The sequence below is a fragment of the Mustela lutreola genome, chromosome 5 (assembly GCF_030435805.1).
Source record: "Mustela lutreola isolate mMusLut2 chromosome 5, mMusLut2.pri, whole genome shotgun sequence".
NCBI lineage: Eukaryota > Metazoa > Chordata > Mammalia > Carnivora > Mustelidae > Mustela > Mustela lutreola.
In genome coordinates, this window is record NC_081294.1 from 70,902,173 (window position 1) to 70,959,997 (window position 57,825).

Here is a 57,825-nt window from a genome sequence, read left to right on the forward strand (position 1 = left end):
AGACAGTTCCCTGCTACAGTTTCATCGGCTATAACTCACCGGTCTGCGTTCACTGTGATCTTTTTGAGCATGTGTTTAAACCATCTGTTTCTTTAGAGCAGCTGAAGAGGTATTTTGCTAAACAGAATCAGGAGAGCCACAAACCAGTTAGGTCGGTAAAGACTGCTCGTATGCCCTGCAGCCAAGAGCTGTTTCAAGCCAACTATCTGGAGAGACTTTTAAAACAGTTCTTTCCATTAATAGATTCCTTCCTAAGTGTCGTCTACAGCTGCTAGTCTCTCCAGCCGGGGCTGCATCTGGTTTCAGTTCCACAAGTGAGTGGGGGAGAAGAAAGCTGGGGTCCTGTATTATGATAAGCTCAGGAGAGACACGTCCAGTCGCTGTCTTAGCATGTTTTAGGGACATTGAGATGACAACACAGCAGGACATTACTCCTGGACACCTGGGCGGCATGCTTTCATTGAAAGTGGCCTCTGTGACCGCAGCACAGTGGTAAGCTCCCCTTTCCTATACCCAGCACTATGCTGTGTGCGTAGAAACAGGTAGCCACTGCTTTTAAGATGATGCTTGATGGCATCAGCTCTGAAAAACAATTATCCTCAAAAGTAAATTTTCACGAACTATTTTTTAGAGGAAACTTGGATGTAATATTTTTGATAAATAGTCCTTATTATTTCAGGTTCCTTATCTTGAACTTTTCTGATTAACCCCTAATTCTTTTTCTCTCTATTGCCATATTTCTAACACATATTTTATATTCTACTGATACACTAATCCTACCTTTTGGCTGTTTCTTTAAAATCCACCAGAATATCCTAGAATAATTTATGTTTCTCATTGGAGACAGAAGCATAGCTTCATCCACCCAGTGCTTTCATCTCCCTCATGGATGCAGCCTATCTAGATCAGCTTGCCACCTACCTTGCTGAGCACTGGGCAGCCTGTCCCACAGAGAGCAGGCCATGCTGCCTCCCAAGAAGCTCTTCTCGAACTTTCTTCCCACCCCACCGGCAGAGGCTGTTCCCTCCTCTGAGCTCTTCAGGTACTTGTTAACCCTCACTGAGCTGAACACAGCCTCTTAGCCTCTGGCGGGCTAGAAACCGTACCTTGTTTCTCTTTTCATCCTCTATATATCTGTTTAACACAGTGCTTTCCTGCATTTAACAAGCACTGATAAATATTTTTTAGTTAAGAAACTCTGTAACTCCAGTTTGGTGGAAGTGTTTGTTTGATATATAGACATTAAAATTTTTAAATGCCTATTTACAAAATGCTCTTAAAGCTTTTTCTAAATATAAGACGTAAGGATGTGATAATTAACTTTTACTGTTGTTTGTAAATTAAAATAGTAAGAGATGACTTTTTTAAATGTTTGTATAAAGGCAACAAGTACATAGATGACTATCTCTTTGATAGCTTAAAGACCAAGTAGATCAACAGATGTCAAAAGATCGTTTGATTAAATTCAAGATACATTCCTGATTTTTAAAAACTGCCTTTAAAGTTAGATCTACAAGGTAACATCCCACACTGGCTTATGAATAGCAGTCAGACTGGCAGCCAATCTCATATTGCATGTTCTAGAATCTAGTGTCCTGCCTAGGTTCTGTTAGCTTCTGTACCAGACCTTCCTCCTTTATTCTGCTCCTGCCCACCCTGAGTCTGTCCTCAGCGCAGCAGCCTGAGTTATCTAAATGAGACCATGTCAATTTTCCACTCAAAACCTTCCAAGAGCTTCCCATCTCAGGTACTTTTCTTCCCCACTTTATGGTCTCATGGCACATGCTTTTATTTACGTAAGTTTCGTCCTACTTCCGTCAGGTTTTTGAAAAGTTAAAGTCTTTTTGATAGTCTATACATAGGAGGTTCATATGTCCCAATATGAGCATGAGCAGGGCACAGCAGGCAGAGGGAGAGAGAATGGGAGAAGCAGACTCCTTGCTGAGCAGGGAGCCTGATGCGGGACTGGATCCCAGGACCCTGAAATCATGACCTGAGTTGAAGGCAGATGCTTAGTGACTAAGCCCCCCAGGTATGCCTATTTATTCATTTTTAAACAAATATTTATCAAGTATCAAATATGTATATGTACCAAACACACTTCTAACTGCTGGGGATGGAATGTTAAGCTCCATGAGGAAGAAGGACATTAAAAAAAAAAAAATTAAGAGGTAAATTAGGATGTTAGAGGGTAATAAAAACTATGGTGAAAAATGAACCAGGTACAGGTGAGTTTGGGACAGAAAGAACAAGATACAATTTAAAATTGGGTAGTCAGGTAAGTATTTATCAAGCAGGTGACATTTGAGCAAAGACATAGGTTAGGGACACACAGAGCAGGACCCTGTAATTGATGAGCATATATAACTGGTCATCCAAACTGGGACATTTTTAGAGTGAAAGGTTTTGGGGGGTATTAATAATTACCCTGGGCCCATAGATAGATACTATCACAGACGCAGGCAGAGAGAGAGGGAGAAGAAGACTCCCCGCTGAGCAGAGAGCCCGATGTGGGGCTCTATTCCAGAACCCCGGGATCATGACCTGAGCCGAAGCAGAGGCTTTAACCCACTGAACCACCCAGGCGCCCCGAGAGAGAGAGATTCTTTATACCAAGTCTTTTTTTTTTTTTTTTAAAGACTTTATTTATTTATTTGACAGAGAGAAATCACAAGTAGGTAGAGAGGCAGGCAGAGAGAGAGAAGGAAGCAGGCTCCCTGCTGAGCAGAGAGCCCGATGCGGGACTCGATCCCAGGACCCTGAGATCATGACCTGAGCCGAAGGCAGCGGCTAAACCACTGAGCCACCCAGGCGCCCGAGAGAGATTCTTAAGTAGGGTCCATGCCCAGCACAGAACCTGATGCGGGGCTCAGTCTCACAATTCTGAGAACATGACCTGATCTGAAATCAAGAGTTAGACGCTTAACCGACTGAGTCACCCAGGCACTCCACAAATAGTCTGATTTAAAAATGGACAAAAGATTTTAATAAGAAGTTCTCCAAAGAAGATACACAAATGGCCAGCAAGCATATGAAATGATGCTAAACATCACTAATCATGAGAATCTCAAACCAAAAGCACAAGACACCACCTCATACCCATTAGGATGGGGATGGCTGCTATAAGAAAAGCAGAAAACAAGTGTTGACAAGGATGTGGAGGAATTGGAATACTTATGCACTCTTGGTGGGTATGTGAAATGGTGTAGAAACTCTGGAAAACAGCATGGAGTTCCCTCAAAAAAATTAAAAATAGAACTACAGTATGATTCAGCAGTTCCACTTCTGGGTGTATTTCCAAAATAGTTCAAAGCAGTATCTCAAAGAGCTGTTTGCATACTCATGTTCATCACAGCATTACTAACAATAACTAAGAGCTGCAAGCAACCCAAATGTTCATCAACAGATGAATGGATAAAGAAAACGCGGTGTCCATGTACAATGCAACATTATGGAGCCTTAAAAAAGAAGGAAATCCTGTGGCATGCTCTAACATGGATGTCTCAAGAATGCTGTGCTGAGTTCAATAAGCCAGTCACAGAAGGACAAATACTATATGATTCCACCTACATGAAGTATTTAAAATTAGTGTGGTTCATGGGTTTCAGTTTTACAAGATGAAGAAGTTCTAGAGATCTGTGCATAGCAATGTGAATACTACCGAATGAGATGTCATACTGTTGAACTGTATGCTTACAAGTGAGTAAGATGGCAGAATTGAATGTTATGTATTTTTTTTTTACCACAATAAAAACAAAGCTGTGTGGAAATAGTTAAATAAGTAAATAATAGTGTGCTTTTCTGAAAGAATACAATTCAGCCTTTAAAAACGGTATGTAAGAATTTCTTTTTAAGTTTTGTTTTTTTAAGTAATCTCTAAATGCACTGTGGGGCTTGAACTCATGACGCCGAGATCAAGAGTCACATGTTCTCCCAACTGAGCTAGCCAGGTGCTCCTAAGAATTATTTTTCATAACATGATAAAATATTTATGATATAATACAAGTATTAAAAACAGTATATAATAGCATTAACTGAATAAGGAGCATATGCTTGAATAAACTATGTTTAAAACATCTGAAAAAGGGGCCCCTGGGTGGCTCAGTGGGTTAAGGCCTCTGCCTTCAGCTCGGGTCATGATCCCGGGGTCCTGGGATCAAGCCCTGCATTGGGCTCTCTGCTCAGTGGGGAGCCTGCTTCCTCCTCTCTCTGCCTGCCTCTCTGCCTACTTGTGATTTCTGTCAAATAAATAAAATCTTAAAAAAAAATAAAACATCTGAAAAAACAACTAGAAGAAAATATCTCAAGGTATTAACAGTAGGTATGTTTGGATGGGGGATGATGGATAACTTCTGTTCCAGGTTCCTTTTTGTAGTTTTCCATACTTCACAAATGTTCCACAAAATGCATTACTTTTATAATCATAAAGAAGCTAAAACATAAAAACTTTTATTAAGTGTCAACTAAGCATGAGGGCTCGGGAAGCAAAGATGAAGAACATGAAGAACGCAAAACTCTTGCTCGCAGTGGGCTTGGTGTAGCCAGACGATAAATTCCTGTCTGTGTGGCCTCGGCAACTAGCCCAGTGCCCCGGCTTGGGGCTGAGCTCTGTGGAGCGGAAACCCGGGTCAAAGTCATTTTTTCCCATCCAGACCTGGGCATTTTTAGATCTCTCCTCTCTGCTTGAACAGTAGTCACATCTCCCGTGATTGGGTTTTACCAAGCCACACTCATTCTTTGGAAGCTAATCACCTTATCATGGGAGTTATATTTAACAGATTATAAAAATGGATCATAAAAAATTATGAGGCTTTGCCAAAAAAAAAAAGATTATGAGGATTTGAACTACTGATGCCTCTATGTTGGCACAGAAAAGTCTTAAACCTGAATGTGAGAAACTTGAGAACTCCTTTCTCAAACACTGCAAATTTGACTCTCCTTGTCACTCTGATTCTAACTTCCTTCTGTGCTCCCTGTCCCTGCAAAGCCTACCACCTCACCCTCCCACTGTTGCCTTCCCCACTGCTGTGTTCCACTGTGGACAAACGCCTGTGGCCCTTCATGTAGATCCCTGGGTACTTTTTACCACATCTCTCCTGACAGAGATCTGGCTGCCCCCTGAGTTCCCCCACTTCCCTCCTGGTCCTGTCCCAAAGGGAGGCTGTTTATTTTCCCCTTCCTGAGAACTTCAGAGCCACTAAATACCAGCATTGTCCTAGTTGCTCACTGCAGTTCCAAACCACAACTCCTTCATCTTTATATATTAGAAATACTTCCCTCAAGGTTTGGGCTGTACCCTTCCTGTTGCTGTTTCCAACAATCATCTATCTGCCTGGTTGCCTATCTACATTCTATGAGCCCTCTGGAATCCAGCCACAGGTACTGATGACTTTTGTGCTCAGGAGCATGAGTAATCCTATACCTCAGTCTCAGAGTACTTGACCTTTACCTGTACTTCAGTTCCTCCCTGCCAACGACACACCCTGGACCCTGTCAACCTCATTCCAGTCCTTTTGTGTTCCTCACAACCCTTCAGCTCTGACATAGACCAGTTGGTTCCTTTTTCTTCTAGTTTCTATTTTGTGATCCCCTCAATTCACTCACCCATGACCCTGGTCCATTTGTTTATTTTTCTTGCAATATCTAAACCAAAAGTAAGTCAAACTATGTTCCTCTTAACTCTCAATCCAAGCTGCTGAATTAAGATATAGGAGAGAGGAGGTCATTCATGGGCTGGAGGAACATGTGGATTGAGAAAGGGACGAGTGGGTTGAGGGTCCCGCTGTGACTGGAAATGTCAGTATGCAGAAATACCAATTCACATGGTTGTATGATTTTTTTTCCAGAGTCCCAGGGTAGGAATAAAATGCACACGTGGTTGGATTTGGGGGTGGCAGTGCCGGGGAACAGAATGACAAGACAGAGGAGGAACTGAGATTGATGAAAGCAAAGGACCACAGCATTTAGATTGAAGAGGAAAGGGAATGAAATATGACAACCTCTGTTATCCTAGTATGCTGTGCCAATCTACTTTTTTTTCCTTTATTTGGGGTATATGAGAACCTGGCACATTAAGATCCAGAGTGTTCAAAGGAAGAACTTGCAGATCAGCCCAAGGTGGTAGAATCTGTCCCATCTCTCTTGGACTATTCACCAAGGATGTGACTGTGTTGATATGAAACCTGAGGAGACTGAAGGCAATTACTCAGTAGGAGCCAAGGGCTAGATTTTATTTTTTAGCATAATGAGATGTAGCATTAATAATTAAGAGTGTAGGTTTGGAGGCAGACAAAGCAGAGTTCTACTTTGGACCTGCCACATAAACAACTGTAGCAACTGGGCAAAGTAACTTCTCCTTGGTTTCTTTGTCTATAAAGTGAGGTCAATAAGACTATATATCTCATGGAGCCGTTGTGAGGACTACATGATGTCCTGGGCTATTGTTAGTATTATTGTTGTAATAATACGATAGCAGAGAGGACGGATGCTGGATCAGGACTAATTTCCACCCTAATCTGGCATCTAGCTCAGAAGATTAAGATCATCAGTAACTTTAGATTATCTAAATCTAACTCAGCCTCCTGATATTTTCCTATGGACTCTTAATCCAATTTGTCACATAGCCCATCTTATCTCATAATGAGACCTACATGTTCCTATGTATCTTTTCTCTTGGGTTGATCTTATCCAGACCTGTGGCTTTATACCAACCATATGCAGATAACTCTCCAATTTATATCTCATTCTGACCTCTCCTATGGACTTCAAATACTTACATGTACAACTGTCTCCAAACTTATACAGAAATATAAGTTTAAAATATTAATATACTTAATTTCATTTTTATATTCAAAATAAAACTCTTCTACAAGCAACGAAAGAAAAAATAGATAAATTGGACTACCCCAAAATTTAAAATTCTTGCGCATAAATGGACATGATCAACAGAGTGAAAAGACAACCATGGAATGGGAGAAAAGATTTGGAAGTCACGTATCTGATAAGCACTTAACATCCAGTATATAGAAAGAACTCCTACAACTCAACAACAAAAACAAACAGCACAATATAAAAATGGGCAAAGGACTTCATAGACATTTCTCCAAAGACAAGATGCAAATGGCCAATAAGCACATAATATGATGCCCAACAACACTAAACATCAAGTAAATACAAATCATAACCACCATAAGATATCATCTCATATGGCTACTATTTTAGGAAAAATAGAAAATAACAAGTGTTGGTGAGGATGTGTCATAACTGGAACTCTTGTGTGCCATTGGTGGGAATGTAAAACGCTGTAGTCCCCATCAAAAACAGCACGGCAGCTCCTCAAACAATTAAAAATCGCACTGCCATATGACCCATGCAATCCCGCTTCTTGGTGTAGACATAATGGAATTGAAAGCAGGGACTCGAAGAAATATTTATGTACTTGTGTTCATACAGCAACATAATTCATGAGAGCCGGAAGATGGAAGTGACCCACATGTCTATTGACAGATGAATGAAAGAACAAACTGTGGTATATACTTACAGTGGAATATTATTCATCCCTCAAAAGAAGGAAAATTCTGACACATGCTCTGGCAACACACGTGAACCTTGAGGACACTGTGCTTAATGAAACAAGCTGGTCACAAAAGGACAAATTCTGTAGGATTTCAGTTATATGAGGTACCTAGAGTGAACCAATTCATAGAGACAGACAGTAAAAGCATGGTTGCTGGGGGCTAGGGGTAGGAGGGAAGTGGGGAGTTATTGGTTAACAGGGACAGGGATTCAGTCTTGCAACATCAAAAGAGATAGATGGAAAAAGATGGATGGCGGTGGTGATTGTACAATGGTATGAATGTACTTAAATGCCATTCATCTGTGCTCTTAAAAATGGTTAGGATGGGGGCGCCTGGTTAGCTCAGTGGGTTAAAGCCTCTGCCTTCGGCTCTGGTCATGATCCCAGGGTCCTGAGATCGAGCCCTGCATCAGGCTCTCTGCTCTGTGGGGAGCCTGCTTCCACCTCTTTCTCTGCCTGCCTCTCTGCCTACTTGTGATCTCTGTCTGCAAATAAATAAATAAAATCTTCAAAAAAAAAATGGTTAGGATGATAAATTTTAGGTTAGGATGATAAATTTTATTAGGATAAAAATTTAAAATAATAAATAATTTCAAATTGTTTTTAATTTAAAATAAAAAATTTTAGGGGCGCCTGGGTGGCTCAGTGAGTCAGGCTGCTGCCTTCGGCTCAGGTCATGATCTCAGGGTCCTGGGATCGAGTCCCACATCGGGCTCTCTGCTCAGCAGGGAGCCTGCTTCCTCCTCTCTCTCTCTGCCTGCCTCCCTGCCTACTTGTAATCTCTGTCTGTCAAATAAAATAAATAAAATAAAATAAAAATAAAACATTTTAAATTAAAATGAAGTAGAACTCTTAATTTTCTATGCCCGCCACCCCACCCAATTTCTTCATTCTAAAAACTGGCACCAAGTTGGTTAGGCCAAAAACCTAGGATTCATCCTTCATTTCCTTCCCTGTCGCCTATATCCAATAATAAGTTATGTCACCTTTTGCTTCTGAAAAATATTCTGAATTCATCCATTCATCTCTTCTACAGATACTGCTGTCCTTCAGGCCATCACATGCTCTGGTCCGTGATGTTGTAATGGCTTGCTAACCAATTGGCTTGTTTTCATTCTTGTCCTCTCCAGTCAATTCACAGAGCACTGTTTAGGGTAGAAATCACACCTTAATCTTTCTCTTTTTAAAAATACTCTGATAGGGGCGCCAACACCCCAAGTATATGCCCTTTCCTTGAAGCCTTTGCATTTGCTGCTCCTCTGTTTGGTACACTCTCTTCTCACATCTTCACATGATAGGTTCCTTCTGATTCCTTGTGTCTCAGCTGAGTTATTGCCTTCTCAGAAAAGTACTCATTTACCATCCGATTGAAGGTAGCCACCCACTGGCGATCACACTTGACACCGTCATCCTCTTTTCTCTCTTCTTGGCACTTACCATTATTAGAAATTCGTATTTGTTGTCACAAGTTTATCAACAGCTTCACCATCCCCCAACTGCAGTGTGAGCTCTGTGAGAAGAGATATCTTGTTTGTTTCTTCAATTCCCAGAACCTGTTGGGCGCATAACTTCCTAGTCAAATATTTGCTGACTGAAAGAAGAAGTGAATAATATTAATGATCCAATTTTCCTTCTGTGTCATATATATATGAATATGTATGTATATGTGAATATCTATAGTGTATACGTGTGTATATATATACACACAATATATGTATGTATGTATTTACATATATATGTATGTATGTATATGTGTGTGTGTGTGTGTGTGTATCCCTTTTGAGAAGGGGTATCTGGATAGTTTAGTCAGTTAAGCTTCCTCTTGATTTTGGCTCAGGTCATAATCTCAGGGTTGTGCGATCAAGCCCCAGGTAGGCTCCATGATGGGTTAAGATTCTCTGACTCCCTCTGCCTTTCCCCACCACTTGTGGGCCCTCTCTCTCAAAAAACAAAACAAAACAAAACAAACAAACAAACAAACAAACAAAAACCACCTTTTGTGTAGACATCACTAATGTCTTTTCTATCTATTCTAGAATGTGGTAACTGGTCTTTAAAATGTAAGCAGCATATCTGACATTTCATTTTATTTAGGTATACCCTGAAGAGAACAAGTTTACATTCCTACTCTGGCCCAAAGTGTAGCAAAGTCTAATTACTTATATGGAATTTCAAAATTGTCCTGTATTTTTAAAACCAAATTGTAAGCTTTCATATTGGAAATTAAACTCATTCAAAGTAGAAGTCTAGACATTGAAGTCTTTAAAAGATTGTTGAAAGTATTTCATCGTATACTTTTTCTAGTCTAAAGAATGCTTCAAGGTTAATTCTCTTTATGGTTAGTTATCTAACTTCCCAGGCCAAAATAGACTGGGCTTAAAGGGCAGGACCATATAGCAGCACAAAGGTGACTTCTCTGGTCCTTCGACTATCCAACACCAAATCTCCTTCAAAGTCAAACTTCTAACCACAGCTGGACTCGTGAATATAGACCATTCTGTCATTATTTTTTTTTTTTTACTTTTCATAAATAAAGTAAGAGTTTATTAAGAGATTTAAAAAGATAAAGGAATATTTTAATATAACAGTTCACTTATGGATTAGCTTTCCATAAACTGAATGTTCAATCTGACGCTTAAAAGGATCATTCCTATAGGAAAGTGATTTAGCTTCTCTGCTCCATTTATACACTAATAAAAGAAAAGATGAAAAAGTATCACTTAGATAATAATATTTATAATAAAATGGTCTTAATGAGACAATGTTAAGGATTTCATTGCGACCTCCTCATAACAAACACATAGTTCATCGTAAAAATCTCTAAAATTGCAATATTTAATCAGAAATAGATACACAAGTTTACGCTGTAAACAATTATACTGAATTGAAAAATTAAGGGAAAGGGGAAAGGATTGAGTCTAAATTTTATAATAACTATCCAATATTATTAGGAAATATTCTATCTGGACTCTGTCATTAATATTATAAATCTAGGGGCAGCACAACAATTTTGTGTTGGTTCCATGTTAAAATGATAATATTTTAGACATACAGGGTTAAATAAGACATTATCTGTCACTATTTTGAAGTGTGTTTACAGTGGACAGCAGGAAAATGCCTGCATTTTCCCACTGACAACTGAAGTCCTGTTATGCCAAGTTCAACTACAGTGGCTCTAGTGGCCCCAAACGCTGATATGCATGGGTCATGACATGCCACTTGGGATGTCTGATGAGGTGGACAGACTCCTGTTCTTCTTCCACCCTTGAGTCACACTCTGGTGTTCTGAGGCCAAGGCAAATAAAGTCTCACAGACATCTTGGCAAAAATAGCTATTTCAGATTTTACTCAAAGTGCCCATTCCATAAAAACTGTACATGATCTGTAAAATCAACAGCAGAACATGGGCAGACCCTCCGAATCATCCTTTACTCTGACACTGAAGCCTAGACCTCTTCTCTCTTTTCCCAAAGGAAGAGTCCTTTCTTGGGAGGCTTCCCCTTCTCCGGGCAAGTAAGGGCTGACATCAGCTCACATAACTATAAAATGTCCAAATCTATAGAGAACACATAGTTCCTAAGATGCTTCTTTAGAATTAATAATCAAAATTAAAATAATAACTATAGCTAATATTTCTTTCACACTTAACATGTGCTAGGCACAGAGCTAACCACTACCATCTAGAAAATTGAGGTTTGCAAAGTCTAAAAACTTGCCCAACTTTACAAGGTAGGACTTGAAGGAGTCAGAAACAGAATGTTGACAGCTATGCCCAGAGGCTATGCTCTTAACCAATACACTATATTGTCTCTTATCCTAGAGGTAATTACAAGGTTTGTAAAATTTTATCCTGTTGAATATATGTTAAAACAAATTCAAGGAGGTATAGATGTTTATTATTTCTTATTTTATTTTTTTATATTTTATTTTTTAAAGATTTTATTCATCTGCCAGAGAGAGAGAGAGAACAAGCAGGGGGAGCAGCAGGTAGAGGAAAAAGGGCCTGATGCAGGACTCCATCCCAAGACCCTGGGATCATGACCTGAGCCAAAAGCAGACACCTAACAACTGAGCCACCCAGTCTTCCTTATTTTAATTCAAAATATTGTTTAATAATCTGTGTATTAGTTATTTATTGCTTCATAACAAATCACCCCAAAATGTAGCCACTTAAAACAATAAACATTTATTACCTCTCTCAGTTTCAGAGGGTCAGGAATCTGAGAGCCACTTAGCTGAGTGGTTCCAGTTCAGGTCTCTCATAAGGTTGTGGTCAAGCTGTTGGCTAGGGATGCAATCATCTGAAGGCTCAATTGCGGCCTGGCTGGCTTTGTAGTAGAACATATGACTCTTGATCTCAGGGTTGTGAGTTAGAAGACCCATGGAGGATGTATAAATTACTTAAAAATAAAATCTTAAAAGAGAGAAAGAAACTCAACAGATGCTGAAGTCACTGCTAACAAGCTCTCTCACACAGGTACAGAGGGCAGCAGTTCTGCATTGTTTGTTGACATTAGCCTCATTCCTAGGCCCCACCTGGGCCTCTTTTTTTAAATTTATTTTTTATTTTATTTTTTTAAAGATTTTATTTATTTATTTGACAGAGAGAAATCACAAGTAGATGGAGAGGCAGGCAGAGAGAGAAAGAGAGGGAAGCAGGCTCCCTGCCGAGCAGGGACTCGATCCCAGGAGCCTGAGATTATGACCTGAGCCAAAGGCAGCGGCTTAACCCACTGAGCCACCCAGGCGCCCCCACCTGGGCCTCTTAAAGGGCTACTTACTACATTACAGCTTGATTGTCCAAAAAAGAAATAGAAAGGGGGGAGGGGAGAGTAAAGAAACAAAGAGGAAACACTCAAATCTTGTAAAACATATTCACTTAAGTGATGAAACATCACTTCTGCTCTTTGCTATTGGTCACAGAGACCAATCCTGGTACAAAGTGGGTGGGGCCTAAGCAGGATATGAATATCATAGACCGGGATCACTGGGTGTCACCTTGGAGACCAGCTGCTGTGTCTGCCAGCACTTTAATACATTTATTATTTTTTTAAAGATTTTATTTATTTATTTGATAGAGAGAAATCACAAGCAGATGGAGAGGCAGGCAGAGAAAGAGAGGGAAGCAGGCTCCCTGCCGAGCAGAGAGAGAGCCCGATATGGGACTCGATCCCAGGAGCCTGAGATCATGACCTGAGCCGAAGGCAGAGGCTTAACCCACTGAGCCACCCAGGCGCCCACTTTAATCCATTTAAACTAGAGTTCTCACCTTGAATCTACTATCTGCCATGTAAATCAGTTTTACTTTATATTATTTATAAAATGGGAACATCCTAAACTCAGAATCTTGAATGTTAGAAGGCCTTAAGTAGCTGATTCTCTCAGAGTCTAAGTTCAAACTCTCTTTTAAAAGAATCAATTTCAATAATAATAACATTCAGATGGTAATCATGGCCCCACCTAGAACTGGAAGATGCTCCTTCGCTTTTTGCAGTGACAAGCAGTTTTTGGCAAAACGTTTCTTTTCTTAATATCTGCAACTTCTCCCATAGCCTATTGAATTGTTTTCAGACCCCTTCAGGAGTTTTTTCTGATGTCCAACTGATGTTTCTTTTTTCTTTTTTTTCAACTGATGTTTCTTAAAGTAAGACTTTTCCACATTGTTTGATCTGGACACAGGTCAGCATTCTTCTCATAGAAGCTTTCATTTATTTTGAAATATTGAAACAATTTTGAGAATTGATACAAGAAACAAGTTTATTTTCAAGACGCTTGGTTTTCCTTTTCAGTTAGTTCCAGAAAAGGACTGTTACTTGATAAGATGTTAGAAAGGATTAAGTGTATTTCTGAAGCCAAAGTCAGCCATCTTCTGAGGGCAGGAATATTGAACAGTAAGTATAAACAAAATAACTAAAACCTGTGTTAAGATTTTAATCTTCATTTTTAAAAAATTCTATTATGCTTTAAGGAAATTTTTATATTTCCCTGCATAAAACATGCTGGCTTGCTCTTCTTTATTTTTATTTTCAATTTAGAATATAATCACTATTAACTAGTGTTTATCCAATAGATCACATTTAAAAATGTACATTTAGTTCTCCATCACTAAGCCACTGTAATTACAAAAAGTAATATGCTGCAGTGTTAAATTTACAGCCCTCATTCTTAAAGGCTTTAGAATAGTGTTGTCCAATAATGGCCACTAAATAGCCATTGAAGTTACATGTGGCTACAGAGCACTTAAAATGGGGTTAACACAAACTGAAATGTACTGTAAAATACAAGGTGGATTCTTAAGATTAGTGGAAATGAAAAGGATGTAAGACTGTAAACTATCTCAATAACTCCTATATTGATTACATGATGAAATGGTAATGTTGGATATAATGGATTAAGTATCTTAACATTAATTTCATCCATTCCTGTTTACTTTTAATATGCAGGGTTGCCAGATAAAAATACAGAACACCCAGTTACATCTGAATTTCCTATGTCCCTGCTCATATATTAATATTATGAAATTATTCCTTGTTTAACTGAAATTCACATTTTAACTGGGTTTTTGTATTTTTATATTTTTATTTGCTAAATCTGGTAACTTTTTTAATATGACTACTAGAAAAGTTAAATTACACATGTGTTCTATCAGACAGTGAGGCTTTAGAATTATCTAGTTTTTTGTTTTGTTTTTGTTCTACCGACTGAGTTAACTGTGCAGAAATGCCTAATCTGAACATTTAATCCTAGACTGGGATCGACAATATGCTCGAAGTTAAATTTTTACACTTGTTTTAACAAGTTAAAGGCCAACGAAGGGGATATGTCGCAGACCAAAGTATAGAAAGGGCATTTGGATTAGAATTAAAAGGCAATGCTTCCAGCCTCCCCATCGGGGTACTTAACGGTTCCGGTTTCAAAATAATCGCTGCCACTCTCACACGAATGGGCGGTGTCAAGGGCAGCTACCTGACTCTAGGCTGACTCAAGACTCCAGGCTAGTGACAGTCCCTCAGGAAAAAGTTGGCGGGGGTGGAGGAGGCAGTATTTTTCATACTTGAGCCTCGCACCCTGATCGTCTACATATCTCCTCCTCGGACTCTCAGGTGCTGGGCCAGCGACCTGGGCCTCGGACGCCGGGGCTTCGACCCTTACTGCCTTCCTTTGCCGAGGCCTGCAAGCTGGAGGGGATAGGCCACCGCCAGCCAGACCCCTCGGCTGCTGCCCCGCGCGATACCCAAGTCCGCGCGGCGACCCGGGCCCGCCCCTCCGCCGTCACGCACAGCCCCTGCCCCGCCCCCACCCACCCCCGTCCGAGCCGCAAAGCCCAGTCCCAGAGCCCGCCCCGGCCTTCAGCTCTATGTAAGGCGGGTGTCTGGGGCCGCGGGAGTTCCCCAGCCGGCTCTGAAGGAGAGCCGTCTTTCGGCCGGTCCTGCGTTCGGTCGCGTACCGAAGGCCCGGCGCGCACGCGCACGCCCCGCCTCTGTCCCCGCCCCCGCGCGGCGCCGAGTCCTTCGACCCCGGGCAGCGCACCGCGGGCCGCTGCCGGCGGCATGCGGGACTACGAGGAGGTGACCACCTTCCTGGGCGAGTGGGGGCCCTTCCAGCGCCTCATCTTCTTTCTGCTCAGCGCCAGCATCATCCCTAACGGCTTCAATGGAATGTCTATTGTATTCCTGGCCGCCGTCCCGGAGCACCGCTGCCGGGTGCCGGACACCGCGAACCTGAGCCGCGCGTGGCGCAACCACAGTATCCCGCTGCGGCTGCTGGACGGCCGCGAGGTGCCTCACAGCTGCCGGCGCTACCGGCTGGCGGCGATCGCCAACTTCTCGGCGCTCGGGCTGGAGCCGGGGCGCGATGTGGACCTGGAGCAGCTGGAGCAGGAGAGCTGCGTGGATGGCTGGGAGTTCAGCCAGGACATCTACCTGTCCACCATCGTGACCGAGGTGGGTATCAGTCCTCGCGCCGAGGCCGAGGACCACAACGTGGGGAGGACCTTCGCCTTCCACCCCACATGGTGCGTTCTGGATGCTGTCCTTCTGTCTCCCAACACATTACACACCTCCAAGTGGGCATCCTCCAGGCACCACTTAGCGAAGAGACTTCTAACCAGACCGTGCCCCTCATAGCACGGGTGTCCTGCTGGCCACCAGTCTTGATGGGCACCTCGAAGAGGGAGCCAAGAAGGCCATCGTAGCCCCTGGTAGATACTCTAAGACCCTGAATAATCAAAGACTTTTTCTAGATGGAAGTGGGAGTGTAGAATGGAGCAGAGCCAGAGCAAGCCAGAACTTGGGCCACGGGCTGTCACAGTTTTTCCTCTGGTCTTTTGGCATCTGTTCAGAGAGAGAGAGAGAGAAAAACACCCCTCTTCTTTCTTGAAGAACTTTTAAAGCTAAAGGAAGCATGTGTATAAAATTGTCACGGCCTCCCTTCTCAGTTACTTCCCTCACCCACCCTCACCCCAAAATGATAGTCTGGTCGTACCCTATCAGGAATTGTTTACCTTGTGCTTTGGATTAGTTATCAGAATTTTATGCATCGGAAGATCCATTTGGGGTGACTTGTTGGTCTGGGATGTTTTGGAGTATTTGAAGGTAGTGTTGTTGGTTAGATTGACTTAAAGCATACAGGGGGGTTTTTTTGGTAGGAATTGTGGGTAGGGGGGGAAATCTCATTCCCCAACCCCTTGGATTTTCCTTTTCGGGTGGCTTTGTCTGTCCCCTGGTGACCCTGCAGCCATTAGAGCTACATGTATGGCTGGTGTACATGTGCTTTGCGTCTTACCCAGATGCTGGAACTCTAACTCTGTAGAGTCTCAGTAGAAGTGATCTAGCAGAACAGTATAAAGAGTCCTCAACAGGCAGTAGTTTCTCTGAGTTCAGGATCAGAGATTCACAGACTGGGAAAGCTTCCTGGAAGTGGCAGCCTCTCTGAGTCTGGGGTGTTCAGCTCTTCAGGTGCCAAGACGGGAACAGCAAGCAACAACCTAGAAGGAGGGCAGGGTTCACAGGGAAAGGGCTAATGAGGAGGGTGCACAGGTCCTGGTATGGCCTCAAACCCTCCGGGAGACTCAGAAGTCTTACAGGGGTTTTGAGGCCCTCTCTTATGTTTGTTCTGTGGGTGTCACCCTTCAGGGGAACCTAATCACTGCTCCGAGACACATGTGTGCATCTACATGCTTGCACATGTGCGCTTGCTCTGTCTCTGTCAGTATGTTTCGACGTTTGATGTCCTTAGCATCTGTGCCTCCTTAACTCCCCCAAATATGTAGTGGGAGTGTGATCTGAGTCCCACTAGGATCTCTCAGCTAGTGACATCATTCCAGCGTCCTGAGGCGTTGTTATGCCTCACAAGCAAGTTTCTCACACTCCTGGAAGCCAATGAGGGTTGTGGAAACAGAGGCTGTCTCTCAGGTTGCTGACAGAGGCCTCCAAGAAGTCATACTTTGCAACACAGGAGTCCCTACAAATTCTGCTTCTGGCTGCCCATGGAAGGGGAAGGCATTGAAGTCAGAAGAAGCACCTTCCATGTTTTTGGATTTTGCCCTGACTTTTAGGTTCCCTCAGCTTACTCTACTCATTTGTTCTTGCTCCACCGCCCCTATTCTGTCTTGGGCTGAGGCTGGTGTTGGCACTACTGAGCTCCCAGCGGTCGGCTCTAATGGAAGGGTCCTTGAGCAGTGGCTACTTTGCTGCTAATGTCAGTCTTTCCTTTTTTGTATTTAGCCTATTTATTTAGCTGTCTTAGCGGTTTCGTAAGAGCTGTGTGCCCTTTTACCTACATATAGGTTGTCAGCCTTTGCAGGGAGGCAAGGTTAATACATTACTTAGCCTTTTGTTTTGGGATGCTGGAATGCCTGACTCTTAAGTCCGAGGCTGCCTGTTCCTCCCCAGCCACCCTCGGAAGTTACTGCATTAACATTCTGATTTTCTTTCAACCTGGACCTGGCTTGCTGATCACTGCAGCTAGTCCTGTGTGTGCTAAATGTTTCAAGCCTGCCCTCTGCCCCAGATCACAAGTAGAGGTGTTTATAAGTACATTGGTATTAAATTCTTCTTTGTTTTTCAACAGAAGATGAAAACTGTAGGTCTTCTGTTTGATTTTTTTTTCTTTGTTTAAGTATATATGTGTAGTATTAAACTCCGTGGTAGTTTTACATCTTGGCATCTCCCTGACATCATGCTGGATACAGACAGGGATACCCAGGGAAATTTTTGTTGAATGTGTTAATGAGAAATTTAAGAAAAATTATCTACAGTTTAAGAGCTAAAGAAGGAAAGGACAGTTTATTTCATAGAAGGGAAACTTGGGGCTGGTCAAAAAGCATTGACTGAAATATTTTAAAAGAAAATACAATTGCCTAGCCCTCAAACTGTGGCTTGCCCCTCTATGGATCTGCACAAGTTATTGGGATTGGTGGAGAAGAGGCGAAAGGGAATGTTTTGGGAATAGTTTGGTAGTCGTGCTTCTAGGCTGGCCCCTTCCCCGGCCCGTCATTCATGCATGGAGTACTTGGAGAATCAGCCATTCCACCTGGCAGGGCTGCTCCAATCCCTGAGTGCTTCTTGGCCCAGGACTGCCCCCTGCTCTGAAACCTGGGTGATTTCTCAGGCTGCCTGGGCTGCTTGCTTTTAGGTGTCTCCCTAGCCCAACTTGTAGCCAGAAAGATTCTTTTAAAAACTTACAGTTCTTCTGGCACCCATGAGTTGGGGTCCCTTCATCTAAGACCTGGCAGTTGTCTGTGTCCCTTTGCTTCTGCCCTTTCTGTACTTCTCTGAAGCCTTCTCCCCCAGCCCATAGCAATATTCTTACTTACTCCTTGTCCTGAAAAGCCTCTTTCTCTGGACTGTGTTTTCTGTCGGTGTTATCTCATGTACAGATCATCTTGGAAGATAGGAGAGCCCCAGCTATTATCACAAGCCCTCCTGAAGGACAAGCCACATCAACCTGGGAGGCAGGACTGGGCTGACTCCTTCCGGAAATTCCTGGAATGTGTGCCCCACTGTTAAGTCTTTGCTGACTGTCTCATTTAAAGGAAACGCAGATCTTAGCCTTGCCTTTGGAGCTCAGGACAAGACAGAAATGTCACTTGCAGGGCCCCTGGGGCCCCTGTGCACACAGAGTCATAGCAGACACATCTGACCATGAATGGTCAGATGTAGCTCTAGTCTAGCTAGCTGAGAACCAACACCCTGGGTCAAAGTTCTTAGAGGTGACACAGAGAAGAGGTTGAAGGAGCAAAAAAATAAATAAATAAAATCTATTCTAGAGATTGAAGTTCAGGGTTCATCTGGGTTTCGATCAGCCAAGCCTAATGTCCAAGCCCTTTAGTGTTGAAAGTTAACAGCCCTTTTTTTCATCCCTTCCCTCACTCACCTATGTACCAAACAGCCTTTCCTCTGCGGGGCACTGCCAGGCATTATAGAGGATATAGCAGCAAATTCTTTGTCTCCTTGCCCTGACAACCTTGGGGCAAGATCCGCCTTCAACTGCAGCAAGAGGCAGGACAAAATGTGGGTAGGAATACATGGCATTCAGTAACAGGTGCTTATCAGGGTGTTTGACCATTGATGCACTTAGGCCGGGTACATCTCAGCAAAGAGCTTGTGCTCTATGGGCACAGACCCTATCTTATTTCCCTTCCAGCCAATTCACAAGTAAGAACATTTAGTTCTCAGGGACTTTATCATTTCTGTATATCTCATAACTGAGAAGGAGTTCTAATTATATGGTGTGTACGAGATACATAATCCTCTCTCTTTGTAAAATTGGGTTAACAGCTTTATTGAAGTATAACTGACATAAGTGGCACATAAGTAAAGTGTACAATTTGAAAATATTTGAGAGAGAGAGATCCATGAAATCATCACCACTAGAGAGGCACATTTCTGACCAGGAAGGATGGCAAGTCTAGGCCCCTTGCCAGAGTGGCTCCCAGATTTTTTGTAGGTTGTGCCTACTCTCACAGCTCACCCAGCTGAGGGGTCCCAGTGCTAGACTCATGACCTGAATCCTAAACCCACACATCTAGTTCTAATTCTGAGACTTGTTATCATCAGCCAGTCCAGCCCATCCCACACAGCAAGTGGAAGCATCAGTGAGCTAGTCTGTAGCTGCTTTAGTCCCAACTGGGGAACCAGGACCTCAGTAGAGGAACGCTAGATTCCTTTGCAAATGCAACAAGCCTTGAGTGCATAGCTTGGACTGTGTGGGCTTCTCATCCTACCCACCAAAGGAGGGTGCAAGCCAAGTCCTAGCTCCACTGCAGTTCATTGGGTGGTTGACAGTAAGTGAATGGGCTTGGCTGGGTAGGATCTGGTCTGTGCGTGCCCTTATGTTCATATTTTGAGATCTGTTATCTCTCCTGGCCCTACCCTTAGGCTCCCTGTAGCCAGTGGGCAGGAAGTGTTGGCTTTTGGAGTTTGGCTTTTGTCATCTTGGCTTTTGGAGGGCCCAAAACCCGGTCCCAAGGATTGTTAAGAATCATCAGTGGTGGGGGTGCCTGGGTGGCACTGGTTGGTTAAGCTTCTGACTCTTGATTTCTGCTCAGGTCATGATCTCAGGGTCGTGAGATTGAGCCCCACGCTGGGCTCCACATTGGGCTCCACTGGCAAGGAGCCAGCTTAAGATTCACTCTTTCCCTCTCCCTCTGCCCCTCCCTGCCTCAAGAATAAACAAACAGGGGCACCTGGGTTGCTCATTGGGTTAAAGCCTCTGCCTTCAGCTCAGGTCATGGTCCTGGGGTCCTGGGATGGAGCCCCACATCGGGCTCTCTCCTCTGCGGGGAGCCTGCTTCCTCCTCTCTCTCTGCCTGCCTCTCTGCCTACTTGTGGTCTCTGTCACATAAATAAATAAAATCTTTAAAAAAAAAAAAAAGAATAAACAAACAAACCAACAAACAAAAAACAATTGTCAGCAGTGGATGGAGAGCCCAGTTACTCCAGGGGGTTACATGTTTGCCCAGAGCAAGAACAGGCTGGACCCAGTGACAGGGGTGAGGCTACGGGCCCTAGAGAGATGCTCAAGAACCTACCCCAAGATGCTTTGTCTGCTGCAGAGTATAGTTTGACCTGGTTTGGGGTAGCACCTGGCCTTGTCAGCCCAGAATTCCCTACCAGCCTGTACTGGGGGACCTGACATTGTTAGGGGAGGGGGCTGTAGAAGACCCTGTCAGTTTGTAGTCTGGCTCAGCTATATGAGTCTCCAGCCGTTGTGAGAGTCCCGATGAGAAGCAGCTCCTGACCCTTTCTGCAGTTTTTCATCTCTGTTGCTACAAAAGTTAATGTGTGCCGGCTAGAAATGGATCCCGTCATAGGAGCCCCAGTAGCTGTAATCTGGCCCCTGGAGCTCTGCCTAACACCCTGCCTTACACCCAGATGCCAGTACACCAACACCACGTCCCCCAGCTCGGACTCCCTGGGCACTCCCATCCCAACTGTATTTATTTATTTATGATTTCATTTATTCATTTGTCAGAGAGAGAACACACAAGCAGGGGAAGCGGCAGGCAGAGGGAGAAGCAGGTTTCCTGCCGCTGAGCAAGGAGCCGGATGCGGGGCTCCATCCCAGGCCCTTGGGATTATGACCTGAGCCCAAGGCAGCTGCCTCACTGCCTGAGCCACCCAGGCGCCCAGCCCATCCTGACTGTAACAGCCATGTCTGTATGGGGGCTGCCCTAGGAGCACTCACCCTTCTAGAAGGCAGTTGGTGTCTGGGTGCTAGCACCCCCGAGGCTGCAGAGGTGGGAGGGCCGCTATATCCTGAGCACTCAGGTATTGGTGCTCTAATACTTTTGCCTCCTGCTAATCTGAATTTTCTTTGGATTTGAGTTTGAGATCTCTGCCTCTTCCTTGAGATCTCAGCCCACCCAAGGTTTATTCCAGAGTGAAGAGCTGACTGTGTGGCTAAGTGATCCTTATCGTTAGCTGCAGGGGTTCTTTGTGTCCACCCTGGGGACTGCTTCCTACCCCTCTGAGGTGCCCTGAGGCTTTGTGCACACACTGCCTATCAGGGAAGCAGACTTGTTTCTCCCTCTGTCGCTGGTCTGGAAGAAATGCTCTCTGGGAAGCTGTACATGCCCCTTGCCTCTGTGACTGGAGAGCCAGTGGGCTGCACCGAGTGAAGGCCAGCAGCCTGGCACCAGCTGGGCCAGGGTCTGAATTCTCTGGAGGGCAGTGTTCTTGGTGATTACTGAGCGCCATCTCTCTGCTGTGGGAAACATTTTTCCGGGAATCACCAAGGTTCTTGTTTTGGCTTTTCCCTTTTTTCAGCTCCTTGTTAGGCTTGGGCGACCCAGCGTCTGAATGTTCAGCTGCTTCCCTCTGCCTGCAGGCCTCTTTTCCGGGGAACTGTAGATGGAACTGCCCATGACTAGCTGGGAAACTTGAGCAGTGCAGCCTCTTCATGCCCCCATCCCTGTTTCATACTTGGGGAAAAAGGCAAAATGGTGGTGGTGGGGGACATCTTGTCTGACATTCGATAACCAATAAACAGGGGAGTGGAAGCTAAACCCAGTTTCTTGACTCCCAGCTCAGAGCTCTTGGCTGTAACTGGGCCTAGTGTTGTGGGCACAGCGTGAGGGATCCCAGCTGTTAATGTCACCTGAATGTCCCAGGGCTTATTGGCTCAGAGTGGCACCTGAACAGAACTGCAAGAACAGATCCGGGTGGTGTGTCCTAGGCCCTCTGGCTCTAGTCCCTTGCTGGGTGCTTGGACTCTTATAGCCCCAGAGCCCTGCTCTAGAACCACTCCTGTGCCATTCGAGTCCATGACCTGAAGCCCACTGAAAGGGTACCCTGCCCCATCCACAGCCCTGGGCTCCCCCTCCCCACCCTTCCAGGTTCCCAGAAGCAGCCATGAAAGGCCTCACCTTCTCCTGGATTGACCGATGAGCACTGTACTTGCTTCCTCCCTACCCTCCCTCCTCTAATTAGTAGCAAAACAATGGAGCTGAAAACTATGAAAATCAGGGCATGGAGGGGGCCCACTCTCCATGTGAGGGAGGAGCTTCTCTGCTTTGCTGCCCACGGAAGCCTTTGCCTGCCTGCAAGAGCTCAGGTACTGGTGCAATAATGCAAACAGAGCCTGCAGGGGTAGAAGATATTCTCATTTCATTTTCCAAAGGGCCATAAATGTAAAACATTTAACAAAAGAAGTGAGTGATACATCTCTTTACTCCCCTTACAGTGGAACCTGGTGTGTGAGGACGACTGGAAGGCCCCGCTCACAGTCTCCTTGTTTTTCGTGGGTGTGCTGGTGGGCTCCTTCATTTCGGGGCAGCTCTCAGACAGGTAAGGTGGGTGTCTGTCTGCTGCAGCTGCAGGGACCACGGCACCAGACGAGGAGCATGTATGTGCCTGGCTCTTGACTTCAGATGGTGGTGTTCTCTCAGTCCAGGGTCTTGTGTTTTATAAAAGGAGAGAAAGCTCTGTCTAGAGTATAGACTTCATACCAAGCAAAGAGCCTACAACCTCTTCCTCCTCGTTCTTCCTGAGCAGAACAATCTGAGCTAAGTGTATACATAATCAAGTAGACCAGGAAATATGCCGTGATTCACTGCTTGTACCAGCCTGGCTGGCCTTTCCTAGGTTACTCTTTCATGTCTCCGAGCATGGGAGAGGTAGACACCACATACACATGCAGGTGAACTTTGTCGACAATCCTAAGGCATCCAGTGAATGGCCACCTCTGTATTCCCCAGCCTGTCATTCTATCTGTGTGATGAGAGGAGGGCTCACTGGCCAGTAGTGCTGTAATAAGCAGAACTCTTGTGTTCACAGGGCTGATGCCCCTTAGCTTAGAGCTTTTAGCACCTACTTGACAGCAAGCAGGACATGTACTGTTTTGACCCATAAGAAGGTTATTTATATAATTCCAAGGCTTTTACCTCAAATTCCATTTATGGCTTAAGGAGTTCATCTACTCTTGAAATTATGTGCAAAATTTTAGAGATTGTATATGAACATTTTTTCTGGAGAAAGGTCCACAGTTTCCCTGAAGTTCTCAGAGGGGTCCATTATGTGGTATCTCTCTACCCCAGGGCTCCAGGGTCAATTGGAGAAGCCTGCGGTGAGAAGCGTAGCCTTCACTAAGGTCCTTGGCCATCCTGGCTCACTCAGTGGAGTCCCAGCATCCTCCTAGCTGGTTGAGTACTAATAGAGAAGTTCAGGATAAGAATGTCATCCTACTTTAAGAGCAAAGTTATATTATCCCAGAGCACAAACTCAGGTGATGTCCTGGCATGTTTACCTCTATAGATTATTGTCTTTACCTGAGAATTCACTCCTCATAAGAAATATGTGCATTTCTCACTAGATTTATGTTTCTCAAGTGTCATCTAGCCATTAGAAAAGGGATAAATTATTGCAATCTCCAGTGAGCACTAAAGAGTCACATAGGCCACGACCACTCATTGACAATTCTAGACAGGCCTGAGCCATGTGCCCTTTCAGGGGAAAGATCTTTGCTTCCTGAGATCCTTAATCTAGCAGCAAGTATCAGTTGATTATTTATATTTATCTAACAAACGCACTGCACCTAATATATGCCAGCCACTCTTAGAAGCACTATACAAACTTAAAAGAACGAAAAGCAAATAATCCCATCATAACCCTTTGAAGTAGGAATTATTATTATTATTTTTTAAAGATTTTTATTTATTTATTTGACAGACAGAGATCACAAGTAGGCAGAGAGGCAGGCAGAGAAAGAGAGATTGGAGGAAGCAGGCTCGCCGCTGAGCAGAGAGCCCGATGCAGGGCTCGATCCCAGAACCCTGGGACCATGACCCAAGCCGAAGGCAGAGGCCCTAACCCACTGAGCCACCCAGGCACCCCATGAAGTAGGAATTATTATTACTCTCATTTTACAGGTGGGGAAAATGAAACCCAATGGAGTTAAATGACTTGCACAGTCCCAAAATCGGCAGGTGGCAGAGCTAGGATTTGGGCCCAAAGAGTCTTGACCCCCTGTTCTCGGGCCATACTCTTCTAGAACTTGCCTTCTAGCAAGGCAGAATGTACTAAACAATTAATTGAGAGGTATACTTGTCCTTCATGGTGTAAATGATACAGAGAAGTACAGGATGCTAAGAGAAGGTCTGATGGAGGAGGCCCGGAGAGGCTGCCCTGAGAAGGTGAAGAATGCCCTGGGAGTGGAAAGAAGAATAGAAATCAAGCAGCTATAAAGGAGTGGAAAGAGGAAGGAGCATTGGAAACAGTAGAAGCAAAATTAATGAGTATGTTGAGGACCACATTAGTCCTCTGAAGGGCAAGTACAGTGTTTTACAAACCCTCTAGAATCTCATCAGCAGACTTCTTTTAAGGGCATCTAAGTCGAGTAGATGAAGTAGCTAAAAGTGTGGCTGTTCTAACTGGGGCCCTCCCTTCAACTCCCAGCATCACCCTACAAACTTGGCGACATCTCCATGGAAGATGCCAGACCATATGGGATGGACAGTTTCTGATCTCATTACTTCTAAGTAAGCTGGCTCAAAAACCTAGGCCAACAAATGACCTCAGAGCAGTAGATTCATGCCTCAACTTGTCTGGGATAACCACACTTTTCCTTTAGGGCAAAGATCAGTAATCCTGAAATTCAAGAGCAATGAAAATAATCCTGGATGGTCACCATGTTTTATCTGACCTTCTTGAGTTACCTTTGTGTGCATGAATTACAAGAGGGGCACAGCCCTGGGAAGAGGTAGACTAATGCTTACTGTTTTTGTAAGCACATTCATGGTTGACGTCTTGTTGACAAACTTTAAATCTGAGCCCAACCCCAGACTGGTTGCTGAGGATTGGTACTATGTAAGGATTCGCTGGGTCTTTCTCTTCCCTACCATCCATCCCAGGGAGCCCGTGGGAGGGGAAGCCATGGGTAGAGGTTACACCTGTCTCCCTGTAGGAGGGGTCCTTCCCTTGGTTGTCGTGTTTCATGCTCTTGTTATAGAATCATGCAGGGGGACTTAGTCTCCTTCTAGCCCGGGTTTCTCAACCTTGGCACTATTGACATTTTGAGCCAGAGAATTCTGTGTGATGGGACACTATCCTGGGCATTTTAGGATGTTTAGAATATCTCTGGCCCCTACCTGCTAGATGCCAGTAGCACAAAAAAACAACCAAAAAAACCTGTTTCAGTGGAGAGAAGTGCCAGACTCTTTAACGTGGCAATAAGGGTTTTGCAACATGGTCCCCAGCCAATTCCTGTGGTCTTCTGTTGAACAGCTGACGCCAGGCCCACTGTCTGCTGTCTGCTCATGTCTTTGTGCCCCCTCCAGCCACGACTGTGTGTGCTCTTCTCAAAATTCCCCAATCATGGGGCGCCTGGGTGGCTCAGTGGATTAAGCCGCTGCCTTCGGCTCAGGTCATGATCTCAGGGTCCTGGGATCGAGCCCCGCATCGGGCTCTTTGCTCAGCGGGAGCCTGCTTCTCTCTCTCTCTCTCTCTCTCTGCCTAACTCTCCACCTACTTGTGATCTTTCTCTCTGTCAAATAAATTAATAAAATCTTTAAAAAAAAAAAAATTCCCCAATCACCCCCATGACCTTCCTTGACCATCAAGCCTAACCCAGGGTCCCCAGTTTATATTACCCTGCTTTCTTGTGCCTTTTCTTCATAGCACGCATCAGAAATTGGTAAATAAGAGGTGTTATATGTAATGTTGGTCCCCTCCACTATACAATGAATATCATCAAAAGCTTGGTCCCTATCGTCTACTCCCCCTCATCAATAATAACTTCTTTGGGCCTCATCTCGGTGTCCCGTCATCAGGGAGAACTTTCCTGAATCCCTGCGTCCCCAGCCCCTACTCCCAGGCCAGGGTAGGGTCCTTGGTTGTGTCTCTTGTGAACCTGGGTGCTGGTCCTTCAGCACACTTGTGTCATTGTGTAATTGCATGTTCGATAGTATGAGTTGTTTGATGAGACTATGATTCCTGTCTGTCTTAATCACCTATAGGCCACAAGCCCCTTGAGGGTAGAAACAAGAGTTTTTTTGTCTGTGTTTTATAATTCCCCTGTGTCCCTAGCACCTAGTATATATATAATTGAGGTTCAAATATATATTCTTTGAATGAAAATGGGTGTCTGGCCAGAGTTAGGTGGAACTGCTAGGTTGAATGAAGGACATTGACTTGTTCCTCCCTAACAATGACACTGTCTTTAAAACAGATCAAACCCACAAAAAACCAACATTAAAAAGGAATTTTTTTAATGAACACAGATACAGAAAACCATGCAGAAAAAATGTGTGGGTTGATGAATTATTCCAGGTAAATAACCTTGTAACTACCACCAAGTCAAGAAATAGGACCTTGCTGGCCACCAAAGAACCCCCCCCCCCCATGCACATGTCCCATCCCAGGAACCACAGCCTCCCCCCACCATAAATAACCACCAGCGTGGCTATTACAGTAATCCCTTCCTTGTGGGGTTTTTGCAGCTTTATCAGCCAGATGTGTATCCTTAAACACAAGTTTAGTCTTGTCCACTTAAAAATTTTTGGTAAGTTTTTGCAGAATTGATTAAGGGATTCTTCCTCCATCCTTTTCTTTGCCAGATGTTTTATCTTTTGCACTCAGGGCTGTTCCACTATAGAAATTTCCAGTCTGCATTTTGCTGATTGCATTATCATGTGCAGTTCAGCACACTCCTCCTTTCTTGGCGTTTCTGCAAATTGGTGGTGGATCTGGAGACTTCATCAGATCCAGGCTCATACCCTTTAGCGAGAGTAGGAATTATGCTAATTCAGTTATTTCTTCAGGGAAAGACTGTTAGTTGTTAATGAAACACAGTGCCCCATCATAATGACCATTTGTTGAGGAATATTAAATGGTGATATTCTAATTTTATCACTTCTTTTTCATTTAATAGTTGGAATACTTCTATAAATGATATTTTCTTTCATCTGTTATTGGTTCCTATTCATATACTTTATAGTAATTTCAGGACAAGTGTTTCTTTCCCCCTGTTTGCCAGTCTTCTTTTAAAATGACTTGTTTCTCTATCATCCTCCAAAGTAAATCAGTTCTTTAAAAAAAAAAAAAAAGCCATATGAATGTATGGATTTAAGCATAGTGAATGCATTTTGATTTCTTGCAATCATTATCATAATTCTGGCACTGCCTTGAGGGCAGTCCTGGTGCCTGGGGGGAGAGGGGTGAGTAAGAGCCCTGGGACCAGAGACAGGGACTGTCCATGCCCTGTACCCTGGCAGCCTCATCCATGACGCCTCCCTGAATGGCTCTGGAGAAAGTCCCTCTTGGTGGGCCCACTGCTGCTGCCTTCTCCCAGCTGGAACTCTGTTACTGTCTTTTCCTTTCCAGGTTTGGTCGGAAGAACGTGCTCTTTGTGACCATGGGCATGCAGACGGGCTTCAGCTTCCTGCAGATCTTCTCAAAGAACTTTGAGATGTTTGCTGTGCTGTTTGTCTTTGTGGGCATGGGCCAGATCTCCAACTACGTGGCAGCATTTGTCCTGGGTATGACCATCAAGTTGGAGTGGAGTACTTGATCCTGTGTTTCACTGTCACTCCACCACCCACTCTCTAGAGACAGCTGTGGTGCTCCTCAAGGGGAAGTGGTCTCTAGCAACACCAACCAGCGCTGTGTGGTGAACTCAGTTTGCCCAGCCTTGAGTCCTCAGGAGCATGACAGCCTGAATGCTGAGTTCCAGATCTTTTCTGGTCTTGGAGATGTGCACCTTGGTCCCCTTAGTATTCCATAGCCATTTTACTAGAATTCACCCAAGACCATCTGTGGAAAAATGGGACCTTCCCAGATCTGAGGTTGCTGAGAAAAGATAAGAGACATGATATAAGGAGCAAGGGCCACGAATGGCAGGCCCGCCAAGAAAGAAGGCCGCCTCTTCTGCATAGCATTGTGTCCAGAGAAACTGACTGACAAGAACGAATTGATGTGAATACACTTGAGTTTCAAGACCTTCAGAGTTTTAAGTCCGAGTATACACTGTGGAGCTTTGGCTTGTTCTCACTGAAGAGTCACCAGTCTCACTCTCTGGAGGAATCTAACTCTAGTTTATTGATCTTTGGATTCCTTGGGTTGTATGTTGAAAGGATTGTTTCTCTTCACATTCAGTAGAATAGCCTTTAAAAAAAAAAATACTTCCTTGAGTTCGCATGTGTGTCCTTCATGATGACTTCCCCTTTCATAAATTCTTCCTCATGTGAGGATTACACGTTGAGACCTCACGTGGCATCTTTAGCACATGGCATGAGGAAGTGATGAAATTTGCAAGACAGAACCGTTCCTGGGAAGCCTAAAAGGTCATGGTGGCAGTGGGGTTGGGGGCACCCCAGCAGGTGGTCAAACTGCAGCAGGTTCAGAATCCCATCCCTCCCTAGGGCGCGGCTGCTCTCTTTCCTGTATGTTGAGAATTATACGAGAGAAGATGAATAAGGAAATGACCTAAATGAAAGGACTAACATGCCTCCTCCCTTGTTTCACACAGGAACAGAAATTCTTGGCAAGTCGGTTCGTATTATCTTCTCCACATTAGGAGTGTGCATATTTTATGCATTTGGCTACATGATGCTGCCACTGTTTGCCTACTTCATCAGAGACTGGCGGATGTTGCTGCTGGCGCTGACGGTGCCTGGGGTGCTGTGTGCGGCTCTCTGGTGGTGAGTGTCGCCTGCACCCAGTGGTGCCCACCAGCAGATGTCTTCTGTCCAGCATTCACTAGGGGGCAGCAGCAAGTCACAAATCCCTATTAAGGCTCCCAGAGACCGGAAGTAGCAATTCTTTGTAAGTCATTTCAGAATGTTTTTTCCATACTCAGAAGAGCCAAAAAGAAAACAAGACGAAATTCCCAGACATCAACAGGCTTGTTCTCAGTCCTGTGCTGCGCTGATCGAAGTGCAGGGAGAAGAAGTAGTAGTAGCTGAGAGATGATGGGGTCTAGCATGACCTTCAGGAAGCCTAGGCACTAGTTCTGGCTTGTGTTCCTGAGGCTTCACAGTGCAGGTGCTGGAAGAAGAGGGAGAGCACTAGAAGTGAGAGTCCTCAGGGTGGCCACACAGAGGAAGCCAGACTCCATATGGGCCTCCAAGATAGAGGAGTTAGGCTACCAGAGAGGAGGCCCTCCTTACCCAGAGAGGGAACACAGCAGAGAGGCTGAGGTGGGAGTCGCACCTTTTAGGTGGGGTTGTTGAGATCATGGCTCCCCTCAGAGCTGAGAGCATTTCAGAGCATAATGGAAGAGAACATAGAGCATAGCATGGGTCCTGGTCATGACCAAAGGGCAGGGGCCATCGAATGACATAGGAAATAAGATCCACAAAGTCTCAAAGTCCCAGGTTCTTTGATAAACTTATGTAGGGGGTCTGACAAGTCACTTGTGTGGATCCCGTATGGGGAGTGAGGAAAAACTGTAGGCGAAGAGGTCAGTGCAGAAGCTTCTGTGGATGCTAGAGCCAAGCCAAAGAGTACAGTGGGGTAAGGGGCTGGGCCAGCCTGCACCCACAACAGAAGCCAGGCTTCCGGAGCCCATCTTGTGCCTGTCTCCTCACTGTCCAGCAGGTGGCACCACCGCTCTTCAGAAATGGAGGTGGCCAGCCTGAAGAGCAACAGGCCCCTCTAAATTTTATGCACTCCGGGATACTCAGAAGCTCACACTTTGGATCATTAGTGGGTATGGTGTGAACCATCTCTGCTTGGTCTGGAAACACCAGACATTCCCCAAATGCATGTCTGGTTCTCAAAGCCCGTTTTCCTACCTCCACATATGTTCCACCTGGTCTGTTGGGTAGGATGGTCTCAGCAAGATGTCTCCTTGTACTTCCAGGTTCATCCCTGAGTCCCCCCGGTGGCTCATCTCTCAGGGACGACTTAAAGAAGCAGAGTTGATCATCCGCAAGGCTGCCAAAATGAACGGGATTGTTGCACCCTCAACTATCTTCGAGTCAAGTGAGGTAAGCCCTGCAAGGAAGCTGGTGAGAGGGTCTCGGTGACCATGATTTTAGGGCAACACCATGCAGGAGCCCAAGCAGCCCCCAAGCAGGCCTTGTTAAAATTCACAAGTTGGGGAGAAGGCACCAGCTGTTAAATCTCTTCACCTTTCCTGTGGGTTTTAAGTTGACATACTCTGTAATTCTTTTCTAGGCAATCATATAGTCAAACCATTAAGTAACACTTTGAGTAATAGGCGTTTCATGAAGTTGGCATTGTGGGAAATCATTGCTTCTTAATGCCTTATAGTTTCTCATTTTAAAAGAAATATAGTACATAAAATATGAAGCAGAAGTAGGTTTGGAGTTAGAAATGTTTGGTCTCCTTCCACTCACCAGTCATTAGTTGCTGCATATCCCCTTGCAGCCAGGTTCTTGATATCAGCCCCTTCCCCCTACCCCACCCCTCTTGCAAACCCGGTTCTCATGCACCATGAGTAATTTCCTGGCTCTGCCTGATTCCTGGGTCTTGCTTCTCCTTCCTGTTCCCTCTCCCTCCGCCCTCTGCAGCAGGCAGTTTTTCTTAGTCTCATGACTACCAGAAGAGGTTAGAAGTTGTAATTAATTGCTGGCTGATGAGCTTCTGGAATGTGTCTCTGATCTGATGGGAAGATAAGGGACCTGCTGTGAGAACAGCCACCAGGAGTCGTTACTCAAGTGTGTTCAGAAGGAACATGAGAGACGCTTGGGACTCGGGATGCAGACCCAGGGCTTAGGAGAGGGAGACCAGCTACCATGGGCTCAGAGAAGCTGCTGGATTGGGCCTCACAGTTAAGTGCTGGCTCAACACCAGCTCCCACTCAGCATGTTCTGGAAGGGGCTCGAAGCTCAGACGTCAGGGTAGGAGGAGGTGGCAGGGAGGGCTTTTAAGTGTGGGAGCCTTGGTGGCTTTTCATTGAGGGGTCTGTCTGGGGGAACCCAGAACCCCACTGGCATTGTTGAGGAAATGAGGCTATTTCAGGGGATCCATTAAGTCAGAAGTTGACCTTTTGTTGAACTGCTAACTCGAGAAAAACAAACTCCAAAGCTGGGTTTGCTTAAGAAAGCAACATCAGTGTGTTTAGACGTGTGGTTTATTAATGTTTGTGGCTGTGCCAAATTTCATAGGAAGTAACTCTGGGTGAAGCTGAGGTCAATTTTCCTGTTTTTCTATCTGAAATTTTTTTCCTTGGAAATAGACCAGTAACTACATGGTATGAGGACTCAAAACATTAATTCTTTTAAAATATCAGATCAATAAACTACATAGTCAGTTTCTCTCTCTGACCAGAGGGCAGGGAGCCAGCCTTGGGAAGGAATGCTCAGAGGCCTCCTTGGAATGCGGTCACTGATGGAGGCCGGAGGTAGGGCCAAGAGGCTTGGGCCTCTGCCTTGGCTGCCTCTGCTGAGGGGCTGGTCACCACTTTTTCTCCTTATTCTCGTTCACTAATGGATCATTGACAAGGCCTGGGGACGCCTTCCGCATCTCAAGGTGCATCCACTAAACTTACTCTTCTTTCAAAGAAACATAAAACCCTGGCCAACTCAGAGACACAGAAAGCTAAGGCGCTAGGGTTTGGGGTTTATTATTGGATCCCTGAGTCTCCAGCCTCTCCCTCCCATGCCCTTGTCATATCATTCGTGCAGCTGCAAGACCTGAGTTCTGAGAAGCAGCAGTCCCACAGCATCCTGAATCTGCTTCGAACCCGGAATATCCGAATGGTCACTGTCATGTCCATAATCCTGTGGTGCGTAAGTGAGACCTACCTGAAGCTTCCAGACAAAGCGTCTGGCAGTGGCTGCCAGGTTTCTCATTGGCAAATGTGTCTCAGACCAAAACTGAAGATCTGTGTCATCGAAAGTGGAAAGGAGCTGCCATGCAATGAGAAAAGTGGGCATATCATAATTCTGAGCTCGATGGAATCTCAGAAAAGGAGTATGAAATCTGTTGGATTTTTGGGAAGCTGTGGAGTCTTCAGGGAATCCTTCTAGGTCATGAGACAGATCCTTGGTCACTGTGGGCCCTAGTTTGTTTCTGTCCCCTGTGCTTTAGACAGTGACTGAAGATCCTTTAAGAAGGATCTAAGTGAAATCATTATGTCCTTTCCATTACAGAGACTGCTGAATACTGTCTGGAAATGTGGAAGCAGGACATCCTCACTCTGGGATGTTCAGAGACTGTCCTGGAGGCAGGGCTGTGGCTCCTTCTAAGGAGGCATTTTGCCAAGTGTGTCAGAAGGGCATTTGTGAGTTACCAGAGAGAGGGGACACAACCTAGTGCCTCAGTAGCATTTGCTCAAGGATTCTAGCATTTGTTAGAATTCTAGCAAATTCTAGAATTTGCTAGAATCCTTGGGATTCTAGGAGAATACCTGAGCCTGCTAGATGACAAAGGCAGACTTCATCCCTGAGTCCTTATTACTAGAGTCATCTAGCTTTGGGCCAGCCAGCTCTTTGGCTCACTGAAGGGGTTACTGTGAGTCACTTATTTCTAAGGAATGGCCCAGGATCCCTCAGGGTAGTGCACCACCCTTGCGTTGGCCTCAGACGGGACCAGCATTCAGCCTGCCCAGCAGACCGGCAAGCCTGCGATGAGTCATCTGTTCTGTGGTTCACCCAGGTGCTCCTCCAGCCCTGGATTCCCCAGGGACTCCTGGACATTTACTTTCCCCAGATGGCACCAACTGTGGTTTCAACGTGCAGATGAGTTAAAAACCTCTAATCCATAAAGGTCTGGTGTGCCAGAGTGCTTATCATCAGCAGACAAAGTGCCTGCTAGAGATGGGGTCCGGGCCTGGGATGCCAGGAAGCATGTAGATGAGAGGTGATGTGGCCCCGCCACTGGGGGCCCCTCCCCTTCTCCACGAGTACAGTGGGGTTGGGGTCTGCTGCCTCTATTCAACCTCCTGGCTGGTTGCCACAGAAAGAAGGTCTGCTGGGGGGGGTCTTTCTCCCAGTGTTTGACCTAATGATTGTTCCTCCTTTTATCTGATCCCTCCAGTCCTGTCATACCCCACTCCATACCGTTCTCCGTGCTCACTCCCTCCCTCCTCCTGCAGTTGCTAGATTTGGGGAGGTTAGAGGGTAGGGAAGTAGCTGTTGTAGGTACTTCAGCTTAGGGGTTTTAAAGCCAAAAGGCAAGTTAGAGGGTGTTACTGGGTTTTTGGTGTTTTGTTTTGTTTTTTAAGAAAGTAAATCTGTCTGAACTCTATACGCCTTTCTGCTGGGACACTTTCTGTTTGAAATGTCCTGATACTGCTCTGGCTCAGAGTTAGCATGGGGATAGGAGGATATTATTTTCTGTTCTAAGAAGATTTGGGGTTAAGTCTGCTCTCCTCCTGGTAAGGATAGTTTTGAATTTCCTGCGGTAATTGTATTTTTAAAAGTTGTTCCGGTTGCTGCTTCTCCAGCTTCTCCCTGCACTCTGTTTCAGGATGACCATATCAGTGGGCTATTTCGGGCTCTCCCTCGACACTCCGAACTTGCATGGGGACGTCTATTTGAACTGCTTCCTTTCAGCAGTGGTTGAAGTCCCCGCATATGTGCTGGCCTGGCTGCTGCTGCAGCACGTGCCCCGACGCTATTCCATGGCCACAGCCCTCTTCCTGGGCGGCAGCGTTCTCCTCTTCGTGCAGCTGGTGCCCCCAGGTAGGGACGCTGTGCATCTGCAGTCTGGGGTTTTCGCTGAGTCACTCACCTCTACTGGGCTGTCTTCCCCAATTCATAAAGAAAATAAAATAGTGCTATGGCAGCTCACTTGCATATCTGCAGCCTTCACCAAAAAATCAAGAGGAAGTGTCTCCTGGGACCAGACACTGGCCATGGCGGGGGCTTTTGGGGAGTGGTGAGAGCAGCCATATGGGCTGTGGTTAATGGTACTCTCTGCCCCAAGTTAATGAGTGCGTATGTGTTTTTCTCTGAAGAGTAAGGAGTAGGAAAGGGAGGCAAACCCATGGCTTTTTAACCTGGCCTACCTTAGTCATTTATTTATTCAGCAAGTGGCTCTGGAGTGCCTCCCTGAGCTAGGCACTGTTTGGGGCATGAAGTAATGATGCAGAAGCAAACAGGTCGGGCAGAACACCGCCTGGAGCTCACACTCTAGTTGAGAAGACAAGAGACAAGTAAATAATATGCTTAATATGGTACAGACTGGGTTACCTTTTATCATAACAAGAAAGGAAATGAACTAGTTTATATAGAGTGAACACAGACAAGGGCCCTGAAGAGGGGTCAGTGGAGCAGAAACATAGATGAAGTGAGAAGAAGAGAGTCTGAGGAGGAAGAGGGAGCTGAGCTGGAAGAGGTGAAGGGAGGGGCCGGGAACAGCATGGGTCTCACAGGCCATTAGCTGGATTTGCTTTTCCAAACTATCTTGTATCCCACAGATGGGTGGGAGGGAGCCCTTTTCTGCAGTTTATAGAACACTTTGTGGACCCTTGTCTTCCATTGTAGTGCCCAGAGTTGTCAGTGTATGTATGGATTTGGGGGTCTCTGGTGATCTCTATGTGCTGGTCCCTGAGCCCCACAGCACTCTGCACAGGAACAGTGTCCCCAGCCTGGCAGGGGAGTCCATCAGGGTACACACAGAGGGGTTCACCCCAGAGCCCAGGGCAACCCACAGGCCAGAGTCTCATCATTGGCACAGCAAGCAGGGTGGTTCGGGGGATCAATCCTGGGGGTCTGCTGCCCTCTGAATTGTTGAGGTCTGAGTAGAGGGAAACTTCCATCATCCACAAGTCCTTCAGTAACTCCAGTTCATGCAGAGTACCCTTCTGGGGTGCCACCTGACCCCTTGACTGGCGCATCTTTAGTGACTTGTGGCCTGGAACAACTTTACTTGGGCTATTGAGGGGCTCATCACAGTGGTATGTAGGCTGAGGAGAAGAGTGCGTCCTCACACAGTGGCATGTCCCGGCCTCCTCTCAGTAATCAACTGGGAGGGACAGCTTGGCTACATTCACTTATCCCACAGTAGGACATCAGAGAAACTGTCCCCCATATCCCCAAAAGCAGAAAGTATGTTTGCTTTGGGCACGCCCTGTAGCAGCACAGCATGAGTTGGTGCCTTCTACTCCCTTCCCTTTTCCTCTCCAGGTTGGTACTACTTGGCCACCATCCTGGTGATGGTGGGCAAGTTTGGAGTCACTGCTGCCTTTTCCATGGTGTATGTGTACACTGCTGAGCTGTACCCCACCGTGGTCAGAAACATGGGCGTGGGGGTCAGCTCCACAGCATCTCGCCTAGGCAGTATCCTGTCTCCCTACTTCGTTTACCTCGGTGAGTGCCATGGGCTGAGGGCACGTAGGAGGTGGGTTGGAAGCACTGAAGGCCCTTGATGTGAGCCATTGGGGGTCATTAACAGCAAAGCTGGCACCCACAGCAAGTGGGGTCCATCCAGGACGGCATCTGTGCCTGCACCCAGGCACCCTGGGGAGGACACATTCACTGATACGTGGAAAACAACTTAAAGACTAGCTGGAAATCAGTGAGATGAGCAAGCAGAGTTTTTCTGTTTTAGCCCTCCTAGGCCTTTCATCAGAGGATACGGTTTCTTTATCCTAGGAAACTGCATGGTGGTATCAGGAACCCATGTACTTAACTGGAGAAATTTCTTCTTGGAATCAAAGTATAAAAGGAGCACAGAGGGAAAGATGGCCATTTAAGAGGTCTGATGTGCTGAGAATTATTGTCATTTGGAGCAGTTTGGTTTTATACTGTGTATAGATCTGCCTTGTACCATTTTTTTTTTAAAGATTTTATTTATTTATTTATTTGAGAGAGAGCAAGAGTGCAGAGCAGGGGGAGTGGCAGGCAGAGGGAGAGGAAGAAGCAGGCTCCCAATTGAGTAGGGAGCACAACATGGAGCTTGATTCTAGGACACCGAGATCATGATCTGAGCCGAAGGCAGGTGCTTATCCGACTAAGCCACCCAGGCATCCCTGGCTTGTGCCATTTCTGTGTAACAGGGAACCGATTTATTCTTCCTTGAAATTGTTCCCTCATGGCAGCTGCTGTTCCCTGGCACAGCCCTTGCCAGCACATCTTTGGGGTGCGTTGGCAACCATCTTGAGAGTACCCAGGATGTGTTGTGAACATATTACATGGATCTGACAAGCAGAAACACCTTATCAGGCCTCAAGGCAAATCAAGCAAGTTGTGACCCATCTGGAGAGGTGGAGGAGTTATTCCTGTCCCTGGATGAGAATCTGGAGTTCTGTGGAAACCCAGCATTGAGAAATAGGAATAGTAATCACAGCTCAGTTCCCCTCCTCCCTCCTCCTGGTCTGCTCCCTTTCCCTGCACCATGGGGCGCTGCGGGACATCTGGGAACCTCTGTGCCGGCTCAGTTCTGAGAACTGTTCGGACTGTGAGAGATGCAGAAGCCTAGGAAGCATGTGGTCCCCTATGGAGTCCTGGGAGCACAGAAGGAGGGAGGGAAGGAGACCGAGTCTGACCACATCCTTGGCGTGGGGTTCTGTCTACTCTGCCGTAGGTGCCTATGACCGCTTCCTGCCCTACATTCTCATGGGAAGTCTGACCATCCTGACAGCCATTCTCACCTTGTTCCTCCCAGAGAGCTTTGGCACTCCCCTCCCGGACACCATTGACCAGATGCTAAGGGTCAAAGGGTAAGGTTGCTCTCAGTTGTAGTATTGATGCCCTGGGTCCAGGCCTGGCTGAGAATTCCTGCACAGACTCTCATACACACCATGGACTAGTTTAGCCATCAGAGGGGCAGAAATGATGTGTTTACAGACTGTCCTGTCTGGTCTGACCCAGACCACCGTGTTGCCATGTACCTCTTGAGTACCATAGCAACTCTGGGACAGCAGAGACTAGGAGAAGCCTTTCAGAATCTGCTCTAAGACTTTTTTTCCCCCTTAGTGAGATAACCTAAAGTTATCTGGGTTTTGTTTGTCTGTTTAGAGACTGGTAGACATCTTTTTTTTTTTTTTAAGATTTTATTTATTTATTTGGCACAGAAAGAGAGAGACAGTGAAAGAGGGAACACAAGCAAGGGGAGCGCGAGAGGAAGAAGCAGGCTTTCTGCTGTGCAGGGAGCCCGATGCGGGCCTGATCCCAGGACCCTGGGATCATGACTGGAGCCAAGGGCAGATGCTTAACGACTGAGCCACCCAGGCGACCCAAGACTTGTGGACATCTTTTTTTTTTTTTTTTTAAGATTTTATTTATTTATTTGACAGAGAGAGATCACAAGTAGGCAGAGAGAGAGAGGAGGAAGCAGGCTCCGTGCTCCATCGAGCCCGATGTGGGACTCGATCCCAGGACCCTGAGATCATGACCTGAGCTGAAGGCAGCGGCTTAACCCACTGAGCCACCCAGGCGCACCTTGTGGACATCTTTTTAAAGATTTGTTACTAACATTGGTTTTGCTTGTTTTTATAGAATAAAATACAGGCAAACTCCAGGCCACACAAGGATGTTAAAAGATGGTGAAGAAAGCTCCACAGTCCTTAAAAGCACAGCCTTATAACACAACCTCCAATACGTGAGGTGAGGAGGGAAGACTGTGTCTTGTCAGAAGCAGCTTGTGTAGACACGGAGTCCTTCAGCAGGGGAGCTCTTCGCTGTTCATCCTCTTAGCCCTGGGTCTGACTTGCTCCTGGCTGGACAGCTGGACTCGGGCTGCCTGTGGTTTAGGCACACCATCTTCCCTCCAGACCAACTTGAGATACGTCCGAATGTGCAGACTTGCCAGATGATGGATGGGTGCTTCCTAAGAAGTTAACTATTCACCAGGACCTATGGGACCTGGAAAAATAGGAGAGGCACGTGCTAAATTTACATATTAATTTCAGACCTCCTGGAAAGACTGGAGGTCCCATCTCCCCACCTAATCTTACCCCCGTTTCCTTCTCATGGTGCACTTTAAAGGAAAAGAAAGAATCGCACAGGGAGTTTGATTTCTCACACTTTCTTAGTCACAGGCCACATTAACTGGGATTGTTGGCTTCCCCAGGCACGGGAGCACAGATCTGGGGAAGTCTAAAAGTAATTACTTTGGAAGGAACTGAACAGGTTTAGAACAAGGGCAAGTACATTGATTTGTGAGCTCTTGTACCCCTCAGTGTGACTCCTGGGTAGACTTGTTTACATCTGATCCAAGCACTGGGCTTGTCCAGGCCCATACGAGATGCATCAGCAAATCTCTTCTCGTTTTCCACTGCGGTGTAAATCACATCTCCTAGCTACTGTGGTTTCTGATGTGTGGTTTGAAGGAAGTCTATCAGTGAGAAAGAGAGACAAGCAAACTCATCTCTTCTCTCAAAACTATAAGGTAGAATTTATTTGTGTTTTGTTTGTTGTTTGCTGTAATGTCTTTTTCTGCTTAAGTTATTTGCCCTTCAGAATAGACTTAGAAGGAAGGGCTGGTTCCCAGCCTCCTGATCTGTGTCTTTGTTTGTGTTTTTGTGTTTTTCAACCCAGAATCCCTCTGGCGAAGGTGTGCAGTTGCCGTTTGTGCAAGGCCTTATCAGCCTTCACCACTAGCACCTTCTCTGTGTGCCAACAATTCCGTCATTGTCTGTGTTCCTTTTGTGATACCTAATCATGGGAAAAAAATTACAAAGAAGAAAGTCAAATTGTGTTCACAGTCTTTCAGCATTGCTCACTTGAGAGATATTTTGTGTTTGGTGTAACTGTCTTCTATGATTATGTTACCATGGTACTCCTAAAGCATTAGCCTCACCTGGATAAAAACCGTATTTTTGTGAAAGCTCCTGAAGTGCCTTGGGAAATGAAGATGTTTTAATAAAGAAAATGATTTTTTAAATAACAGCAACTGCCTACCACCTTTATTTCCACCATTTGGTGAGTCAGGCTGTACCATCACCTGACTTTGGTCTGTGTCTGCTTGTGCTCATTCTAGCCATGATTGGTACTTAGTGCCTGAGGCTCGGATTTCATCCCTTTCACCCTAGTAAGTGACTATAGGCAGAGCAACCTTCTTACACAAGTGTCTTGGACTCAGTTCCCCTGAAAGCAGGGGCTCAGACCAGCACTTCTATGTGGCTAGGTAGTGTATTTGGGAACAGGATTCCAGGGAGCAGGACTAAGGATGGGGAGGAAACAAGGAGAGGGGGAGACCCAGCATGAGGATGTTTGAGCCAGACAGAGATTCTAAGGAGCCTTAGGGAATAGGTCTCAAAACCATCTGATCTGCCTCATGGACAGAAGGGCATTTATTTTTTGCCCCCCCCTTCCCATCCATCAAAAGCAGCCCTGCGGGAGTCCCCTCCCCACATTTCCAGGTTGCGCCTGTGTGAGTTCTGAGCAGGGTCTTCCTTCGGGGTAGAAAGCAAGAGGAAATCTATCGCAGCCTCCGGTGAGGCACTGTCAGGTTGCGCGTCAGGGAACACGGTCAAAGCTTGTGTGAACTGGTCAGTGCAACAGTGGCTGGAGTAAGTGGTGGGGCTGGGAAGACAAGTGGTTTGGACACAGTCCACAACACATGTATATATAAAATGTGCCACAAGGTGATTTGAGCTGGAACGTACAGAGACACCTGGGTAAAAAACTCCAGTGTTAGGTAAGTCAAAGGCCTGTCGCATAATATAATACGCAGCATCAAATTCAGGTGGGAAGGAAGGAAGCTCATCTTCTGTAACCCTGTTGGCTTCTCCACGCTCCTCAAACTTGATTCTGTGCCATGTTTCTAATTAACTGCCTTCACGGTGACTCCAGAATATAAATTATGGTCCCTCCTTCCCTTTCTCCTGTTGCATGAATAAACAGTTTCTGAGTTTTCTCTCTTATTTTCAGTGCTACTGATGTCAATCATTTGTGGCTTTCTGGGGGCCAAAATCACAATTACCTGAAAGCTGAGAACTCTTCCTTTGCCAAGGCAATAGCCCATGTTACTGCTTCTGGGGATGAGCCAAGCATCTGAAAATCTAAGCCCTCTGTCTGGTCCTGCTGGACCTGTTTCTGTCAGAGCCATGGCTTGATAACCAAGTTATCCTGACCAGGGAGTCTCCTCTCAGGGAGAGAGGGGTGCATAGCCTTTAGTCACAGGGGGAGTTTGTGCTCAAGTTAATACCCATTAGAGTTAGAAACCAGGATACCCACAGAAATACAAAGGGCAAAGCAAATGAAGTGAAGGAACAATTCAGATTCAAAAACTATTAAGGGTTCTGCCACAGATAAAGATAAAAGCAAGAATATCCCCTAATTATCTTTTTTCTTTCCTGGCAACTAGTTCCTCTCTCCCTCAGAGTTCCCTAAACAGTCTCATGAATTCCAGAGGGGTAGTGTTGGCCAAAGAGAATTATTCTATATAACACCTAGTGTAAGTGATGGTGAATGAGTTGGGCAGAGAGCCCTGTTCTCTATCAAGTAGTAAGTAGCCCAACAAATCTTTCCCCTGGTTGTTTATCATCTAATTGCTTTTCCTATAGGGCTTTGAGGTCAACAGAGCCTGGATTCAACACAGTATTAGCAATACCTTATGTTTTGTGTGCCATTGCTATACAAGCAATTTGGAAAAACAGAGGCCAATCTTGTTTTATTTATCTTCACTTTGTTGTGCTTTTTACAAATTGAATATTCAACATATTAGCGGACAAAGTCACAGCAGTGGTGGTGGAAAGAGCAAGAGAACTAGAATTAAATTAGGTGTGGAACCCAAAGTTGTGACTCACTCGCTCCCATCTCATGGTAGAACTTGAATGGATGAGGAGTTGCTTCCTGTGGCTGAGAAGAGAACATGGTTTCTTGAGACTGAATCTACTCCTGGTGGAGAGGCTGTGAAGATTGTTGAAATGACCACAAAAGGATATAAGATATGATTTAAACTTAGCTGATCAAGCAGCAGGGTTTGAGAGGATAGACTTCAATTTCAAAAGAAGTTCTACTGTGGGTGAAATTATATCAAACAGCATCACATGCTACAGAGAGACAGAACAGAAAGGAAGAAGCATTCAACGTGGCAGATTTCATTGTCCTATTTTAAGAAATGGCCATAGCCTGCCTGCCTACAGCAACCTTCACACTGATCATCAACATCGGTCATCAACAGCAAAAAGATTGCTACTGGCTGAAAGCTCAAATGATGTTTAGCACTTTTTTTTAGCGTCAAAGTATTTTTAAATTAAGGTGTATATGTTGTTTTTCTTTTTTTTACATATAATTCTATTACACATCTAATAGACAATAGTGTAAATATAATTTTAAAATTTTTTACTTATTTATTTAACATAGATAATGAAGAGAGAGAAAACAATCAGGGGAAGCAGCAGGCAGGGAGAAGCAGGCTCCCCACAGAGCAAGGAGCCCGATGTGGAGCTCTATCCCAGGACCCTGGGATCATGATCTGAGTCGAAGGCAGACATTTAACTGACTGAGCCACCCAGGTGCCCCTAAACATAACTTTTATATGCACTAAGAAACCAAAAAGTTCATTTGACTTTCTTTTTTGTGATATTTGCTTTATTCCAGGGGGCTGGACCAAACCTTCAGTATCTCCAACATATGCCTATTCCTCTATTTGCTCATTTGATCCTTACACAAATTCTATAGGATTGACAGAGGCTGCCTACGAAGAAAAAGTCAGAGGTTCCTCAGCAGAAGGCACATGTCTTCCTGGAGTCTCAGATGGACCCACCCTAGAAGGTCTAACTTTGGGAGGAAGGGGCTTGACTCAACAACAGTTGTGCTGGAAGTTGCCAGAAGACACTGGAACATTATCTTTCTGCTGGGTCAGCCAGAGGGCAGCAGTCAGGCACCTGACTAGCTCTTTTTACCTTAGAAGAAGTTTCACATGAGACACTCTTCTCATGAATGTGTAGAGTTGTGGGTATAGACTGTACACATCAAGGACACAGTGCTAAGTGCATGCAGTGGTATGAGTTTTTCACAGAGCCAATCTTCTGAGGAGATCTGAAATATTTAATTATCAAGTAACCTTCAACCAGTTTTGAAAATTCTAAAAACCCTCATAGAACTATGCTCCCTTACACCCGTCAAATGAGTATAAAAAGGTACAAACCTATGAAATGTTTTCAACAACATCAATCAAACAAGCATGCAGCATGATGTAAAACATACTCTTTAAAAATTGGTGAAAGGAAAGAAGATTCTAACACTGTTTCTAGAACATTCTGTGAACATCCTATCAATGTAATACCTAATAACCCCTACACTCTTTAGCGATAGTAAAAAGTCATCCACATCTGGAACAATCTCCCTAATATTCTCAAATCTGGGTGACAGCAAACTAGATGAAGGCCTCTATTTACTTGCCTCTTCAAAGATTTTTGGAAACTATTATAGAAAACAAATGCATGAGATGGAGAAAATGGACAGTGGGGCTAATCGCTGAAAGGAGTGTGACCTGCCTTGTGAGAAATGTTCAAGAGAATCCTTCAGGATGAAATGAAAGGGTACTAGATAGCAGCTGAACTCCACATGAAGGAATAAAGCACATAGATAAAGGGAACAACCTAAATAGATACAAAATACAATTAATGAAAGTGAGGAAATTACTGCCAACTTTCCAGAAATAATAAGGATTGTAAGAGAACCCTATAAACAATTGTGTGCCAACAAATTAGACAACCTAGAGGAACTGGACGAATTCCTAGAAACACAAAAATTACCAAAACTGACTCAGGAAGAAACAGAAAATTGGAACAGACTTAAGGAGAGAGATTGAATTAATAATCAAAAACCTCCCAAAAAGAAAAGCCCAAAACCAGATGACTACACTGGTGAATTCTACCAAACATTTAAAGAAGAATTAATACCAGTCCTAAATTATTTGCACACATAAAAGAGGAGAAAACACTTCCTGACTCATTCTGTGAGACCTACCCTGAGACCAAATCCAGACAAAGACATCAAAAGGGAACTTTAGATCAATATCCCTTATGAACATAGATGTGAAATATTCCATAAAGTACTAGCAACCCAAATACAGTAGCATACTAAGAGGAGTATATATTGCAACCTAGCAGGTTTATCCCAGGAACACAAATGTAGATCAATTTGAAAATATTAATGATGTAATACAACACATGAATGAGCTTAAATAAAAATTCTATCAATTGATGCAGCAAATCATTTGACAATATTCAACATAATTTCATGATTTTAAAAAAACCCTCAATAAACTAGAAGTAGAAGGGAACTTCCTCAACATGATAAATGACATCTACGAAAACACCACAGCTAACATTTTACTCAAGGTTGAAACTGAAACTCACACCCTAAGATCAGTAACAAGAGAAGGATGCCACTTGCCACTTCTGGAACTATGCTGGCAAGTTCCAAGTAACAATTAGGCAAGAAAAAAATAAAAGCTATCGAAGTTGAGAATTAAGAAGTAAAGCTGCAGTAATCAAAACAGTGTAATACTGGCAGAATGACAAATACAGAGATCAATGAAAGAGAATAGAATCCAGAAGTAAACCCTCACAGATATAGTCAAAAAGGGTGAATTTCAAAAAAACCGCCAAGACCATTCAAGGGGAAAGAACAGTCTTTTCATGAAAAGATGCTTATAAAACTGGATGTTGTCCACAAGCAAAATAATAAAGTTGGACCCTTGTACCATATGCAAAAATTAACTCTAAATAGATTAAAAAACTAAACATAAGAACTAAAATCCTAATACTTTTTAGAAGACAACAGAGGGGGAAAAGTTTCTTTGGATTTAGCAGTCATTGCTTGGATATGACACCAAAAGCACAAGCAACAAAAGAAAAAAATAAACTGGACTTAATTAAAAACTTTTGTTATATGTCAATTACATCTCAATAAAGCTAGGGAAAGATGAAAAAATTTTGTGTATCAAAAGACACTATCAAGAGTGAAAAGGCAACCCAGAAAATGGAAGAAATTATGTATCTACTAAGTTGTTAATATCCAAAATATATATAAAGAATTCCTACAGCCCAACAATGTAAAAAAAAAAAAAATAGGCAAAGGGCTTAAGTAGACATTATCTCCAAACAAGATATACAGATGGTGAATAAGCACATGAAAAGAAGTGCTATTCATTAGGGAGATATTTTATTTGTAATCAAAACCACAATAAAAAATCACTTTAGGGGCGCCTGGGTGGCTCAGTGGGTTAAAGCCTCTGCCTTCAGCTGAGGTCATGATCCCAGGGGCCTGGGATTGAGCCCCACATCAGGCTCTCTGCTCAGCGGGGAGCCTGCTTCCTCCTCTCTCTCTTCCTACCTCTCTGCCTACTTGTGATCTCTCTCTCTGTCAAATAAATAAATAAAATCTTAAAAAAAAAAAATCACTTTATACTCACTAGGATGGCTGTTGTTAAAAAGAAAAGCAGAAAATAAGTATTAGTGAGGACATGGAGAGATTCAAACACCTGTACATTGCTGGTGGGAATGTAAAATGATGCAGCTATATTATGGAAAACTGTATATTTCCTAAAAAAAAAATTAAACATAGAATTACCATATGATCCAGCAATTCCACTCCTAGGTAAATAACCAAAGGAATTGAAAGCAGGGACTCAAACATTTGTACACCTGTGTTATAGCATAGATAGCAGAATTTTCTACTGTAGATAAAAGGTGGAAACAATGCAAGTGTCCGTCAGTGAATGGGTGGTTAAACAAACTTCAGTATATACATACAATGGAATACTATTCAGCCTTAAAAAGGAAGGGAACTCTGATACTTGTTAAGCACTGAAGAATAATGGTTACCAGAGCCTGAGAGGAAGGGGTAATAGGAGTGATTGTTTCATGGGTACAGAGATTAGTTTGAGATGATGAAAAATTCTAGAGATGGATGCTGGTGTTGCCCACTCAACAATATGAATGTACTTAATGCCACTGAGTTGTACCCCCAAAAGTAGTAAAAATAGGAAATTTTATGTCACATATATTTTACCACAATAATTAACTTTTTATTTATTTTGTTTTTGTTGTTGGATGACTATTTTTTAATGGATTTGAATGGAGTTAGTAAGGTTTTATTTTGAAATTCAGGTTTTATTTATTTTGAGTGTTTTAAAAATTATTTTATTTTTATTTTTCAGTGTTCCAAGAGTCATTGTTTATGCACCACACCCAGTGCTCCATGCAATTTGTGCCTTCCATAATACCCACCACCAGGCTCACCCAACCCCCCACCCTCCTCCCCTCCAAAACCCTCAATTTGTTTCTCAGAGTCCATAGGCTCTTATGCTTTGTCTCCCCCTCTGATTTCCCCCATTCACTTTACCTTTCTGTCTCCTAATGTTCTCTATGCTATTCCTTATGCTCCACAAGTAAGTGAAGCCATAGGATAATTGACTCTCTCTTCTTGACTTATTTCATTCAGCATAATCTCCTCCGTCCTGTCCATGTTGATACAGAAGTTGGGTATTCATCCTTTCTGATGGAGGTGTAATATTCCATTTTATATATGGACCATATCTTTTTTATCCATTCATCTGTTGAAGGGCATCTTGCCTCTTTCCACAGTTTGGCAGTTGTGGACATTGCTGCTATGAACATTGGGGTACATATGGCCCTTCTTTTCACTACATCTGTATCTTTGGGGTAAATACCCAGTAGTGCAATTGCAGGGTCATAGGGTAGCTCTATTTTTATTTATTTTTATTTTTAAAAAATATTTTATTTATTTATTGGACACAGAGAGAGAGAGATCACAAGTAGGCAGAGAGGCAGGCAGAGAGAGAGAGGAAGGGAAGCAGGCCCCCTGCTGAGCAGAGAGCCCGATGCGGGGCTGGACCCCAGACTGTGAGACTATGACCGGAGCTGAAGACAGAGGCCCAACCCACTGAGCCACCCAGGCGCCTCAGGGTAGCTCTATTTTTAATTTCTTAAGGAATCTCCACACTGTTTTCCAAAGTAGCTGCACCAACTTGCATTCCCACCAACAATGTAAGAGGGTTCCCCTTTCTCCACACCCTCTCCAACACTTGTTTCCTGTCCTGATAATTTTGGCCATTCTAACTGGTGGAAGGTGGTATCTCAATGAGGTTTTGATTTGAATCTACCTGATAGCTAATGATGATAAACATTTTTTCATGTGTCTATTAGCCCTTTGTATGTCTTCTTTGGAGAAGACATGTTCATGTCTTCTGCCCATTTTTTGATATGATTATCTGTTTTTTTGAGTGTTGAGTTTGAGAAGTTCTTTATAGACCTTGGATATCAGCCCTTTGTCTATAGTGCCACTGCGAATATCTTCTCCCATTCCGTAGGTTGTCTCTTTGTTTTGTTGACTGTTTCCTTTGCTGTACTGAAGCTTTTTATCTTGGCGAAGTCCCAAAAGTTCATTTTTGCTTTTGTTTCCTTTGCCTTGGAGACATATCTTGATGGAAGTTACTGTGGCTGATGTCAAAGAGGTCACTGCCTATGTTCTCCTCTAGGATTTTGATGGACTCCTGCCTCATTTTGAGGTCTTTTATCCATTGCGAGTTTATTTTTGTGTATGGTGTAAGAGAATGGTCGAGTTTCATTCTTCTATACATAGCTGTCCAATTTTCCCAGTACCGGTTATTGAAGCAACTGTCTTTTTTCCACTGGATATTTTTTCATGCTTTGTTGAAGATAATTTGCAGCACCAAGCACCATAAGATACCATACATAAGATAGACCATAGAACCAAGAACCATAAGATACCTTGGAATAAACCTAACCAAAGAAGTAAAGGATCTGTACCCAAGGAACTACAGAAAACTCATGAAAGAAATTGAAGAAGACACAAAAAGATCAAAAAGCATTCCATGCTCGTGGATTGGAAGAATAAGGCCTGGAGCAATCTATACTTTCAATGCTATCCTGATCAAAATTCCACCTGCATTTTTCAAAGTGCTGGAACAAACAACCCTAAAATTTATATAGGACCAGAAAAGACACTGAATAGCTAAGAAAATGTTGAAAAAGAAAAACAAAACTAGGGGCATCACATTGCCTGATTTCAAGCTTTACTACAAAGCTGTGATCACCAAGACTGCATGGTACTGGCACAAAAACAGACATATAGACCAATAATTAACTTTTAAAAAGAATTGTTTGTGGATAATGGCAATAAAAATTCTCAAGTATCCTATTCAAATAGTAAGGTGATCATGAATTCTTTTTGAGAGAAACTATTTAAAAATTATGCCTAGGGATGCCTGGGTGGCTCACTTGGTTGAATGTCTGCCTTCAGCTTGGGTTGTGATCTCAGGGTCCTGGGATCGAGTCTGACATTGGGCTCCCTGCTTGGGAAGGGGGTCTGCTTCTCGCTCTCCCTCTGTCCCCATGCTCCTGCTTTCTATCTCTCTCTCTCAAATAAATAAATAAATAAATAAATACAAGTGAAAATTTTAAAAAATGAAGTCTAAGCTCATAATTAATCCATTTGGAATTCATATAGCAAAGAGCTGACTTACCTAATATAAAAAGATTTATACAAATAAACAGGGAAAAAACCAACCCCAATTTAAAAATGGCTAAGAGGAATAAACAATATACCGAGGTTGAAATTGAGATGTCTTTTAAACCTATGAAAATATCATATACTTTACTCCTAATAAGAGAAATACAAATGAAAACAATACTGAGATATTTTCACCTATTCATCCATCCTCTTCTTTGTATAAATGTGAAGAAAAATGTATTTTTTTTAAAGATTTTATTTATTTTATTTGACAGACAGAGACCACAAATAGGCAGAGAGGCAGGCAGAGAGAGAGAGGAGGAAGCAGGCTCCCTGCCGAGCAGAGAGCCCGATGTGGGACTCGATCCCAGGACCCTGAGATCATGACCCGAGCCGAAGGCAGCGGCTCAACCCACTGAGCCACCCAGGCGCCCAAGAAAAATGTATTTTTCTAATAATATATAGCAATACCTTTTAGATGGTACCAACATTTGGAGAAGCTTTTAAGGCATTTATTATACTTTCTATAGTGTTTGTATTCCTTACAAGGAGCGCATACATGTTTCAAAGTGGTTTTAGTTTAAAAAACAAAGCTGGAATAGATACGCAAGATGACAATAAAGATGAATTTTTTTCTGCATATTTTTTAGTATTTTTAAAAACGTCCCCAACCTTCTCCCAAACCTTCACATATTTTTAATTTTGATCCCTGATAGAATCCTCTCCCAATTCTACATTTTTCCTAGACACGCCTGTCGCCATCCTTCTTCTTTGATTTCCCAATTCTACCCATGTTCAAAGTTCAGGCAATTCACTCAATCTTTCTGAGACTCAGTTTCCTTACTTATAAAATAAATGACCTGTGTCATTGGAGTATCAAATATTTTATTTATTTATTTATTTATTTATTAAAGATTTTATTTATTTATTTGACAGACGGAGATCACAAGTAGGCAGAGAAGCTGGCAGGGAGAGAGAAGGAAGCAGGCTCCCTGTTGAGCAGAGAACCCTATGTGGGGCTAGATCCCAGGACCTGGGATTGATCATGACCCGAGCCAAAGGCAGAGGCTTTAACCCACTGAGCCACCCAGGTGCCCCAAAGATTTTATTTTTTCCTTTTTTTTTTTTTTTAAGATTTTATTTATTTATTTGACAGACAGAGATCACAAGTAGGCGGAGAAGCAAGCAGAGAGAGAGAGGAAGAAGCAGGCTCCCTGCCGAGCAGAGAGCCCGATGCGGGGCTCCATTCCAGGACCTGGGATCAATCATGACCCGAGCCGAAGGCAGAGGCTTTAAACCACTGAGCCACCCAGGCACCCCCCAAAGATTTTATTTTTTAAGGAATCTCTACACCCAATGTGGAGCTCAAACACACAACCCTGAGATCAAGAGTCACACACTCCACTGACTGAAACAGCCAGACACCCCTCTTTGGGGTTTTAAATGGATTAAATTAGCATGTAAAATCTTTAACCATACTAAATATGTGTTGACAATAATATTGCTATTCCTCCGGGGCTCCCTAAGGCAATTATTAACTCTACAAATAATTATCCTTGTTACGTTCTGTTTGGTCCATCAGGAAAATTATAACTACCTTTGGGAGAAGTCTTTTTACTCATTCATCCCTTAATGAAAGCCAGAGCCCTCAGGAAAAACTTCATGATGCCCACACCCCCTCCTTTCTCTTTTTAGTCCAAACAGGCTAATGGTATCTAGGCTTCTTTTTTTTTTTTTTCCAAAGATTTTATTTTATTCATTCGACAGAGAGAGATCACAAGTAGGCAGAGAGGCAGGCAGAGAGAGAGAGAGAGAGAGAGAGGGGAGGAAGCAGGCTCCCCGCTGAGCAGAGAGCCCGATGCGGGACTCAATCCCAGGACCCTGAGATCATGACCTGAGCCAAAGTCAGCGGCTTAACCTACTGAGCCACCCAGGTGCCCTGGTATCTAGGCTTCTTGTAAACTCCCCTACTGTCAGCCTCCACACTTGACAGTGAGATGGATATGGGCTGTCTGGGGTCTATAACTAGTCAAAGACATGTTGTTTGACTTATGAGAGAGGTTAGTGCTCAAATCATAGTCATGATGTGTGTCCAAGCCTGATTTAGGAGGATGAACCAATGTTGGACTTGAACATAACCTGCTATCTCACAGAGATTCACTCAGACCAGATGATGCGGACTGCTGTCTTCATGACAGGGCTATCCTCTGCCAGCCTCTCAAAGGACGCCTTGCTCAGGTAGACAAACATCAAAGCAAGAATGCCTTTCGGAGTACTGGCTTCTTTTCCCCACAGAGAGACAGATTTCCTTCTGTACTGGAAATAGGTAAGTGTTTTCCTTTAGGAATACTTATGAGAGACTACTCCTTTTCCCAGGAAACCAAGGCCACCCAAAGCAAAATTACTTCTCTTTGTTCAAGAACAATTGTTCACTCATTTTCTATTTGTTTACTTTTCCCTCCTGCTTAAGAAAGTTAGAGGATATTTTTGCTATTGGTAGATTGTATTTTTCTAGATGCTGTTTTAGTTTTGAGTTCTAAACTGAGGTTTGGAGGTTGTCCATGGAACAAACACTTCAAGAGAAGACCAGACCCTAGCTCACACAGAGGACATAGTTGATAGTTGATAGTAGAAAAGCACAAACATAACTTATGAGTGGGAAAGTGGACATGAGAATTCTCTGCCCACCTGACACCTCACCCAAGATGGACAGAATCAAAGCCCCACAAATTGTGATCCTTTCCCAAAATTCTCCAGTTCAAAGAAGGGCAGCATTGTGTTAGTTCAGGTCCTCTTGGAGCATATGCCAAGATGGAATTAAACATACAAGAACTCTGGGGCACCTGGGTGACCAGTGGGTTGAGCCTCTGCCTTTGGCTCAGGGCATGATCTTGGGGTCCTGGGATCGAGCCCAGCATCGGGATTTCTGATCAGCGGGGAGCCTGCTTCCCCCTCCCCCTCTGCCTGCCTCTCTGTCTACTTGTGATCTCTCTCTCTGTGTCAAATAAATAAATAAAATCTTTAAACACACACACACACAAGCACTTTTCGAGGAAAATTCTCATGAAGGGTAAAGGAGAGAAGGAATGAGAATAGGCAGAGAGAGACTCAGATCATGACACAGGTCTATTCCCTCTGGAAAGGGACAGTGAAGGGAAAAGAATCGGGCAGGAAGAGCTTCAGTCTGCAGATTAGTTCTGAGAAATTATTGACTACATTGATGGGAAGCTGCACAGCACCGATCGCCTGTTAGAGGAGTCCCAGCTTGGGCAGAAATGGCCTGCCTCCTGTACCACCATTGAGTTCATTCATTGTCTGAGAGCAGCCAAAGAGTGTGTAGCCTGGTGTGTGTGCTGCAACAAATCAAAAGGGGAGGCAGCTAGTGGCTCTCAGCTTTGTTCTTTGTAGAAGGTTCTCTTGAAGGGTGGTGTGAGTAGCTACATGTCCACCACAATCATTCATTCAATTATGCAACCTGCCTGATATTTTCTCCTTTAAGACCCAGTCCACTGGCAAGATGCTAACCATTTCACCTCCTAAATATCTCTCACATCTGTCTGTTTCTATCTCCTCCACCACTACCACCATCATCTTGGTCCCAGCTGATGACCATCTTTCCATCTATTCACCCTACAGCATGTAGAGCAGGCTTTTTATCTTAAAAAAAAAAAAAATTTCTTTTTGGTAAGATTTGTTTTTAAGTAATCTCTACACCTGACATGGGGCTCAAACTTATCACCCTCAGATCAAGAGTTGCAGGTTCTACCGACTGAGCCAGTCACTTGCCCCAGAGCCATCTTTTTAAAACATAATCAGATCAGTTTAAACAACATCAGAGCTCACAGGATAAGGATCTAGGTCCTTAGTATGACCTTCAAGGCCCTGCCTATTATGGCTTTTGCCTTGTTCTCCAGTCTCCTGAGGACTTGGACTGTCCTTACTCTCTCTGCTCCATTGATCCTTTGAGCATCAGTTAGATAATAGTTCAAATCTAGCCTCCTTCGTTACCCAAATGCTCCAAGTTCTTTCCTGCCTCAGGACCCTTGCACATATTGTTCCCTCTACCAATTATCTTTTCTCCAATCCTATTCCCCTTTACCCAGTTAATTAATCCTTATTCCTTAGCTACCAATTCAAATATCATTTCTTGAGGGAAGCCTTCTCCGACCATCAAACAAGTTCGAATCCTTTGTAATTTTGTCTTATAGTAAATTAAATGCACTTTGTAGCATTTAGGATGGTATTCTGTATTTGATTAATTATCCGATTGACTACCTCACTATAACGTGTGTTTTCTGGTGATAGAGACTATATTTTTTTTCTATTTTCATTCACTATGGCATCTCTAATATTAGCAGAGTGGCTGCATTTTGTAGTTGCAACAAAACATTTGTTGAATAAAGGAAGCCTCTAAAAGAATTATTTGGTATTTTTTCCTTTTTATTTGAGTCACATTCCAAGTGTTTTCTAACCAGTGAATTTTCTTTCTTTCTATTTATATTGTTCTCCAGTGGCATGATCTCCCCCCACCACGTCTACTCCCACCCTTCACCCATGGTAAAATCTGTGAGGGCTGGCCTTAGACTTTGGGATTTTTTAAGGCTTCCTTGATGAGCACTGCAGGCCTGGATAAAGTGAATGTAGTGGCACAAGATTTTATTCTAGAGCTAGAAGGTCAGGGAGTCAGGGAGATAGGAAGGAGAAAAAAGTGAGTTGCCTCCAAAGAGCTGGGATACAAAGTTGCTCTTTGAAAGTTAAATTAGAAAGCAGACCAATCGGAGCAAAGATATACAACATGCCTCCTTTAAGACCAATAAGGACTCCAGGATCTACAAGGCCTAAAAGTAATGTTACTCACTATGGCCTTGCTCTATCTAAAAAAGAAATGTGTTCATCTAAGGAGGGACAGCCCTGGTACATTAATAAGGAGAACAGAGAGTGTCCACTGGGCACTGCCCCCCCCCCCCAGGAGAAGGGCTGGCCAGGATAGCAGGAATAAGTGGCCCATCTTCCCAGAAGCTTGTTTGACTCCTGGTGTGGAGAAAGATACACCAAGCTCCCCAGGGCTGATTTCAGTCACATAATTTACCCTTCTGATTTTGGCTTTGAGCTCACCAAGCCACCTTCTGACAAGTAGGTTCCAAATTGTTTAAGAAGAGAGTGCACTCATCAGCTAACCTCAAAAGTCTTTTGTTCCTGACCGTTTTGCTTCTAACAGAAATGGTTAAGCTCCAGGCCTTCATATGAACCCTGACTCTACCACTTACATACTGTACATACTAACCGTGGGAATTCCCTTCATCCTTTTTACCCCCGCTGAAAAAAAGATCACAACATACCACATGATTGCAGGGAGAATTAAAGAAAGCAATGCATAAGCAATGTCCACAATAGCCAAACTATGGAAAGAACCTAGATGTTCAGCAACAAATGAATGGATAAAGAAGATGTGGTATATATACACAATGGAATACTATGCAGCCATCAAAAGAAGTGAAAGCTTGCCATTTGTGACGGTGTGGATAGAACTAGAGGGTATTTTGCTGAGCGAAATAAGTCAGAGAAAGACAATTATCACAAGATCTCTCTGATATGAGGAAGTTGAACGGTAACATGGGGGAGGGGGTTGGGGGGTAGGAAAGGAATAAATGAGACAAGATGGGATTGGGAGGGAGACAACCATAAGAGACTCTAATCTCACAAAACAAAACATGACAGTTGCCAGGGGGAGGGGGGGAGGGAGAGGGTGGTTGGGTTATGGACATTGGGGAAGGTATGTGCTATGGTGAGTGCTGTGAAGTGTGTAAACCTGGCAACTCACAGACCTGTACCCCTGGGGCTAATAATACATTATATGTTAATTAAAAAAGAAAAAATATTTTAAAAAGAAAGCAATGTATGTGCTGTACTTAGTGTAGAGTTTAGCAAATAGTAAACGAAATCACTAAGTTCACCTTCTGATTTTATACAATGTGGATTTTTAATCAACACTGCAACATTGAAAAGATGGAATTTTGGGTCCCACAAGATCAAGGACCAAATCTAGACTGTGGGAAATCACCAAGATGATAGACTACAGGCGAGTCTTTTACTCCTGGCACCTCTCCTGTCACATGGATTAACATCTATAAAAGGTAACCAGGACATGGCTTTAAAATCTTGCATCTCGGGGCGCCTGGGTGGCTCAGTGGGTTAAGCCGCTGCCTTTGGCTCAGGTCATGATCTCAGGGTCTTGGGATCGAGTCCCATATCGGGCTCTCTGCTCAGCAGGGAGCCTGCTTCCTCCTCTCTCTCTGCCTGTCTCTCTGCCTGCTTGTGATCTCTGTCTGTCAAATAAATAAATAAAATCTTTAAAAAAAAAAATCTTGCATCTCTACCTCTCTTTTCTTAACCTTCATCTCCCACACATACTTTTTATGCAGAAACAGATTTTCAGATTTACTTCTACTTCACTCTCATGGAATTAAGAATGATTGTTCTATCACAAGGAAGAGCTCCAAGGAGTCCCTTGATTTTTTTTTTTTTTTTTTTTTTTTTTTACTTTTTCCTTCATGCTACAGACCAAAAGTGTCATCTCCTGGAGGGGGAAACACAGGCTTGTTTTTCTAAGGTCACCATTTGGCCTGCCCCACTTCCCCACATGCTTTTGAGGGAAATACTGCAATTATATTTAGAAAGCCACAACACCAGTCACAGATCAAGGCTTCCATCATGCAGGGAACATGCCTGAATTTCAAACAGGCAAACCAAAGTGACTCTGCCAGATTAGACAGTTAATTTTGTTTCTCTGTTCCAGTTATTAGACTGTTCCATGACAAAAATGAACAAACACACACATTGTAAATTTGGTTTGGAGTACGGAGTCTTATCCATGTTTTCCAAGTAGAAACGCTTACTTACAAAAGTATTTTCAGATCTCAGTGACTGATGCTGGGAAGAGCTGTAGGGAGTTTTCTCAAACTTCAGTTGTAGCAGCACTCTACTTTAACAGAACTGGTCGATCCAGTGGCATAATTATAGGGGATAATTTTCAGATGAGGTGTGAGGTGCCTTCCAAAACTACAGGGCCTCTTCAGTCCTTCAGAGTCAAGATAACACAATCTAAACTCTGAAAACGATTTTATTGTCATGGAGATCTTCAATTTTATCTGCTGACATTAGAGAATGTCTATAGGCATCCAGAAAAACAATGACTCGGTTGTTGCCCTCAAAGAACCCACCTACAGCCTAGCAGAAAATGCCAACTGTTTTCTCCCTCAAATCGTTTCATTGAATTCCTACAACCTTGAGGTAGGTATGGTTACCATCCTCGTCCCACCAGGAAAGAAATGAAGGCTAAGGGATTCCACCCCAAATCACACAGCCAACAAACAACAGGCCACCAAACCTGATGGGCACCAGTTAGAGCAGGGAGTCCAAATCCTAAGCATGCTGTTCAGTATTTCCTATCAAATGACGAGTCCCCCATTTCACGGGTACCCTTGATTTCTATATCTCCTTGGACCCAGGATGAAGAGCCTGGCACCTCGTGCTCACAACCAGGCTGTTCGAAGCCAGGGCACCGCCAGCTCGGCAGAGGGTCCAGTGCGCATGCCTGGGCCTGGGGGACCGGCCGAGCCCTGAGGGTCTGAGAACGGAACCTGCCCGAGGTGGCTCAGCGTCCCAACCCAGGACCCCTCAGAGACTCGCTCCCGGCCGCCCAGGCCAGACCCGTCTCCTGAGGGCAGAAACCCACGAAGCGCGGCCGTCAGCCCCCAGGCCCAAGCAGGCGCTGACTGAGGGGCGGCAGGGGAAGCGGCCCTCATGGGCCGAGCGAGACGCGGTGGGCCGCGGGGCCGAACGAAGGCGCGCGGCGGGGCCTCTCCCCTTGCTGCCGGGCTGCCCGCCTTCCTGCCCGGCACCGGCCCGCCGAGGCGTGCGCGTCGGGCCCGCTTGCGGCCCCTCGGAGGCATGGGGCTCCGTCCGGCCTGCCGCCCGCGTGCAGGCCTGAGGCCCGAGCCCCCGCCTCTGGCTGCCAGCCCGCGCTCGGCGTTTCACCGCGCTCGGCCGAGGCCCGCCTCTAAGCCGTTTTCGCTTTCGCTTTCCTGCCGCCGTCGTTGAAGAAAATGAAAGTGACCGTGGCGGGGGCCCGGACTAGCGCAGCAGCTCGTCGGAGCGAGGGGCGCGGAGAGCCGCCGCAGTCGGCGTGGAGCCTGCGAGCTGGAGCCGCGGCCCGCACCAGACTAGGTAAGCGCGGCCCCTTGGCGGCCGCCTCGCGGGCTCCGCCTTGCGGACCAGGCGGGCGAGACGCCAGGAGGAGCTGTGACGCTGGACGGGCCGGGCGGGTGGGCTCATGCCGCGGGGCTGCGGGCGCTGAGCCGCGGCGCCGCTGGGGCCTGGGTGGCTCGGGTCCGCCAGGCCCGACTCCCAGGCTGGGGGAGAGCAGACTAGCGTGCCAAGGGTCTGGCAGCCTGGGGCCGAGGTCGCACAGCGGCATGGCAGGCCGTGAACGGTTCCCATCACACGTTTCCTTTTTGGACAACGCCACCGGTCCCCTACCTCCGCTGGCTTTCAGTAACAATCCAAGTGGGAGTAAAATGCCGAGCAGAGTGCCTCCCCTGAGCTCAGCAGGGAGGAACTCATCATTTGCCCCTGCTTACCGCTCAGACTCCGCTTCCTTCCCCATTTGGCTCCACTCCTCGTGTAGTTTGCCTTTCTGCATTTTACAGATAGGGTGCACTTGGGTGCCCCTGGGGTGCCTTCCAAGGGTTCGCTGAGCTGGCAAGCTTGCAGCTCGCCACTCTTGGCCATGGGCATGGACATCAGCTAGTCCAGGATGTCACCCCTTCCCCCAGGCCCCGCCCATGAGAAGACAGGGGCTTTACTCCGCAAAGACTCCAGCACCAGCCCCCCTTCCAGGCTGGCGAAAATGGTCAGAGATGGGACCTCTCAGGGACCGAGTCCTTCCCAGACCAGGAAACTTCCTGTCGGCTGCATCTGTCAGCAGAAGGGTGAAAGAGAAGTGCTCTGGTCTTTGCCGTTCATCACATATACACTAACTTCATCGTGGTATGGAGAACTGCGCTCCACCTCAAGGCTGTGGAAACAACCCCTGGCAAGGAAAAAAAAAAATTCTATCTCTACCTCTACCTCTACCCCTACCCCTCTACACATACGAGTTGCCCACGTGGCCAGTTGTGTGAGATGAGCATACAGGGTAGAAGGCACTAAATGTTGAAAGTAAAGGGCCTAAATTTGCAGGCACTTGACTTCTATTTGAGTGATGACACTGTTTGTAGCCAATACCAAGAACCCCCTTTTAGTCAACTTTTGTCTCAATAAAAATGAATTCAGCCTAATCACATGGATCTGATCATACAGCCCATTACTGAAGCACAACTCCAATGATCTTAACTTTGAAAATAGCCATTTGAGGGTGCCTGGGTGGCTCCGTGGGTTAATGCTGCTGCCTTCCGCTCAGGTCATGATCTCAGGGTCCTGGGATCGAGTCCCACATCGGGCTCTCTGCTCAGCAGGGAGCCTGCTTCCTCATCTCTCTCTCACTACCAGCCTCTCTGCCTACTTGTGATCTCTCTCTGTCAAATAAATAAATAAAAATCTTTTAAAAATAAAAATAAAAAAAAAGAAAATAGCCATTTGAATTTGACAAACGATGACATAAGATCTTAATTTTTAAAACATGGAATCCCTCCTCTGTCCTGCTTCAGGGCTATGTTGAGTATTTATTGCTTTTAGAAAATGACTTTATCATGAGCCAGAAAATCGGAGTCTTGATTCAATGAGCTGAATTCCCTGATGTCCTCTTTTCTCTTCCTCCTGTTAACTAAATTTGAACCGTTGTGGATGGTTCTCTCCTTTTGCTCCTCTAGCTTTGTCTGCAGGGGTAAGAGGTGGTGTGCTGGAGGTACTATGCCTGGCATTTCTACCACCCTGTGTTCTTGCT

The 57,825-nt window shown here is 44.6% G+C and overlaps 1 protein-coding gene and 1 long non-coding RNA gene across 2 annotated transcripts; one reads left to right on the forward strand and one right to left on the reverse strand.

Moving 5' to 3' along the window:
* The first annotated feature begins 14,951 nt into the window (after positions 1–14,951).
* Positions 14,952–39,317, forward strand: LOC131832019 (organic cation/carnitine transporter 2). The gene is made up of 10 exons (XM_059174537.1): positions 14,952–15,519; positions 22,763–22,866; positions 27,898–28,052; positions 29,042–29,213; positions 30,377–30,503; positions 32,166–32,266; positions 33,952–34,166; positions 35,613–35,795; positions 37,012–37,147; positions 37,926–39,317. The coding sequence occupies exons 1-10, from the start codon at positions 15,127–15,129 to the stop codon at positions 38,011–38,013; spliced, it is 1,674 nt and encodes a 557-aa protein (XP_059030520.1). The 5' UTR covers positions 14,952–15,126; the 3' UTR covers positions 38,014–39,317.
* LOC131832022 (uncharacterized) lies at positions 37,461–57,131 on the reverse strand. The gene is made up of 2 exons (XR_009353896.1): positions 56,522–57,131; positions 37,461–38,291 (listed from the first exon to the last, which is right to left on the reverse strand). It is a non-coding gene; the product is annotated as an uncharacterized LOC131832022 (long non-coding RNA).
* Between the last annotated feature and the right edge of the window lie 694 nt (positions 57,132–57,825).

Bases quoted from the DNA above. Each gene is read 5' to 3' on its own strand.
- LOC131832019 (XM_059174537.1), top strand. From the start codon at position 15,127: ATGCGGGACTACGAGGAGGTGACCACCTTCCTGGGCGAGTGGGGGCCC. The intron at 22,867-27,897 runs GTAAGGTGGGTG...TTTCCTTTCCAG, and splicing joins TCGGGGCAGCTCTCAGACAG to GTTTGGTCGGAAGAACGTGC. The intron at 37,148-37,925 runs GTAAGGTTGCTC...TTGTTTTTATAG, and splicing joins CAGATGCTAAGGGTCAAAGG to AATAAAATACAGGCAAACTC.